Below are 72,089 nucleotides of genomic sequence, written 5' to 3' on the forward strand. Positions count from 1 at the left end.
AAAATGGGAATAACCATAATCCCTACCTCAGAGGGTTGTTGTGAGGATCAAATGAGTTGAAGTATGAAAAACACTTCAGATAGAACCTAGCAACTAAACAAGCAAATGGTGAGAAAGATGAGGAGGGAGGAAGGGGAGTTGGATATTCTAGATGTCCATAGAACATTTGTGTGCATGTGTGTTGAAAATAATTTATATCTCTAGGCCACAACTCTTTCCTAAACTCCAGGCTTGTATATTCAACCACATACATATAACCTTTACTTCTATAGCAAATAAACACCTCAAACATGTCCAACACTGAACCCCTTAAATTACCATCCCAAATCTTTTCTTTCTATAATCTTCCTCATTTCAGGTAATGCCGTGTTTCCCCGAAAATAAGACCTAGCCAGACAATCAGCTCTAATGTGTCTTTTGGAGCAAAAATTAATATAAGACCCGGTCTTATTTTACTATCATATAAGACCACGTCTTCTATAATATAATATAATATAATATAATATAATATAATATAATATAATATAATATAATATAATATAATATAATATAATATATATAATACCAAAATATTAATTTTTGCTCCAAAAGACACATTAGAGCTGATTGTCCGGCTAGGTCTTATTTTCGGGAAAACACAGCGGTAACTCCACTCTTCCAGTTGCTCAGGCCAATAAAATTAAAATCATCTTTAACTTGTCTTCTCTCACACCCTACATCTCTTTGGCTCTACTTTCAAAATAGAGCCAGAAGTCACTCATGTCCCACTCCTCTACTGTTGTCACTCACCCGCTTTATTACTGTCACCCAACTCTAAGGCACCTGGGATACTGTAATCGCTTCCTAACTGGCTCTATCTTCCCTGCCCCCAGGCCCCCTGCAATCTATTTCCAATGAGTGATCCTTCCAAAGCACAACTCATTTCACGCATGTAGAAGTCAAAGTCTTTACCCCACACCAGGTGGACCTCATTAGCTAATCTCCAAAATGACAAAGGCACCATTTCCAGCCACTCTTTCTATGGGCCCTAAATGGTCTGCCCCACAGGCCTCCCTGATCCCCACTCCTTCCCCGACACTCACCTCACTGCCCTTTCTTGAGAAAGTTAGGCAGGCTTTCACCTCAGGCCCTCTCTTCCCTCTTTCCTCTTTCCCAGATTCCTCAAGGCTCTTCCTTACCTCTTTTAGATCTCAAATGCCATAGGTCTTTCCCTGACCACCCAATCTAAAATTGCCACCTAAAGAGTGCCCGCATGCACACACACACACACATCCTTCTCCTCTGCTTTGTTTACTCTAAATAGCACTTAGCATCATGTAACATACTATATGAAGATGCCATATAGCTTCCTGATCAAGAGCATAAACTCTAGAGCCAAATTACCTGGGCTGAGTCCCAGCTCCACCCATCACTAGTTGTGTGATCTTGTGCAAGTTACTTAGCCTCGTTGTGCCTCAGTTTCCTTATCTTTAAAATGGGGTTGTTATGACAGTTAAGTGAGTTAACCTATGTAAAGCATCTAGAACAATGCCTGGTATAAAGTAAGCACTCTGTAACTGTTAGCTACTATTTATTTTGTTAATTATCTGCCTCTCCCATTAAAATAAGTTTCCCCATGAAAGTAAATGTTGTGTATTTTGTTAAACTGCTCTATTACAGTACCAAGAAAAGTGTCTGGCACATATTAGGTACTCAGTAAATGTTTGCCAAATGAATGAAGCTAGACCCTGGGCGGAAGGTGTCATGTGGGGTCTCAGCCGCCACTCCCCACATAAGAACGCAGGATGTGGCTAGGCCAAAAAGGAACACCCACGGAGACATAGGTAGCGGAGTCACACCACTATGGTCTCACTGGAGGCTGGATTCACACAACATGCGACCTGCTGTCCGCTTTTCTGCCTGCCACCCAACCAACTCCACTCGACTGGACTCACCAACCAGCGCAGCCGCAGCAGTTATATCAGTGGCCAATTGGCTAACCAGCTAAAGCTGACGGCCAACTAGCCACAACCGATGGCCATCTACTATCCAAGCCAGCACCTTTCCATGTGAGGCCGAGAGCCTGGAAACTGCTCTCTGGGGCTCTGTCCCCACAGAAGGCCATATACGATGTCAGACAATTAAGTTAAAGAACTCATCCTAGAAAAAGTGCTACATACCTCATTGCTGAATGTCACTATGGTCACCTTCGAAGTACATCCCTTGGGAAGCTATGCACTGATGCCAGTGTCTAGTCCATCTTTCAAAGCAATTTTGGAACTCTTTTTCTGGAATGGCCATCAGAGCTGTCGTCGTATTACCTTTGATGTCCTGAATGTCATCAAAATGTCTTCCTTTCAATATTTCCTTTATCTTCAGGGTAAAGAAAGAAGTCATTGGGGGCCAGATCAGGTGAGTAGGGAGGGTGTTCCAATACAGTTATTTGTTTACTGGTTAAAATCTCCCTCACAGACAGTGCCGTGTGAGCTGGTGAATTGTCGTGATGCAAGAGCCATGAATTGTTGGCGAAAAGTTCAGGTCGTCTAACTTTTTCACACAGCCTTTTCAGCACTTTCAAGTACTAAACTTGGTTAACTGTTTGTCCAGTTGGTACAAATTCGTAATGAATAATCCCTCTGATATCAAAAAAGCTTAGCAACATCGTCGCAACAAATTTGCGAACTTAATTGTTAGACCTGTGTGTGTGTGTGTGTGTGTAATTAACAGTCATTTGTTTAGAAAGGCATTTCTCACTTTAAAAGTGAGAAAACAGAATAGAGCGGAAAAAGCTAGAATGCAAAGAGAAGTTGAGGTCTGAATTTTAGGGTTTTGTTTTTGTTGTTGTTTTTTGGCATCTACAGTCATGGGACAAATAGAAGAAGAATCAACAAATGAGTCCAAGAAATGGACAGCAAGGCCAGACAAGACCCAAGATAGTGTGTTGTCATAAAAACCAGGGGAAAGAAAACTTTAAGTGAGGGTGAGCAGTAGTGTTGAATGCTACCAAGAGAGGGAACAGGCTGAGCCCCAAGTACGACTGTCCACTGGATTTGGCATGAGAAGAGTACTGAGTACTCCAAAAGAGAAAATTTATTAACAAGGTAGGAAGCAAGTTAAGGTCAAAATAAGCCAAGGAGGAATGGCAAATTAGGAAGAGGAGGCAGCAACTATTGACTACCCTTGAAGTTAACTAGTGAAAGCAGATGGAAAAGGAAAGATGTCAAAATATAACTTCATTTCACACATAGTAGAAGCCAAAGTCTTTACTACGACATTGTATATGAAACATTGTTTGCAAGTGAAACATTGTTATATCTTACTAGTTATTTACATGTATAATACATTTATTGATCACTATTTATGTACTGTTTTTACATGTAGAAAAATCTCTATCTCACTTTCTCTCTCTTTGTTTTTCTGGTTTTACATTACTACATTTTTTTTTAGAATAGGTGAACTTGGATATATGTGTACATAAGGGTTCCCAAATGAGATTAGAAGGTAACCTTCATAAACTCTCATTTCCTTTTCCTTCACAGAACTCAAAATCTCTTTGTGAACTGAGTTCATGAATAAATGAATATGCCCAGATGAAAAAAAAATGACATTCTAAATTATGGGCTTGAGAGAATACCTATTCCCCACCTACTCCACACAAGTACTAATTGATTTTCTAAACTCTTTCAATGCAACTGAAACAAGTAGGACTGTAGCTTCAGTTCATTTTTTCGTTATCTGTCCTGTGCAATAATAGTTGTAACAGGGTTGAGATGCAAATGTCTCTCCCCAGCAAGCAGCAAGGGTGCACCCTGTGTGAAGCAGCAGGCCTCTCGGGCTACCATCAATGGGCTGCAGAGAAAAGGGAGGATGCAGAAGCCAAACCCTGAGGGCCTCTGGCCGCACGGAGGCCAGAAGAGTGTGCCAGCTTCCTGGAGTCGCGCTCTGGAGTTAAATCCATAGCACTCACGACCAGGTTGTAAATTTCAGGCCATAGTTCATTAACTCCAGAAGTTCAAAATGACACCCCCTGCTCTCCCAGTCAATGCAGCTGAGAGTTTTCCTGGCGTGTGATGATCCATCAACAATTGGATTCCAATATCTTTTGCTTCATTAATAGAGTCACACAGGCCGCTCCTATGGAGCTGGGTAGGGCTCCTGCCTACATGCCTTCTTGGCTAGGCTGCATTTGTGCCAGCCTGCATTTTGAGCCTCAGCTACAGGCAGACCCCAGGTGTGCCTTTTCCTCACCTCTTCTAGCTCAGGATCGCCAGCCAGTGTGACTGAAGTTAGCATCAAAATGCCTCCCAGGGGCTGTGGGGCTGGTTTTGCTTTAATGAGATGATTCTAGTGCTGATTCAAGGCAGTGTGTAAAACCCTACGCAGCTTTAGGAATCTGTATTATCTCCTGAAACTCATACCTGTGACCTAGTTCACTTTCAACTCGACAGTTTTCCACAGTCTAAGATGCAAGTCACGTCTTACTTACTGGGCCCCGTGGGTGTCATTTCTGCTGTACATATTGGCCAAGCAGTCGTCATCCCCCAGGATGTCGTTTCCCTCAGGATGGGACAGGAGCAAATCATACCAACAGATGGACGCCCATGCGAGCCACAGCCAAGAAGGGGCCCTCCGCTCTGAGTTTTTTACAGTTAGGGTTAGTGTGATTCAAAGCAGCTGAAAGCATGATGAGCCAGAGATGTAAGTGCAATCCACATTCAATAGACAGTGGTAACTGTAAAAACAGGAAGCTAAAATCTAGCACTAAAGACAAGCTTGAACTTGGAAATAAGGCAAAACCAAACCCAGGAGACTATCCAAGGAAGTAAGGGCAGCAGTGAAGGCTGTGGACTCTAAGCTATTTGCTATAAACATCGTTTGAGATGCGGTGGGTCAGCCTGGCTTCTGGACACCAGGTGGGATCTGGCTTCTGGGCACAGAATCATTTGGCTGTCCCCTTCTCTTACCCAATGCTCCTTCCTCTACCAGCTGACAGCCACTGAAACAATAAGGGTCTGCAATACAAACAGGAGGGCACCACTGCCACGATTTTCAAAACCTTTGTGAAATTCAAATGAGGCTTTTTTCCTTAGCAACCCTCCCCTACTGGGGATTCATTTTTTTTTTCCAGCTCCCAAAGTCTCTTACCTTCTTAGCCTCTGAAACCACATATATTGTGGACCCCATAAACCTGCATTGCCCATAAGCAGTAGTAACATTTTCTGCCTCCTGTTAATAAATTGTTCCTCTCTTTGCACAGCGAAGATGAAGACAAAATTGAAGGGAATTATTTCCCAAGTATTGTTTCTCTAACAATAGCAATCCCTGCTCCTGAGAACTCTGTTTTGCTTAATATGTTCTTTCTGCAAAGTGGTAAATGTGACAGTGTAATAACCCAAAAAGCAGCATGAAGGGCCTTTTTCCCCAAAGTGTCCACTGAGAAAACATACAAGTGTTTCCATCAAGAGGGAATTGTGTGTGTTAAAAGAAGGTAAATGCACAAAATAAGGATCTGCCATAAAGTGGGGTCCAGGCATCAAGGATTAAATGTTTGGATTCTTTGCTTCACAATTCTTTGCTTCACAAGAAGCATTTGTAAGAAGAATGAGCCTCCATTCCTTTCCTTAGTGGGGATATCACACACACAGAGCAAGTGCATGTCTTCTTCAGGAGAAAAGGGAAATTGGCTGCTTTAAACATAAAAAGGACCTGGCCAACAAAACAGCAACAATGCTGAGCAAAATCAGAACACATTTCAGAGACGGGACATTGGGGAGAACTTCCAGACATCATGTGTCTGGACTCCTGAAATATACAGCCAAGAGGTATTTTGGAGATGGACCCAAAGTGACTTTTGTAAGTCAATTCAAATATCTGCTGGCATCGGACTGGAGGAATGGACTGGATCTTCAAATCTGTGAATTCTGGAAAATGTTTTCTTCTCTCAATTCCTTATTATTTCCCCCTTTTGTAGTTCCTAACTCCTCCTGAACATACTTTTTGACAACATCGTGTCCCATGAGAGGAATGCTTGTCGGCATTGAGAGAGGTAGAGGTGCAACCTAAAGTGGTCAGAGGATGATTTGCCATGAGAAGAAGTTAGGATACTGTTCTGAAGAGACAAAAGCACAGACAGCAAGACTGAGTATGCATCACATCTGAAGTGGTGAAGGTCTCATGTTTGAGGCAGACAGAATGGGATGCAAATTCCGTTTGGGCAGGAGATTCAGGACTCAGAAAGCACCTCTGTGCCAGGTAGGGCTGCAACATAGTGTCAGGCATGTTGTGTCCTATACACAGTGCCTCATGTATTAATGGCCCACTTCGTCACCCTTCACCTCGTCACTCTACATTTCCTCTCACCGAAGAAGCAAATTATACTTCCCTGCTCCCTGACTTTGAATTTGGCCATGTGACTTGCTCTGGCTAGTGGAATGTTAGCGAACATGATGGCCAAGGGCTTCAAGAGCATTTGTACCTGCTTTCTACATTCAGCCATTGTCATGAGAAAACCACACAGATAGTCTGTTATTCCCGGGGTGAGGAGCAAAGGGTGGGGACGGGATAAGGGACATTTAGAACAGAGATGAACTGCCCCAGCTTATCCTTCTTAATCACCCAACCCTTGGCCACCCAAGCCATGCAAATGAGCCTTCAATTGACCAACAGATTCACAAGAATATAAGATTGCTATTTTATACCATCGAGTTTTGGTTTGGTCTGTTACACAGCATTTTGTGGCAGTAGTTAACTGATACAGATGTCCAGATGAGGAAGATGAGTGGGAGCTAAAATCCAGCCTGCACTGTGCTGTGCAACCTGACCTGGAACTATGTCACCCTGAGTAAAAGACTATTTTCTACCTCACACAAAAGCACTATGTGGGTTGGTGGTAAACCCTTTAGAAATCAATACCGTCCATCCCCCATCTCCCTTCCCCATTCTCCCAGTCTAAAAGCCTCCTTGTAGCTTTCCTTGGTCTCCTAGAATTAGTCTGAAATCCAGACTCTGCCTCTTCATCCTCATTCTTGCTAACATTCTAGGCTCTCACAGCCTTGCCCTTGTACAGCTCTTTCTGTGTCTCTCTCCTGCCCTGGTCTGCCCCACCCTTCTCTTTCTCTTCCTTCCTCTGCACAAGTAGATACAGGGTCCTGCTGACAGTCCCCCAGCCATGGTCCGAAAGCTCAGCAAGGCTGTCACCATGCTGAGCAGACTCTATACGTCTCCTGGGTTCTCCCTGTTGCATTGGCCAGCTTCCTTCACGCAGCAGGCAGGGATCAACCACATTCTACAGGCAAACAGGGCACAGATCCCAGGGAGGCAAAATGCCTGCAAAGCTCCTATTCCCACCTGGGAGGAGACGCAAGACAACTGTGGAGAACACAGAGCAGAAAATGGTTAGCGTCATCAATGAGCTCCAGAGCAAGAGCTGTCAGTGTTCAGGGGAGAAGTTTACTTTTAGCTGAGGGTCTCAGGAGAGGTTTCAAGGAAGAGGTGACTTTGAAGCAGATCTTGAAGGATGGAAAAGCTTTACAGATGCAGGGAAAGGGAGGGTGGAGTGGGTGAAGCCCTTCAGGCAGAGGAGATAGAGGGAGAACAGGCACGACGCCTTCCTCAAAGTTATGAAATCACCTTAGAACTGCTGAGAGACATTTGGCGTGGGTCCATATGCAGCGTCGGCACGCGGGGATGGGGAATCTCCTTCTGAAAACCTAATTTGTCAACACCCTGGGCTCAGAGGAGAAAAACAGAAGCCAGAGTCTCGTTGGCTTTGATCGTTCACAGTCCCTTGCAACCGAGTGGCTGCTGTGACATAGACGCGGCCTGTGTAAATAGCACCGGATGGGATTGCAGCTAATAGGGTTATTAATACCTGTCACATCCCAGGATGGCAGAATAATGTGGAGGTTTTCTACTATAGATTAAAACCAACCAACAGGGAATTTGCCGAGTCTGGCAGTCACAGCTTTCTCTTCAGACATGTTTCCTCCAGCCATGCAGACGGGGCTAAGTAATCGTCCTGGGGAAGGATTGTCACCATGGAAAATGCAAAAGCATGAACAAACTTGCCTCACTGAGCCTCAGGCAAGAACATGGGTGTTTGAAATTCACAGATAATCCCCAAGCCTCCCGTTAGCCCCCGCAGCTTTGACCTCTCTCTTAGCCCGGGCACTCACCCCAAAGAAAAACCACCTTTATTTGGGCTTCATGTCTTCTGCTCCTGGGAAGAATCAGAACAAGGCAGGGAGCTGAAGAAAAAAAGGAGTAGAATGTAGGGTCTCGATGTTGTGCAGAAAGCTGGCCTCTGGAGCTGGAGCACTGGCGGTGCAGCTCCAGTGGGGAAAAGTACCACCCAAGCTGGGCTCACTTCAGACAGTGACTGGAGCGTGATCATCTCTAGTCCCTTTCACAAAGGTGCCCAGGAGCCCCAGTAGCAAATAGGTCAAGAGGGTGAAGGCTTGCTGGAGGCTTATCCTTAAATAAGACACGTCAGCCCCCCCCCCCCCACTCCCACCCTTGCCTGGAAGAACTTCCGTAGGAAGAAGCACCGTGAAAGTACAAGCTACCTCTCATTTTGGCACCCTTTACCAAAAGGGTCAGCAGGTATCTCAGGAAAGACTGCTTATAGTGTTGTCCTTCTTCCCCTTCCAGGTCTATTTCACTCCTCTTCTCAAAAGGAAAGCTCTAGTCACTAGTGGAAAACTAGAAATGCCTAAGTGGGGCTTTAGCTGGTGCCAAGGGAAACACACCATTCCTTACAAGCTTTCTGCAGGGCTCACCTGTTAAGGGCTCCAGGTGAGCCGTGGGCTAAATCTCAGACCCCAATAGAGCAAGAGAAATAGGAGAATGAAATTTAGGGCTCACACTGTCCTTTCTAGATAGGACTTGCCCCACAGTCATTGGCTCTTGCCCCCTGGAAGAGCCAGGTTCACTAAAGGACACCCTGCCCTCAGATACAACAATGGTTCCCTTTGCAGGAGGTGGCTTGGTGCTACCTTTGTTTTTTGGGTTCTCCCTTATTTCCCCTGGGCATTTTCAACTACTCCTGGGAGTCAAATTCTTCACTCCCTACTGTTATGAAATGAATTTTACCCTCCCCCATTCATATGTTGAAGCCCTAACTCCTGATATGACTGTGTACAGATCGGGCCCTTAGTGAGGTAATTAAGGTTAAATTAGGTCATAAAGATGGGGCCCTAATCCAACATAACTGGTGTCCTTACGAGAAGAGGAAGCGATACCAGGAGTGTGTGTGCACAGAGGAAAGGCCATGAGAGGACATGGTGACAAGATAGCCATCTGTAAGCCAAGGAGAGAGTCCTCAGCAGAAACCAGTCCTGCTGCCACCTTAATCTTGGACTTCCAGCCTCCAGAACAGTGGAAAAATTTTTTTCTGTTGTTTAAATCACTCAGTCTGTGGTATGCTGTATAGCAGCCCAAGCAAACTAATACACCTGCCTACCCTTCCTGCCCCTGGGCACCTTGGTGTCTTACTGGAGAGGAGGATGAGTCACTCCAATTCCAGTGACCACTACAAATTAGCGTGAAGGGCAGAAATGTTGCATACTGGGTTTAAGGGCAGTGGGTCTAATGGTAAGGGCATGAGTTTTGAATTGATGAGCTGGGCCTATGGGAAGGTTAATGTTCCTCGCCATGCCCAAGGATCCTCATCTGTCAAATGGGATAATTGTACCATTATCATAGTCATAGCAAAAATAAAATTAAATAACAGCACAGAGGAGGCATTCAATAAAATATCCGTCATTTTTCTTACTATCTTATCGTCCCTACCACTGATATATAATATGACCTTGGGCTTGATTTAATAATGAAGTGTAAATAATGAAGATATTTACACGTGTGTAAATAATGAAGATAGGTCCTTCCCATCTTCCAAGAATGCCAAGTGTTTGAAAAGAAGCAAAGATAAGGCAGAAGCAAGGAAGAAAAATGCCTTAGAAATCCAAGATTGTTTCTATCATCACCATCATCATCATCTGGCTCTTATGCTACTTCTCTATATGAGTGATGACCAGCATTCATACCCTGAGATTCCACACTGTACTGGCTCTTATTCCTGTGGCTGAATCATACCACAGGATGATTTGGAGTCAGGTGAAGATTTGGTGCTTCTGCAGCAACTTGCATACACAGAACCCCACTTCCCCAGCTTTTCTGCACCAGCCAGCCTCCAGCAACACAAACAGGTGGGTGGGAGGGCAGGCAAGAAAGCTGAGTCATTCTTGCACCTTCCCACCACCATCCCTGCCTGTTGGGCCCTGGTCCCACACCAACAGGGAGGGAAGTAAATGAGCTGGGAGGAGGGGATGCTGGGCAGCATACAGGGACCCCACAGAACACAGTCACTATCCAAACTCACGCTGCATCATGAAGAACTGAGTGACAGGCCTGCCCTCTCCATCCCCTCGCTTCAACAGGGCTCTGGGAAAAGACAATGCGTAGCAGCTGGAAGCTCTGAGAGTGGTCCTTGGTAGCCAGCTGTTGGCAGCCCAGCTTTTTCTTCCTTTCCTGATAATCCTCTGCCCATTCCAGCGGCTGAGGCACCATGCCTAGCTGACAGGGCTTCTCAGACATTTCCAGATAACTCACTGACTAGTAGAACAGTCCAGAAGGTAAGGCCTTTGGGGGACCCAGGTGCCCCTGAAACCTGAAGATTTAGATCTGGACTGGCTTTGTGTAGGGACGGAGTCCCACAGAGCAGTTTCCAAACTCTCGGCCTCACGTGGAAAGGTGCTGGCTTGGTTATTAGATGGCCATCAGCTGTAATCAGATGGCCATCCACTGTAACCAGTGAGCCATTAGCCACCGATATAACTGCTGTGGCTGCACTGGTTGGTTGGTTGGTTGGCAGAGAAGTGAACGGTGGATTGTGGATGGTGTGGATCCTGCTTTGTGTATCTCCAACCCAGCCGCCGACAAGAATATATTGGTATGAACCCCCTATCCATGGCTCCATTGGTGTTCCTTTTCGGCCTCACCATATTTTGTGTTTACCTGCCGAGAGCGGGACCAGAGATCCTGCAGTACACTTTGTCTCCAGCGGCCATTGACATTCCCTCTCCCTCTACCAGAAACTCTAGGAGGCTCAGAGCAGAGGAAAACAGGGCATGCTTGGAAGGAGAATGAAAGCATTCTGGAATGCATTCTCTGTGGCCAGGGCCAGCTCACTTATAAAAGGCCTTCACAATTCCCTCCTCCTTTTCCCCAACTCCTCTCAAAAAAAAAAAAATAATAATAATAATAAAGAAAAAAATAGTGAGAAACACAATAAACTCAGCAGGTGACATTGGTATTAATCCCAGGACTCTTGCACATGGAACAATTTAAAGAGCTGGTAAAGAAGCACACATGAAAAGTGTTATTTCTGAGTGGGGACAAAGCACTCAATACTGCCAGAATGAGCAAGTCCCCGCTCGCTGCCCTCCGCCCTCTCCACTGTTTACAGTAAAACTTCATCACAAGATGCTATTAAGCTTGGCAGTTACTGTAAATGCTACTGTCGCTGTTGACTTCCACAGCCCCAGGAAATTTTATCCAAGACAGAGTGGCTTCAACAGAGAGACCCAAACTGCCACTTGTTTCTCTTCAGAAAGTAGAAGGTGCCCTAGAGAGAGATATTAGCCATTCCTGGGATAGAGAGTATCGGCTCCCCCGTCCCCACTCTGTGGGCTGTAAGGACAATAATGAAGTCAGCAGGGCTGGTGGGATAGATTCTAGAGCAAAATGAAAAGCAGTTTGGCGATTATGTGGAAGGCCAGAGAGCATCGTCCAACCTCTTCTATCTGTCTTCTCAGCTACCTTGACGGAGGGAGAGAAATAGCCCATTCTGGGATCTATAAATAAAAAACGGACACAGGGCCAGTTTGAATTATTTGGGGTAGGGAGGCAATAGGGTCTGCACTTGCCTGAACAATGATGACAAGACACAAGGACACACCTGAATTTGTCATCCACCTACACCACTTTCCCCAGAGCAGACACAACCTCTGGATATAAGCCACTGAGGGACTTGCTTAAAATTCTCTGTGATTAATTCATGCCATTTATCTTACTTTCATCTGAATTTTAGAAGGGAGAAAAGCTTTGTGCCTCGCCCAACATTCTGAAGCAAAGCCTTCTTCATCTCCATATCCCTGGTGACACACTGAGGCATTCACTAAATACGGGTTGAGCGGATGGTATTGCACATATGAGCCAGCCAGATGTGGAAAGAGCAGTGGGCTTTTAAACAAGAAAACCTGGGGTCAAATCTTGGCTCCATGATTTGCCAGCTATGTAACTTGGAAGCGTAGATCCAATTTCCTCTTTTGTAATTTGGGCATAATAATACATACAGTACGAGGCCATTGGGCAGATTAAATGAAATAGAGATGTTAAAGTGCTTATCACAGTGTCTGACACATCAATAAATCTTGTTGAATCTGAATCTGAGGGATCAAATAGTGACCTCACCAAGCCCCCTGGAGAAACGGCCACACCTCTGAATTGGGCACAGTCAGCAATAGGGATTGTCTGCTACAAATTCAGGGTCAGCTGACACTTGCTCCCAGCATCTCTGCGCCCCTGCTTTTCATTTCCTCCTGCCCATTCCTCAGCTAATGTATGCTCAGGAAAAGCTAACGAATTTTAATATCATTCTAAGTCAAACATCATTATGAAAGTACACCTCCTGGAAAAAAAGTATATAATGCATCCCAAGGCCAAATGTAAATGGTTTTTAGATTTTTCATTATTTTATGTTACCTATGCCCAAGAGAGACTGGTAGCTAACACCAGAATTGATTATATTCCTGGGTGGCTTGCTTGTTCTAGATTCTAAAGCAAAGACCCACTCAACCTAGGTGTGCTGACTGTGGCTGCTGATGGCCACCCTTCAGCAGTGGAGAGGTCTCATGTTCTGGAAGCTTCTGAAATAAAATCATTTGCCTGGCTTCTTAAATTTGCTTAAGCCCAGCTGCGGTTCCAATCTCAGAAAATCAATCTTAACTACCGTGTTTCCCTGAAAATAAGACCTCGCCGGACCATCAGCTCTAATGCGTCTTTTGGAGCAAAAATTAATATAAGACTCTGTATTATATTATATTATATTATAAAGACCCAGTCTTATATTATAGTAAAATAAGACCAGGTCTTATATTAATATTTTTTTTAATATATATATATATATTTTTTTTATTGGGGAAGAACTTTATTGGGGAACAGTGTGTACTTTCAGGACTTTTTTCCAAGTGAAGCTGTTGTCCTTTCAATCTTAGTTGTGGAGGGTGCTGTTCAGCTTCAAGTTGTCCTTTCAGTCTTAGTTGTGGAGGGCGCAGCTCAGCTCCAGGTCCAATTGCCATTGCTAGTTGCAGGGGGTGCAGCCCACCATCCCTTGCGGGAGTCGAACCCGCAACCTTGTGGTTGAGAGAACGGGCTCCAACCAACTGAGCCATCCAGGAAGCAGCTCAGCTCAAGTGCAGTGTTCAATCTTAGTTACAGGGGGCGGAGCCCACCATCCCTTGTGGGACTCAAGGAGTTAAACCTGCAACCTTGTGGTTGAGAGCCCACTGGCCCCTGTGGGAATCGAACTGGCAGCCTTTGGAGTTAGGAGCACGGAGCTCCAATTGCCTGAGCCACCGGGCCGGCCCCTCTTATATTAATTTTTGTTCCAAAAGACACATTAGAGCTGATGGTCTGGCTAGGTCTTATTTTTGGGGAAACATGGTATACTACCTTTAAGTTATGTAGATCTGGGTAAATTGTTTAATTTTTTGTCTCAGCTTCCTTATCTCTATCTCTAAAATGGGTATAATAGCACTCAGAAATTTAACAGATTCAATTATGTACATAAAGTCCCTAGAAGAATTCCTGGCACATAGATCAAGTTCAGAAATTGTTACTCCCTTTTCCACTTTCCCACATACAGAGAGGTCGTCAAGAGTCAATGGATAACTTCTATAACATTCCTTGCATATTTATGTTGCCTAATAAATGTTAGCTCCTTTGTTCCTATGTTCATTCAGTCGTGAAAGAAAGCATTCACTGAATCTCACGATGTTCCAGGCATCCTGCAAGGTGCTGGGATATGGAGATGAAAAGACATAGGTGCTAACCCCAAATATGTCATGGTCTGGAGTAGGGAGAGGGGACAATTTAGCAGATACTTGCATAAGACTAGATAAGGGTGACAATAAAGAAATGCATAGGGTATGGGGGGACCCTGAGGAAGGTACAGGCCTTTGACCACCTGGCTCTACCTGTACGTGAATCTTGATCTGGCTCACCTAGCCCTGACTCCCCTAGTCCCCAGCCCTGACTGTGGAAGCGGTACCAATGATTGATTGACAATGATTGGTGCTGTTGAGGTTCAAGATTAATGAACAGGTCATAGAATTGTAGACTATTAGAATATGCAGTTTCCCAAAACCCACTGAGCAGACCATTCCAATAAATTGTTACCCCTTCTTTCCACTACCTTCCCTAGCCTTTCTGTAGCAATAGGTGTTGCTGCCAACTCTGTTCTCTTCCTTCGCCCACTCCTGGGATAGGCAGGGAGTTTAAAGGAAAAAAAAAAAAAAGCCTCTAATATTATTTTGTGGGGGAAGGGAAAAGAAACTTAACACTGTTTCCCCGAAAATAAGACCTAACTGGAAAGTAAGCCCTAGCATGATTTTTCAGGAGGACATCCCCTGAACATAAGTCCTAACGCATCTTTTGGAGCAAACCTTAATATAAGACCCGGTCTTATTTTCGGGGAAGCAAGGTATGTACCTACTTTGTGCCAGGCACCCTGCTGGGCATTTTACATGTTTGCTCATTTATTTCTCACAGCAGCTCCAAAGGACAGATAAGCATTACATTACCCATTCTACTGATCTGGAAACTGAGAGTATAAAATACTAGTTTAAAGTTAGTTACTAGGTTGCAAAGAAGGCCTGGTCTGCGCAGGCCCAGGTCATCCAGGCACTCAGCTGCGTGGCTGAAATCCAACCTGTGCTCTGCTCACCAAGATGAACCCAAGCATGGGGCTATAGCCACCTGAGGGAAGGGACACCTGATTCTAGTTACACAAGGGGACAGTCTGCTTGCCGTGCCGTCACCCAATAGGGTGCACCTGCCTTCTTCTTCTTCAGATACAGGTGCGCTATAGGCTAACAGCAGCCTCAGATGGGAACCAGATGAGCCCAGCTCCAGAGCTCAGTACTCCTCAGAATTCCCTGACGCCCTGCCACACTCCGGAATCTCCACTTTACAGATGGGGACACGGGCTACCACACACTAGGCGTCACCATGTACCAGTGGTTAAAATAACCATGTAAGTGAGAACTACTGTCCCCACTTGACAAGCAAGGAAACAGACTGGAAAGACTAAGTGGATCGCCCTAAGTCACGGGAGTATGTGCCAGAACAAGGATTTGAACTGAGATTTCTTTGCCCCTGAAGCCTAAGTTTTCTCCAGTAAGCCAGGCCGCCTCAGGGGAGTCCTAAAGATACCCAGCGGCACAGCTAGGAGTAGAACCTGGCCTTCTGATTCCAACTTCAGTGAACAGTTGTTATGACAGGTTGCGGGCAGTCCTGGTCATGTGTTGGTACATAACAAACTATCCCAAAACATAGTAACTCCAAACAAACACAATGGTTGATTTTGCTCAAAAGCCAATAATCTGGGCAGGGTTTGGTGGGGATGGCTGGTCTCTGATCCGTATGGCTTCCATGGGGATAGCTTGACTGGGGCTGGTGAGGATTCACTTCTAAGATGGCTGTCACTTGGGAGCTTGACTAGGGCTGTCATCCAGGGGTCTGGATTGCTTGCCACAGGGGCCTCTCAACTGGAGTGGCTTGGACTTCCTCACAACATGGTGGCCGTGGCCCAAGAACAAATGTTCTAGAAAACCTGCAAGTTTTCTTCTGACCTAGTCTTGAAAGTTCTAGATTGTCATTTTTCTGCATTCAATTGATCAAGAAAGTCACTAAGGCCAGCGTGTATTCAAGAGGAGAATTAGACTACACCTCTCAGTGGGAGGAGTAGAAAAGAATTTGTAGCACTCTTTAATTCACCACAGGGACCTTGGTTCTAGAGAAAGTTACCACTGGCATTTTCTAAAACACACTTCATTCAAGTGTTATAGCACCAAACGCCTTGCTATACAGATAGTGGACTGCCCAAGGGTGGGGACGGGGTGAAGGCTGGACAGGCACCCTCACCCATGTCCTCCAGTGAATGTGACAGCCAGGAGGAGCTGAGCTGATTCTAAGCCCAGAGTGTCGGGCACGTCACAATCCTGGTTGCCCCTCACCAGCAGAAAAAATCACCAGAGCGAAATCAATCAGCCCAGCATCTGGTCTCCACACACTCACTGACTCCAGCCAAGCCCTCAGCCCCTCACCGTCACAGGTACTAAATTCCCCTGGACATGTGTGCCAGAGAAAGCTAGGGTTGAAAAATACTAATAAATCCATCTGAACACCGGGCTCTCTTGGGGCTTATCAGTATTTCAGTTCTAGTCACAAAAATAACATACTGTAAAAGACTGATTAGTCATCGGATAATTGAGTTCTTAAATGTCAAAAACAATATTGTATGAATATTCAACAGATCATGCTACTGAAACTTACCTGTTCCATCAACAATGACTAACATTTCTCCCCTATTGTTCTTTCCCAGAAATTATGTTAATATGACTTTTCCGAGGTGATGAATGTGGTTCTCTTTAAAACATATTGTCTTACAGGTTAATGCATAATGAGCTGGTTAAAGGAATCCTGGTGGGGAGTAGGTGGATTTGCATCTCTCTGCATTAGCTTCACCTCCCTGTGTAGACAGAGGGAAGCATCAGAGTAGAATTCCTTCCAGCAGTGGATAGACTTTAGAGCTGTACTCTGTGAATTTGATTTCTCATTTTATTGATTGATTGATTGATTGATTGAGACCTGGGAGATGTACCGTTTTCATGCAGCTCAAGTTTAAACAAGGACCAAGGTCCTGTTGGAAGCTGGTACATTACTTAATTCCATGGGACGATAGGGCATGGTAGGCTAAATGTATTTGTAAGAATGTATCTATGTTTTTCTGAACTGGTGCACGTGTGCGCATGTGCACATACACACACACACATAAACACACACACACACATACTTCCTATCTGATGGGTGAGAGGGGAGGGTGTGCAGTTGTGGATGAAAGGAATTTTCTGAGCCTGGAGTCCAGAGAGGAGGGAAGTCTCCCAAGCAGATCCTGCTTTCTGTTAGCCTGGCCTCAGCAGATGCTACAACAGCTGGAGCCAGGAGCAGCTTGGTGGGGTGGGAGCTGATTTTGGGGTCAGCTCACAGGCCCTACAGCATGTCGGGGGCCTTGCTCTTGGTGTGAACAACAGGATATGCCAGACACCAAATGCTCCTTCAGCCGGACATTGTCTGCTCCAGAGGCTGTTCTAGCTCTTTCCAGCTAGAAGCATGAGACCCTTCAGCTGGAGTTCTTAACAACCTCAGACAAACCCAGCCCCAGCCCAACCCAACAGGACTAGAATGTCCATGAATGATGTTCGTGACCTCTTCCTGGCTCTCTGGTTCAGGGATTTACAATCTTGTACACCATACTATATCTACCCCCTGCATCATCCTCAGCACATTTCTGCCTGTCCTGATCTTGTTACATTTTTAAGAATTTTATGTTTCTGCTCTCCCACTCCTTTCTTTCCCAGTAGAGCTTTTACAGTCATGTGTCACTTAATGAGTGGATATGTTCTGAGAAACGCATTAGGCGATTGTGTCGTTGTGCGATCACAGAGTGCACTTACACACACCTAGATTACCTATCCTACCTCCCATCTAGGCTTATGGTATAGACTGTTGCTCCTAGGCTACAAACCTGTACAGCATGTTACTACACGGAATACTGTAGGTGATTCTATTCATAACACAATGGTAAGTTTTGTGTGCCTGAACTTCTAAACGTAGAAAAGGCACAGGAAAAATACAGTATAAAAGGGTTGGCCGGATGGCTCAGTTGGTTAGAACGCGAGCTCTGAACAACAGGGTTGCCGGTTTGAGTCCTACATGGGCCAGTGAGCTGCGCGCTTCACAACTAGATTGAAGACAACAAGCTCCCACAGAGCTTCCGGAGGGATGGCCGGATGGCTCAGATGATTAGACCACGGGCTCGCAACAACAAGGTTGCGGGTTCAATTCCCGCATGGGATGGTCTCTATGCCCCCTGCTTCAAACCTGTGACTGGAGTTGCAGCTGAGCTGTGCCCTCCAGAGCTAGATTGAAGGACAACGACTTGGATCTTATGGGCCCTAGAAAAACACTGTTCCCCAATATTCCCCAATAAAATTTATTTAAAAAAACCTGTATAGGGCACTTAGCATGGATGGAGCCTGCAGGACTAGAAGTTGCTGTGGGTGAGTCAGTCAGTGAGTGGTGAGTGAGTGTGAAGGCGTAGGACATGACTGTGCACTGCTGTGGGCTTTATAAACACTGTACACTTAGGCTGCGCTAAATTTATAAAAAAATTATTTAACATATTTTTCTTTCTTCAATAATAAATTAAATCTTAGCTTACTGTAACTCTTCTACTTTATAAACTTTTTAAATTTTTAAACTTTTTATCTCTTTTGTAATAACACTTAACTTAGAACACACTGTACAGCTGTACAAAAATATTTTCTTTCTATCCTTCTTCTATAAACTTTTTTCTACTTTTAAAATATTTTATTTATTTTTACTTTTTGACAAAAACACACATGTTAGCCTGGGCCTACACAGGGTCAGGGCCACCAGTATCACCATCTTCCACCCCCACATCTTGTCCCACCAGAAGGTCTTCAGGGGGAATGATGTGCGTGGAACTGTCATCTATAACAATGCCTTCTTCTGGAATACCTGCTGAAGGACCTGCCTGAGGCTCTTCTTGAGGAGATGTCACTCTTTTCAGAAACATATCCATGGTGGTTTGGTTGGCTGGTTTTTGTTTTGTTTTGTTTTTTCCATCAGAGAGTTGCTTATAAGCAGATAATGCACTATGAACATTCCTCTCTATTAATGAAAACCTTTCAGTGTTGGGGTCCATGCTTTTAAACTTTTTAAGGAGCTTATTCAGGTCTGAAAAAGTTTTTGCTAACCCCATTCAGTGTGAGTTTTCTCGGGGGTTCTTCTTTTTCTTCTGCTGCAGTTTCCTTTTCTCTTGCCTCTTCTTTAGCTATGCATTCCTGTTCCTCTTCCAACAACGCATTAGTCAATTCCTCAAGAATCACGTCTAGGAGCTCCTCAATGTCACCCTCACCCACACCCAGGTTTGTTTGCCATCTCAACCATTTTGCAATCTTTGTGCTACAACGTTATGACAGCTACAATGTCACTAAGTAATAGGAATTTTTCATCTCCATTATAATCTTATGGGACCGCCATCGTATATGTGGTCCATTGTTGACAGAAAAGACATTATGTGGCATATGACTGTATTTCTTTCCCAGACATTCTGGAAAACAGTTATCAAAACTCCACAGATGCAGAAAACATTGCCAGGTTTTACCATAATTACTGGCTCCATCTGTGTTTCCCAGCCTGTCCCCACCCAGCTCCACGCTTTCCCATGCTTCTGTCCTATAGATGTTGGATTTCCTGATGAGTACAGACACCCAACCATCTACTTACAGAAAATACATTGAGAGCTCCTTCTTCCCCCTCCTGAGATTCCAGGAACTCAAAGAAGTGAAAGGAAACAAATTTATTCATTCACCCCAGAGTTTCCTTCTGCCTGCTGCCCAGTTTCAAACGCACAGGCCCTGCTTTATACATGGGTATCTGCCATTGATGGCAGATAATAAGCATCTTGACTTAGGGAAGTCAGATAGGTCATGAGGATTGAGGGCTGAGCCTGTATGGAGCCCTCACACCAGGCATCAGGGGCTGGAGAAAGAATACCAACAGCACAGAGGACTGTTCCTGCCCTGGAAGGACTTACAGACCATTTTCAGAAGCAAGGTCCTACAGAGAGCTGCCCTGAGCAACTGAGCAGGCAGGCATAGGCTCAGCTTCCTGTTACCCTGGGAGGGTGTGGGCTCAGCTGCCAACCCACTGGGCCAGAACAGACAGGAAACTCACCCCAGCCCTTCCCCTTGAAAGCCAAGGCTTAGAAGCAGAGGGGTTGAGTCTTCTTAAGCATGTTTTTAATTACTGCAAAAATGTATCATCCGAAGCGGCAGCATGGTTCTCAGTTACCCACGTGCAGATTGATGCTCTCTGTATGAAGCGGTTAGCGCAGACATTTAAAAACAATTAGGATCGTGGTGAGGCAGCTAAGAAAGAGCTCGTTAGGCAGGGGGATGGGGAAGTCAGGCCATTATGCTCACCACATAACGAAGTTATTTGTATTTTTGACGGGGAGGAGGGAGATGATTGCTTTCTTTAATATTTTCCTTTTAATGTCAGACAGGAGCTCTGAACACACACGAACAATGTTCCCAGATGACGAGGCAATGCAATGTAATGGTTTAGGAGGCACTGGCAATGAAGAGGGCTAGAGAAAAGGCGGATATCTCTTTGGCAAAGCCTCTGACACCTTGTCATGCCCAGCAGGTTGAGAGAGTATGGAGGGGAGGCCAGGCCCAATCAGACCTGGGTTTGGGGGTGTGGGTGAGCCCAGGCCCCTGAGAGAGTCCTCGCCACCCTGCAGGGCCCACAGAGGGGAGCATGGCACCTGCCCTTGGAAAGTGACTCCTGGAACTAAGAAAATGCCTGAAGGGGACGTCTCTGGGGAAGCCAGGTGACACAGGCTACACCTCCCTGCCTTATGTCCTTGGTTAATGCCAGGTATGAGACAAAACCCTCAAGCGTCTCTGAGGGATAGCGGGTGGAGGAGAAGAAGAGTGAAAAAGATCTCTTGCCAGTCTCAGTATGGAGTTCTCTGTTCCTCTAAGAGTCATGGCAAGAAGCCTCAGAAACCTGATTTCTCGTCCTAGTTTCCAGGGAGCAGTGAGCTTTGTATATCCTGCCTCGCGCCTATGTTTACTCTCACCTGCCCACGAGGAGGCCTCTGAAGACAGTATTTATGTTAACCCACTTTGTATTCACTCAAACATTGATTGAGGGGAGCGTGCCAGGAAGTGTGCTAAGAGTGATGGAAAGGCTCAGAAAGAATTAAGTAACCATCGTCAACAACCTCAAAAGCTGTGACGTGCCACTGTTTCAATCCACCATCCTCTCCTGCCGTCTCAGTATGCTTTCTCACTGCACGCTATTCCCTGAGGTCTATCACACCATGGAAAGAATATGGGCTTTGGGGTCTGTCTGATCTAAGTGTAAGACCTGGTTCTGCCACATCTAGCTGTGTCACCTGGGGTAATTACTTGACCTCTCTGCTGTTGTTTTCTTCCCTTTCAATTAGGGACTGTTGGAAAGATTAATTAAGATGATATATAATACGTAGCAACTGTAATAGTAATGGCACCGGTATGAGTAGTAATATTGTTCTGTGGGCCTTCGCTGTATCTATGCTTTCTTCACGGATGAAAACTTACCAGCTACAAAGAGCATCTGAACTTACTCCTTCCCCAGGGTCTGTGCCACAGGCAAACAGCTTGCAAATTCTCTCTGATCACAACCGAGTGCGACCTTTTGGCCCATCTACCCTACATTTTCCCATTTACTGGTTTAAAAAATGGCGTCAAAAAATTTCAGGTAGATTAGGCACATTAAGGGATTGTTCTCTGATAATGCTGAAAATATTATTCCAGTTAATGGGGGAGAATGGTACTATTTTAAATAAACACTAGTGAAGATGTGCATTTTCAACTCAGCTCTAGGCATATGAGTGAGTCACAAGCCTTGCTTCTAGGTTTATTTCTAGGCCTCTCTCTGAGCCCTGGGCCAGAAGCAGAGAACTCACAGCACAGGGCACTAAACTGACGAATGGGAGCCACTGCTGCCCCTCCCGGTGGGCAGATGCAGACCCCACGTCTCCCCAGTGGTCAGCCCAACTCCTTGCAGGCACCCAAGACACTGGTAGTATTTTTGAGCGCTGATGATTTTGTAATTTGCAGAGATGTTGATATCTCCATATGCCGCCTCCGAGTGGGATTGTCTCACAACAAGCATGAGAGAATCACACCTCAGCGAGGAGTTCAGTAAATTCATCTGTGAAACATATTTCTATTCCAAAGGCAATTTTCTAATTAGTAACGACACACAAAGCCTTGGCAATCTGAAAGTAGTTCTCTCAGCAGAGCTGGGTCTTGGGCTAAACTAAGCCCGAGAATGAGACACCAGCTGTCTCTCTGGTCCAAGACATGGGTTTATGAAAACCCTAGGACTTTGGTTCGGAAAAGACTGGGGGCACACAGCCTGTCAGGCTCCAGAACACCTATGAGCAGGCAAACAAGTGCATCTTCCTCTCTGCTAAGACCCAGTCTCTTACAGGCTGGGTTGGCAGCTAATGGGCTTAGCAGGCAGGACAGTGTATTTATTCAGTCGTAATTCACTGAACACTTGCCAAAGGTATGACCAAGAAAGACATGGTTCTTACCTCCTGGAGCCTATAGTTGACTAGAAAACACAGATGTTATTACACAAATAATTGAGTAAGGAGTAACAGAAGGAGCTGTGACTAGGATCCTAGCTAGTTGGCAAGGTAGAGAAAGTTTTCTCAAAGGAAATGATGCTTAAGCCTGGTGAGGTAGATTTGGATTCCAACTGTATCACTTACTTTAGATGTGAATTTTGGCTAGTTAATCATACTCTCTGAGTCTCACTTATAAACATATAAGTGAACTTATATGTTCACTTATAAAATGAGCACATGATAACTACCTCATAGGTTTACTATAGGGATCAACTGAGATAACGTAGGTACTTACAGTGTCTGGCATAATTTAAGACACTTAATAGGAGCTCAATAAACAAACATACAAACAACAACAACAAAAAACACCTCTTGCTATAGTTTCAGAAGGCCTCCCCACTTACGGCAGATGAGATGTCTAGGAAGCACACCTCAACCTTCTACTTCCTTCTCCCAAAAAGAGGACTGACAAGTTACCTAAGCAGGGTTATAGGGATTCAGCCAGGGGCTGGGCCCTGTCCCAAAAGGGAATCTGGAGTATCTGACAGAATAAGCAAACAGGTGCCGACGAATCCCATCTTACAAGGAGGGTCCTGTAAATAAATCAAATCACATTGGCCCTTCCAAGCTTAGAACGGAGGTCACCGAAGGTGGGGAGGAAGACCCAGTTGTAGGAGAGAAGACAGCTTTTCTGGCACCCTGGCTGCAGGGCTGGGTGCTCCTGTCTTTGCAGGAGCAGCAGCATGCCGCCACCTGTAAGCACGGGTCGTGGAGCTTCAAACTACACTCCCTTAGGAGACTTGAATTGTAATCCCAAGTTTACCCTTACTCAGTGGACTTTATCATCTCCCCTTCCTGGGTTCTCAACTTCCCCATCTCTAAAATGGGAAGAATCTTTCCCTGTTTTTACCAAAGTGCTAGGCGGATTGTAACAGCCAGTGAGATCCTAGTGGAAGTGTGTTTTAAGCCCTGAAGAAGAAATCCCAAGCAGTGTCACCTGCAACCAATCAATTCTTTTTTTCTCCATGTGAAGGAGATGGCAGCACACGTTGGGCAACTGAGTCATTCCCTCTCCCACCTACATTGTGAGTTGCTTCCCTCGCTTGCTCTGCTGCTTCCAGGGGTTTGCACCTCCAGTACCTTCGGGGCACTCTCCCTCTCTCTCCTTTACGCATCATTTCATTCCGGTCTCACTTCCCTGAGGCCACACTCCCATTCACTGATCCCAGAGCCCTGAGCCCTCTCAAGCTTCCGGCAGCCATCCTCGGAGGCTCTGGGCATTTGTTTTCTCGCTGCGCGGGGCTGCACACTGATACATTTGTACCACAGGAAGCAGAAAACTAGTTTAACATCTCATTTATTTCATAGATGAGAAAGTAATTCCCTGCTGAATGATTGTCCCGAACCAACAATTCAGAGAGGAAGAATTTACAGTGCTGCCAAGGGCTGGGGTGCATTACTGTAGCGCCGTTACATCACGGAGCTGGAACCTTTTTTTCTCTTCCCTGTTAGCCTGAAGAGAAAAGCCATTAAATATGATTAAGGTTAAGAGATTGCTAAAATTACAAACAGCCGCCATTCAATTATTTTGCTCCATAAAATGCAACACAGATTGGAGTTATTTCTCTGAAATGTGTTTTTAGAAAATAACATAACACAACTAATGTGGTTTGATCTAGCAAATCAGGTTCCAGATACCACTTCTAATGCAAAGCTAAAAGGTTCATAATTTAACTCTAAGTTTGTAACTTAAAGTCGTCAGGTGCTTACTTTATAGAAAAGCTTTATAAAGAGAAAAAAATCAATATCATCCCAACTAATATTCTGAAGTCATCTACAACCAGAGATTTAATCAGTTTTATCACCCATTAAAGGGATAGACAGAAAAACAACCACAACAATTTCTTTCTTTTTTTTTTTTTTTTTTTTTTTTTAAAGAACCAGCAACACCTTGGCCTCACACACATTTGTGGGTGGGAATAGCCCTCTCAGAAACTTTGGCAGTTTTCACAGGGTTGAGGTTGGGTCCTGAGGGTGCTGATTTCCCAGGGAAGGAGGGACATAGACGGAAAAGTAGTTCCTCCAAACCTATTGAATCCACATGGCTCCAGGGACCACTCCTGGTGGCAGAAATCCATGAGGACAGCCTCTTGCTGCTCCTGGACTTGTGTGTCACATAGCAGATGACTTACTTTCAGTTTAGAGACAATAAAAAGCTCAACTGCATTGAAATGAATTTTCTGTCCAGTTTATGTTGAATGTTAAAATAATTGGAAATTCAGAAAAGCCTCTATGCAGATATATTTGTGGCTGGAGACTTCTGGTTATTATGGTTAATAAAACACAAGAATTATATTACACTCTGCTCACAGACTCTAGCTAGGACTCACAGTCCCTCTAGACGGAATATAAGCCATTTATGAGAGCAGACTTTGTACACAAGCTAAACACATAAAGCCATGTATTAGAATTGAGCAAAACATTGCAAGCCAAATAAAAGCTAGCTAAACGCCATATTCCCAAGGGCAGCTGAGGTGAACTCCTGTTTTCATGAACCACATGGATTTTTCTGTCAGCGGTTCCAGCAACTGAAAAACAGTAGCCTCCCACAACTGGTGGCTGATAAGAAACTGGACAGATTCTGTGCTCTCTGATCATATTTTCAAGCCTAGACTCATACCTGAAATCCCAACACACTGGACATGTACAGATCTCTATGAAATGCAACAGAGACAAGGAGTGTCAGAAGTGTGTGCGAGAGAAGGCACCAGAGAGAAGGAACAAAGCTACTTTACACAGGCTCAAGTCACCTCAGTTGTTACAGTGATGATGTTACCTAAAGCAGAAATAGAAACGCATAGTCAGACAAATTAAATCTGACTTGTAAATGCCTGCACATAAAAAGAAAACAGGAATATTTAACACTAGGAGAATCCCTGAAAATCAATGGCAGTGACCACTGAGAATATTGGGAGGACACAAAAGTTGTACTCTCCAAGGCTCCTCTGAGCTCCCCATGGGCCCCGGCCCACATGTCCTCCACTGTCATCTTGCAAACATCTTACATTTATTCACTATCATCTGTTGAGCACCTACAGTCTATGCCAAGCGTCATACTAGGAGTTTAGTTCCTACACCAAGGAGCTCTTCATTGAGTGAGGGAGAACTGCATATGCACAAGTAATTATGAATCAATATGATAAGTGTTTGAGATGCAAACAGTGTGCCATAAGAGCACAGAGAACGATGCTCTGACTCCCTAGATCACGCAGGAGAGGCTTCTTGTAGGAGGAGGAATACAACCTGGTCTCGAGGGTAGGGTAAGTGTTAACCAGGTTTGGGGAGATAGAGGGAGGCAGGTAGAGGACAGAGGGTATATATACAAAAGGCACAACAATGTGAATGAAAAGGCCTGTCAGCAGATGGTAAGTAGTTCAGCACAGCTAGAGTACAGGGTAGAAAAGGGAAAATGGCGGAAGATGAGTCCAGAAAGATAGACTGAAGGCAAATTGTAGAGGTCCTTGGACACCACACTAAAGATGGTGGAGAGCCATTGAAGGTTTTCAGCAGGGCAGTGACATGATAAGGTGTGTCTGAGAAAGAGCTCTAGAGGCAATGCGGTGGATAGAGGGGGATGAACAGATAGAAGGAGAAGAGGCAATGATCCTGGGAAGAAACCACAAGTCTGAGCTGAGGCTGTAGCTATAGACAGACATGATCAGGCGGTGACTGATTGAAGAGGTATTTAGACAGTGGAATCTCTAGCTCTCAGTGTTGATTGAATGTGAGCAATAAAGAAAAAGGAGAATTCAAGAACGAATCTGCAACAGATATCCAGCAGGCATTTTGGAAATAAGGGTCTGGGATTCAGGAGGGAATTTGGGCCTCAGAAGTACCACAACCTCTATTCAAGGTCAAAGAGACACAGGACCATTGTATGTCATAGAGAAGGACAGCCATGGTTCCTAGATTCACAGGCACAAGTGACCCTTTGCTGTGAGTCAAAAGTCCCTAACTCCCAATCAAAGCAGAGATTTCTGAAGCAAAAGAGAATAAGATGGGAACCACATCGGCCTTTGTGTCAACTGCCCTCTCTGGGCCTGTTTCATCTGTAAATGGAAGTGGTTGTGAGACACGGAGACAGTATACTGAATCAAGGTGCTCTTTTAAATATCTTACAAGTAAGGCTTCTTAAAACCCGGATGTAGAGCAGGGTATCTGGGGCTAGGGGAAACACCAAAATTGGGGTGTTGTGGTTACAGGCCCCCATGCTCCTCATGACACTGACACAGGACGCTGTTTTGCCAGATGAGTTTAAAGCAATCGGACAGAAAAGTTATCCAAGCAGAATAGGTAGGGGGATGAGTAGTGGGGTATTCGGCTCCCTGCCTGAAGAAGATAACTGGGCTCTCCTGTATCTGTCTGTGAGTTTGTCCAGAAGTTCTACCCACCAGTGCCATCCCCAGTGGCCTACCCAGGGCCACCATACACCAAGTCTTCATCAATTTCTGCCATGTTCTGCCAGCGCCGGGGCAGCTGGACCTGGGAAAGAGGTCCCACCCTAGGTTCTGCCTTACACATGAGATGCTCAGACTTTTCAGCAGCAGATTCCTGGGCTCCTGACAAGGGCGTGGCCATACCTCTATTCTGTCTCTTCAGCACCTTCCTACTGAGCAGGGACCAGCTGGCAGGAACAAGGGAGACACTATATGATTGGTCCCGAAAGCTACCCGGGAGTCGGTATGCTTTCAGAAGAAACGTAGAAGAAATAGCGTGCTTCTGTGCTGTCTACATAGAAGGGGAGAGGGAGCGTGGGCTGGCCAGCGGTGCTGAGCACTCATCTTGGGCAACGGCACCTGACCCCAGGGCTCTCTTGGAAGCACGCTATCCCAATTCCTTCCATTCTACCAGGCTTGATGAAATATTTGGAGGGAAAAAAAGAACAAAGAAATGCTGCACCTATGGGTCGGTCCATCTGAACTACAATTGGCCTCAAGAGATACCTCTCCTAGGGAAGCTTTTATTATGCCAACGTGGCTAACCAGGCATGCCTATTCCTTATATTATTTTAACCCCCAAAGCGTCACCTGCCAGCCATTCTCCATGACACTGCCCCACCCACTTCTTCCTCCACACTCAGCCAACTTGAGCCAAGGACCCAGTAGCAGAACCTACATGGTGAGAGGTGGGTCTCACTACTCACCAGGAAGGAAAGACAGATGCTCACACGTTGCCAACGCTCCTGTTGTGCAATGTTGTGGCAGGTGAGGCTGCGGTTCCTTTACGTACTTAATCATGTTCCACTTCCAGCTGATACAACTCAATACTTTATGACACAGCACCACTTAATAAGACTCACTATCAACCGAGGAAGGAGGAGGATGAAGCCGAGGGAGGGAATGATGAGGGAAGCTGAGAGGAGAGGATGAAAATGATAGGATCTTTTTTTAAAAAACTGGAAGTCTGTTGTCAGTTTAGATTATAGTCTTAACAACCAGGGCAGGTCCTTAGAGGATAGAAACATCTCCCAAACAGAGCAGAACCTTCTGTACAGAGGCACTGAGCTGGAAGAAGCCAAATCTTTTCTTAAGAAAATGGGATAGCTGAGGTATAGGGTCAAGATGGCATTTATGTTGGCTTCTGAGAGCAAAAGAGACTAGTGAAAGCAGTAGTTCCTTTTCACCATTCCTGACCTGGACAGTTGCCCAAACTTATCTCTCCCACTAAACAGTAATTTCATTGAAGGCAAGGAGCACACCTTCTTCTTATCTTTATAGAACTGCGCACCAACAAACAGTTGCTGGCCTCACATTGGGCAGCCAGTAAGAGCTTGTTGATCTGACAGAAAACACTGTTTCTACCCAAGAGGAGGTCTTATCTCCCTTGATGAGATAGAGAATAAATAGAAATTTAGAGTGCAGAGGATCCTTACAAATCAAATCATCGAATTTTCTCATTTCACCCACTGGAAAACTAAGCACAGAGATGTGAAAAAAAAAAAAAAAAAAAGAAGTATCACTCTTGGTGATTCAGGCAAAGCCAAACCCAGGTCTTCTGAGTTTTTGTGTCATTGTTCCTTCAACAACACTTCACCACCTCTTCAGAATGAGGGCACATGACTTCAGAGGCATCTGTCCATTCGTCCATCCGTCCATCGCTCCCTCCCTCCCTGCCTCCCTGCCTCCCTCCCTCTGCAGTGCAAGTCTAGGTGTGTGCAAAGGGTAGCGGGGGGGCAGAGGCACAAGAAGATTAATCAAATTACATCCCACCCAGTTCCCTGCTCCTCTCATTTCTGGGAGGCAAAGGCATGCAAGCATGAAAAATATACCCCATCCCAATAGAGTATGTGTATAGTGCTATTTAGAGTATAGAGTAGGTCAGGCAGGATGGGGGTGGAGTGATTTGGGAAAGCTTCACCAAAAAAAGGTCCAATTTTATTTTTTCTAATAAAGAATAGATGCTGGCCAATCACAGGGAAGGAAGGCATTCTAGACAGAAAGAATCCAAAGATGCCCCTCTTCAAACTCTCTCACCTCTTGGCTTCAAGTGTACCTTTCTGTTATGGCTCTTCTGCTGCCCCTCAGAACACTCCTTGAAGTCTCTCTCAAGGGTAATCTCATAGTCATCTCACAACTGTAATGCATCTATTGCATTTGGCAATGAGGTGGTCACTGGACACTGTCCCTGGCCTAATAACTAGCTCAGATAGACCTGTTGTTTGCTCTTGTGACACCACATCTCATGCCTTCTGAACACTTATCACCATTGTCATCTGGCATTTATTATGTCATCTGTATTAATGTCTGCCTGTCCTACAAGATGGGAGTAAGGCCCTAAAGACAGGGACTCCTTGACTGTATCCCCAATACCTGGTGTGTGTGTAGCACACAGTAGATGCTCAACAAGTGTTGGCCAACTAGAGCATACATGGACAGTAGGAGCAGAAACTCGTTCTCATAGACCGGAGAACTAATGAAACAAAGACAGGGACAACAAATGTTGATTACTTTTTCAAGAAACGTATGGTGAACAGAAAGAGAGATGGTGCAAAGAGGAAGGGAATGCGGGGTTTAGGAGGGTCTTAGGAAGGGAAAGTCTTGTCTAAAGATTGAGGGGTAGAAGCCGTGGCCGGGTAGAGACTGGAGTTACAAGGGGCACATGGTGGGGGTGATAACATTGGGCCAGGTTTACAGAGGAATGAGATCATAAACATGATGAAGGGCTTTGCCTAGAACAGGAGAAGAACATGTTTCTTCCATAACAGGGAGAAGCAGCAGATAACCACATAAAAATTAGATACCCACAACGCCCCACACTGGTATTGTATCTGCCCTGTTGTGGGATTTTTTTTTTCAACTTAAATTTTACAAAAAATGCTGTTATTTGTTTTTGTAATTTTGCTCCCAGAGGAGAAAATAGTGTCCCGCCTAGACTGCTTTGGTCCTCCATCCCATGGAACCCAAGACACAGCCTCCCCATCCCCCAAGAAAACACCTGCCCAAAGTTGTGTCCCTTTCTCCATCCTAGAACATTCTCCCTTTGACTTCCCCCACCCCACTCTCTGCACAGAAGCATGTAAACCCAGCTCTCTCCAGTGTCAGCACATCTCCACAGCTTTTTCCCTGTTGTGCTTCAGGCTAACCTCCTGAACAGGATGCTCCAACACAAGATGCTTCAAATCTTGGTGTGAGTCTCAATTTAAGTCACTTGAAAACAGAGTTCAGGGCTGTCAGAGGCCAGAGGCTTCTGGGCACCGAAATCACTTGTCATGACATCTCAGAACTGGGTGTTGTCCTCCCAGGATGGGTTCCAGCTCCTCCACCTTCGCTGTCACAAAGAGCTCTGTGAATCTGGGAGCTGGATCTGTAGCTGGCAGCCACTGCCCAACTCTGGCACTGCTGTGGCGGATGAACTGTCCTCTCTGTCCAACAGCCACTCCCCTGTTTGACCAGCATTGCTCTCCAAGCCCATACACCCAGCACCTTTTCCCTCCTCTTGACTGGAAGAGAAAATGGATTTTCTGCTCACGAGTCTGAGAACCAGGCTCTCAGTGATGGCTGTCACTAAGACACAGGAAAAGGGAGGAGCTGGAGAGGACTCAGAAAATGGTCTTACAGCATGGAGCACCAAGTCCCTTCTGTCTGGGTCCCCAGAGCAGCACCACCAGCAGAAAGTGCAACAGTCCCATTTTGATACTTCTCTGAAAACAGAACCACCACTGTAGAAAATCCTGCTGGCCTCATCAAAATTGAAGGGGAATTCACTGATTCTTTTTCTCTCCTGAATGACTTTTGGAAAACTTGGCTTGTAAATGTTTATAGAGGGATACTGTTATTTTGCAGGTGAGCATGGTGTAATGGATGGAGCAAGACTTTGGGGTGAGACTATGTCAGATCCTGATTCTTCCACGTTGTAGCTGTGTGACTTAGAGCAGTTTGCTTAGTCTCTCGGCGCTCAGATTCCTCATCACGTGATGAGGGTCAGTGAAGCCATCTAGCAGGGTCGTTGAGAGGGTTGGAGGTGATGTAGGGGAAGCACCCTACACCGTGCCTGGCACGTTGGAAGGATTCAGCCCACTGGCACTTATTATAACGACTGGGGCATGTGTGAAAGCCCAGAGGAGCAGGCTGGAAGAGCAGCACCATTTGTCCCTGCCCTGTACTGCCCCACACCTCCGTTTCTCGGTTTATCCCTGTCCCCAGGAGTGATAATACTTGTAGCCCGCCAGGAGGTCAGGCCAGGAGCGGTGGCTGAGAATGGTGGAGAAGGGAGAGCACATCCCTCCAGCTCACCCTTCTTTCACTAACGCGACAACAGCAATCAGCTTCTCCTCTTCCCTAAGCTGTTTCCATGGTTCCTGCCCAGACTGCCTCTAAAAATCTGTCACATTTTTAGCATAATGTGTGGTGAGCACCACAGCAAATAGCTCTGTGTCACTGGCAGGGTCCAGGCGAGTCCCTTCCTCCTGTGCTCTGGAAAGGCTGCTGGCCCCAGGGTGGGGGTCAGACCTGGCACCTGAAGCCTAGATCTCCCTTGAGTTCTCCACTCTGTTCAAATTACCTGTGTGCATCAGGTCCTTCTCACAGGTGGCCCCTTTAGCAGCGCTGTGTGTGCAGCCTGTCAGCTCTCTAATTACACCCTTCAGTGGAAAGCTGGTTGGGAGAGTTCCATGCTTTCCCTTCGGGACCGTGCTCCTTGCTGTTGTCGAAAAGTAATGGTGAGACCTGGCTGTCTGAAGGTAGCTCTTGGCCCTGGTTAGCTGGGGTGTTGTCTGTGTTTTGCTCTTGCCTTTTAGTAAGGTAAGCTGGCTTTGGAAGGGAAGACTGGAAAAAAGACAAGTGGAAAGAATATGGAATGTGAACTCAGGAAACACGAACTTAAAATTCACTTTCCTCATTTATGTGTCAGGCAATGGTGAGCACGTTACTTAACCTCTCTGGGTCTGTGGAAGGAGGATAATAATAACACCTGGCCCTACAGCATTTTTGTGACAATCAGTTAAGAAAAACTCTATAAGACAGTTTTTCTTAACTATGCAGCAATAAATAAAAAAGTTCATTATTCTTGTGGAATCCTGAATTTTGAACCTAAGCATGCAGCTAACTTGTTGAATGACTGGGTAAATCACTTAACCTCCGCGATCCTGTTTCCTTATCTGTAAAACAAGATTAATAGTATATACCCTATGTTACAGAATTGCTACGAGGACCGGCTGAGATTAAAGACATGACATCACTTTAAAAATACAAAGCGCTCCATACCTGTAAGGCAGTGGTGTCACTTAAAGCAGGCTCGCAAACAAGAATGGGGATGCCCAGATTCTAGCTATTTCACCAGGCCCATCCTCTAAGGCAGGATATACGACTGGATGGGTGCCAGGAGGAAGTGGGCAGCGTACGGGCCACATAATGTAACTTAATGTGGTAAAATGTGGTAAGCAGTTGCCGTGTTGCAGACGTCGTGCCACATACTTCACATACATGATCTCATTGTGACAGCCACATAGCACAGTGTTACTATTCTCCCCAATCAGTGGATGACAAGCAGAGGTTTAGGGAGAATCAGCAACTGCCCTAAGGACTGTGTGTAATTAGTGGCAGAGCTGGGACTTTCAACTTAGTTCTGTCTGATACCAGAGCCAAATCATAACAATAATAACCATTAACATTTCTTGAGTGCCTACTGTGTGCAAGTCATGTTCCAGTGCCTCACATGCATTAACACATTTAGTTCACACCTATGATATAGGTATTTTATTGTCGCTATTTTACAGACGACAGAATTTAGGTAACTTTCCCAAAGTTTCATAGCTAATGAAACTACCACACTCTTTATGTCAACCGTGAGTTTTGGGTAACCCCTAATGTCTCAAAAGGTCCAATTGGGGTGGGAGAGAAGCCAAGGATTCTGGTTGCTCAGATTCTTCACCCCAAAGTGGGAATAGCTCCTCACTCAGGGTCTAACACTAAATCTGAGCTCCGCCTCTACCCTGCACAAATAAGGGTTTGTGGTTAAAAATCCATCTTCAATGGAAAGCATTTTTTTTGTCATACTACCAATACTACTACCTACTTGTGAGTGATGATTTAGAGTTAACAAAATATTTTTTATCTTCATTTTACATTCATTTTAATGAATGAGGTAATTCATTTTATTTCAAAATGGTCATATAGACCCTTTGTTGAGAGGGCTACAGGCTAACATGGAATTAGATTAGAAGTACCATTTAGTTAATACTTTATTATGTTCTGTGTCATGTGATCGCCCACAATAGTCCCATTACACAGATGAGAAATCTGGAGCTCAGAGAGATTAAGTAGCTAGCCCAGGGTCACATGACTAGTGAGAGGCAAAGCTGGATTTGAACTCATCCATGTACTTTCCACTAAACCCTTAGAAGTACAACAGAAAGCACTTATGAGAGCTCTTGTATTCTCATCCCAGGCGGTGGAGGGATGATAGCCTGGGGACAAAGCTCCAGGGATAGGAGCTGGTACCAAATGCCAGGAGAGGACGAGAAATCCTTAGCAGAACATATACCACTCCTTGCAGAGAAGCTACAAATCATTGCCACTGTCCCTAGGGCAGTGTCCTCTCCTCTAATGCACATTCACACAGACCACACACACATGCACACACACCTACCCCTCTGCGACCCAGACAATGAGAATTCACCTCATATGACTCCAAGGGCCCAGCTTCTGGTATCTGCCTCACCGGATGTCACTACCAGAAGCCATCGATCAACAGCTCAGCCCTCATCCTCCCTGACAGCAGGGCAACACTCTTCGCTCACCTCCTAGGGACCTGTCTCTCTCGATGGACTCTGCTGAACACATACAGAAAGTGAAGTCCTAAGCAAGCCCTGCCCACCTCTAGAATTTCCACTTTCAAAAGAAAAACATTCCTTAATGCAAAACAGAAGGCCAAGAGAGCACTGCCGGAAGAGAAGTCACCCTTCCTGGGCCAGCTGCTGCCCTCAGTCCCATAACTGGTGAGACTATACAGTTGGGCTCCAGAGAACTGAGCTCAAGTCCCAACTTTGCTGTGTACCCTCAGCAGATTACTTCTCCTCTCTGGGCTTCTTTTCCCTCCACATAATCAAGAGGTTGGACTCAAGGCATCTTTGAGCTGTACGAGTTTACATCCACAATCTCTACCAGAGCTGTTCATTTCCCAGTGCCCTGCATGCAGTGCAAAGGAGCAGTCAGTGATGACTAGAAAAGTCCAGCTCTTCCCTGGAAGCGGGAGATCTGAGGCCTTCAGATTCCCAACCCCTTTCTGCCAGCTCAGATAGAAATCTCAAAACAGCTGCCGCTCTGACTTGTGGTAAATCCAGCTCTTGGCAAAATGGCTGGCTCAGAGAGGGTGTTCCGAAAAGGTTGGCTGGACAGAAGGATGAGTAAATGAATGAGCATCTTTGACTTTCTGCTCCCCTCCCTCCGTTATCTCCTGGTCTACCCAAGGTGATCACCTCCCAGAGGGCACTTCAAGACTCCACCTGGATGCACAGCCTGCACATGGGCCATGGTTTGCCCGCAGTGTTGTGGTCCTGGCCTTGCCCAAACCTTGATGGATAAATGCCCTCTCTGTAATGAGTAGGCTTTTATCTGATGGGTAATTAGCTATAGAGAAAGCCAGTTAAAAGAGAGATCGTCTTGATAAGAAGGTGCCGGTGCGTATTTGACTACAGATGCACAATGAATTACTTTAATTTCCAAAGGAAACTCTTCTGGTCTGAAGAGCTTGTTTTACTGCCAGAGAGATGGATCCTCCAGAAGATGAGCCCTGCACCTCAGGGGAGCCTTGTGGGGTAGAAAGGCTCAGGATGCAAATACCTCTTAATGGACATATTCGTCCAGAATCTGTACAGCTGCCCGAGTGTCAGCATCCCTCCTCCTGTGATGCCTGTGGCAGTGATGAGGCAACTGCCCAAGCAGCCTCTGCAGGACCCATGGAAAAAGGGACCCCTGGCTGCTGTCACTAAGCACGTATTTCTATGGGTAGCATGCTTAGGAGGGGAAGTGAGCCTGGGACAACCTCACCTGGGGATTGGAGGAGGCCTAGGATTTTAAATTCTGTGCTTTGCACTGGGAGTGAACTCCTCTGCCATTGAGCTGGATAAGCCCAGTGTCTCTGAGGACTCAGCTAAAATGCCGCACCTCCGCAAAGCCTCCCCTGAACTCCCAAGCCTTTGTAAGGAACCCAAAGTCCTTTTCAGTTATCCAGAGGCCATCGGGAGTCAAGAATCTGACCAAATCTCTGCTCTGTGTAACTTTGGACAAGTTATAACTTCTCAGTCCCTGACTATTCTCATCTATAAAATGGACTAACAGCATCTTCCTCGTATATTGTTATGAAAATGAAGTGAGATAATGCACTAACGCATCTAGAACAGTGTCTGGCTAACGGTAAACATCACCATCTTCTCCATTTTCTGTTTCCTTATCAAAACCCCTCTGGGAACTTGCCAGTTCTGAGAAGGTGGGAGCTACACACGTCGTTCCCAGAGTTGCACAGTAATTTGCTCAGTGACAACAGGAAGGACTGGGCTGCATTGTGCCTCCATATCAACTCCAAACAGGCTTTCGGAAGTCCACACCTTGAAGGAGAGGGTGACATGCCCCTTAGCACAATCCTCCCTCCCTTTCTCCTGTGGGCTCCTCCCTCCCACTCAGGTTATATTTGATGTAATAAAGCAAAGTGAGGATGAGAAAGAGAAAAGAATAAACAGCTGACTGTAAATGGCTGGGAGATCCCAGCCTCCCCGGGTGGGCTGGGGCCTCTGGGGAGGGAAGCAGCGGCATCAACCCCTCAGTGTGGAACCCAGGAGGTGCTGGAGACATTAAATGCCGATTACCCTGGGGCTTGTGGTTACAGCGCTGCAGGAACCCACCCCCTGAAGCGCCTGATTGCTTAAGCATCTCTTTGCAAAATGTTTATTTATTTTTTTCCCCATGAATGTTTAATCAGATACCTTGATGAGGCGCTCAGCAGCCCTCTCCAGAGATCAACAGAGGTGGCGTGATCAGCCCTGTTGTTCATGGAGGGTGGCCGTGTGCTCTGTGCCTCACTGTCCCCAGACCACGCCTGCAGGGTGCCCCGCGCTACTGCTTGAAGCCCCGGGCTTCCAGCTCTCTGGCCGACAGAGACTGCAGGTATGATAACGTTGACCTCCTTTGCCCTAGTCTGGTGTAATGAGGGGTCCTCGTTTTACCCCAATCTGCTGCCTTCAGAGCCTAGCCTCCTCCTGCAGAGAGAAGACAGAGGGACCCTCAGCCAGCCCAAGTCACCCTCTCTGCTTGGACAGTTCTGCCTCTCAGGACACAGACCGAAGCAGAGGGAAAGTGTGCCCACCTGAGAATCCTGAAGTGGCTTGTCAATCCCTGAGCTCCTGGCCTCCTTTCTGTTTTCTTGTTTTTCACCCAAAGCCATGCGCATAAACAGTGACCAAAGGATTGTCCTCTCCTCACCTCACCCCAATTCTGGCAGAATGTGTTCCCAAAGTGATTCACCATTTTGATGGCCTTTACCTCAGAGGGGTGAGACGCTGGGGTCATCTGGGACTCCAAACTGACGGGGTGCAGCCAAACTCTCCTCCTTTCTCTTTCCCGTTCTCACTCACTCCCAGCTCTGCTTCAGGCAACTCCTGGATTCCACCTCCCGCTGACTTATCCCCAGCCTCCTGGGATTATGGGGAAAGCCATTACCTCAGGATTAAGCTTCCATTTGATTCTCATCAAAGACTCCGGTCACCGAGTATTTGCTTAACACCAGACCTTTCAGGCCCCATCACATTTAACAAGGCCTGACAGATTTGGGATTAAACAGAGAAACCCAGGCAAATCCATACTTTCATAGAAGCCCCCAGTGACTGCAGGAGGACAAGCAGAATTCTCGAGAACTGGAGACCCTAAAGTTAGCTTCTTCCTTGGGTGACCGACTGTGGCAGGGGCTCTGCTTCCCAGGCTGGCACCTCTCACCTCTGCCCAGCTGCCTCTGATTTGGATTTGATGCTTTCATTCTCTTGAATGAGGGAGCTCAGCTCAGCTGTGTTCAAGGCAGCATTGATTTGAGGGTGGGGGAGTTCGAGGGGTGAGACAATGGGGACAGTAGGGGAGGAACCCACCCCTCTGAGTTCCTGCTCAGTCCTTCTCTACCTGCACCTGGGCCCTGCATTTCACTCAGCTGCGCTGACCTCCCAAGGCCTCTCCGAGATGGGACTGGGGTGGCTTTCCCCAGATCTCATCCCTCCAGCTGCAGCTGTCCACTGTCACTATCCCAACTGCAAATTCTTAATCAGGACAGACAGAGATAGAGCAATACCAAACTCCGGACAACAGACCCAGCACAGCCTTACAAACATTTCAAAAATCATTTCGTTACCCATGTAATTGAAGAGACAATGAGAGGATAGGAGAGCTCAGAGGCCGCAAAGCGGGTTGCAAATCTGATTTGTTGGTCATGTGGCTTTGGGCCCTCAGTTTCCTCATCTGTAATATGGGAGACAATAGTAATTGTCTTCTGAGAATAGACAAATAAGCTGAGAGAAGCTATGTAAAATTTCCCAGGGCAGCACTTGGGGAAGTCATACAAAGTAGATGCTTTCTTACTTCCTTTCTTCTTTTCTTCTGATTTGGTTATGCAATTTGTTAATTAAAATACAATAGTATAACGCCTCCACCTCTTGCTTTGTCATTTAGTATTTCTACCAGAAGCTACTACAGAGCACCTTTCCCCTTCCCAGCTCCTAAAAGTTGCAGAGTTGGATGAAAGTTGTACTCAATGAACATCAGAGAGGTAGCAGTTTCATTTCTGTGAGGTCTGCTGCCTGATTTCTCTCAGACTCTCTCCCAAGTTCCTTTCCAACCTACCTGATTGCTGATTTGCCTGCCTCCAAGAACCTAGCTTACGCTCAAACTTCATATGTTCTGGGGGGGAGTAGAGGAGATGGGGAGCTAGGGAGGCATCACTCTAAATTTTATTATCAATACAAAGCAAAACAATGACTTGTGTTTACAGAAAATTAATTTTTGGGAAATTACTATGTCATTTGTTTTAGTCTTCTTAATTAAAATTTACTTGGTGAAGAAAACACCCCATAAATTAACTCAAATGGAATAGCAAATTAATTAGCATTTAGTTACTAGACATTACTCATAGGCCGGACAAATTGTTTCAGGCTGTGTTCTACATTTGGGGTCAGGAGGTAGGGGCAGGGCGCTGTGGGCTATTTTGGCTGCTGCTCTCCGGAGAGGCCCTTCCAGGAACCCTTTTACACCCGCCTTTCCAAGCACTCAGGCCATTGTTGGAGCTAGGTCCTTCTGACCTCAGGTGAACGCCAGCCCTTTGCATCTTCCTTGGAGGATACTCCCTCTCTCCCTGGAAACGATCCGGAAGAAAAGGCATCATCACCACAGCAAGGCTGTCGCAGCAGTCTTGCCTGGAGGCCAGAAGATGGGCACAGTGACCTCGGGAGGCCCCTGCTAGCCACAGGGATCTTAGGTTCTCTGAAACGCGGGCTTAGAAAAACCAGTGCCAAGCCTGTTCCATTCTTCTTTTATGAGAGATTCCTGTTGGACCCGAGGAAGAACTTCCCAAAGGGAAAAACTGGAAGGGTAAAAGGGAGTTACTACAAGAATCAAGCTGAATCAAACTGCTTCTGCTGAGGAGCCATCCTTAGCTCTTGCAAAAAGGGAGACGATGCTTAGAGCAAGGTGGCAAGGGACACTGCCTGGATTTGAATGCCAGCTCACTTTGTTGCTGTGTGACCTTAGGCAAGTTACTTGACCTCTCTCTATCTTGGTCTCCTTAGGTAACAAGTTTCTATCTTCAAGGTCTGCTGGAGGGAATAAATGAGACAGTGCATGTAAAGCCCTTAAAAGAGGTTCTGGCTCACAGCAACGGCTCAGAAAGAACCAGCAATGGCTGTGGGGATGGCTGGGTGTGCTTGCGCTTGGAGCTGAACTTCTCCATGCCTCAGTTTCTTCATCTGCATAGTGCAGACAAAAGGAGTTTCTTGTTTTGAGGAGTAAATTATTTAATACATGCAAAGTGCTTAGAATAGGAGAACAGTGTCTGGCGCATAATAAATGCTCAATAAATAGTTGTTGTTGATGATGATGATATTATTATTAATATTATTTTATCAACACCCTTTTTGACATTGTGACTAAGTCAGGGACATGGAACCAGAAGCTAATGAGGAGGCCACTTTCCCTCAGCCCTCTGAGGGGAGCAGAGCTGCCAGTGCAGCGGTGGGATCTTACTGAGAGAGACTTATCTCCCAATGCACCAGGCCCTGCCAATGAGCAAACAAGTCAGCCCAGCCTGGCCAGCGACAGCAACGCCACTGCTGATGCAGCCTAATTCCCTTCTAGCTATGCAGAGCAGCAGCTCCATAAATAGTCCCCCTTCCCGACAAACAGGAGGATGGCCTGAATCGGGTGCTCGCTGATAAACAATGATGTATGGCAGCTTCTCCAGCAAAACAACTGTGCTCGTGCAGATCTGGTCTCGTACAGGGAGGAAGGTGGATGTGGGAATGACCTGAGTCTGTGATCAGAGGACAGGTTGTTACAAGGAGGCTTCTGACCCATCCTGTACTCTCCCTCCACCTGCCACGGTCTCCTGCATCTACCAAGTGAGAGGCCTCCAGAGGAGGTCTACTAGCTCTTCCAACAGCCAGGCACAAAGGAGAATCATGACTGGGGGTGAGGTAGCAGCGCCCTCTCACCAGACAGGCTCTCCCCTCTTCAGTGAACAGAAGACTGCTAGGGACAGAGCCGGAAGGCCTGGCTAAAGAAGGAGCTTTTTTGGGCACGTACTCTGAGCCAGCCAAGGTGGTTCAAAACCCAGCCCCACCGACTAACCACCTATGTAGCCCAGAGCCAGTTGGTTAAGGCCTCTGTGCCTCAGTTTTCCCAGCTGTAAAATAGGGGTGATTATACTACCTAACTCATTGGGTTGTTGTGAGAATTATAGGAATTAATACATATAAAGTGCTTGCTTATCCCAATACCAGTGTGTATCTGCTGTTATTAAATAATAATTCCTTTTGTAAAATATATGCTTTTATTCATTTAACACGTTTTTATGGAGCACTTATTATGTGGAAGACAATGTATTTGGTGCTGGGAGCATGAGCACGAGTGAGAAATGCAGCCCTGGCACTCAGAAAGAGGTGTCTATTACATAGTGAGGTGCATCCAAGCATATTTGTGTAAATGGTGGTGTCCCCATCAAATCTCATATTGCCTGTCATTTATTTCATTCAACCAATATTTATAGAGCATCTACAATGTGCCAGTTACTGTGAAAGGCACAGGAGATATAACGGGTTACACAGATATAACGGGTTACTCTCAGAGCTTGTAGTCTAATGATAATAATGACAATAACGCAGTCTGTCACAGATACTGTCATTGCCTACTCAGCATCCATCACTCTGTCTTTCTTCCTGCTAGAGAACCCATGTGGTTCGGTACCATCACTCCCTCAAACCCATGGGCCTGGTTCATCCAGGGGCTCTCTGCCTTTGATTTTTCTCAGAATGGGCATGTGAACTGATTCCTATAGAATAAGAGGTGAGAGGAAGGCTGCTTAGTGGGTCCGGGAAAAGAGAGAGGGAGAGAGCTACAAGGAGAGACAGTCTCTCTCCTTCCTCAGAACACTGCTGTGTCTACAGGTGATGCCTGAATCTGCTAAGCCATTTCAGGCCAGGCTGAGGATAAAGCTAGTAACCAGCATGGCAGAACAGAAGGACAAAAAGAACCTGGGCTCCTGAAGACACCCCAGAGACCCTGAGCCCACCCACCAACACTGAAGCCTGATCTACCTTTGAATCTCCTTTATAGGAGATAATAAATTTCCATGTTGATAAGCCAGTTGGAGTCAAGGTTTCTGTTCTTTTTTTGCTAAAGCATCCTGTGGAATCGTAGGCTAATAATACACATTACTATTAATAGTTAACATTAAAAAACGCCTGACATTTCATAATACTCTTTCGCATTCATTATTTTATTTGATCTTCAAACCAGCACCATCAGAAAGGTCTTCTTTTCATCCTCATTCTACAGATGAAGACGCAAAGGCTCAGGGAGCTTTGGTGACTTGCACAAGGTCAGTTGGAAAGTGAGGAGCTGGTTCTGCCTACCCAAACTTGGGTCGGCTAACGCCACGGTCTGTGTTCTCGCTCCTATTCTGAAAAAGCTGCCATTGCTCCAGCTTTTTAAAAATTGTCTTTCCTGGAATGGACTGTAACCCATTTTAGTACATAACAAGCATCCCCAGAAAGGGGCTTCCTGCTGGTCTCCAGAGGAATCCGGGCATGTTGGCTTAAACCACTAGGCTTCAATAGATCTTGTCGGAAGTACGAGGCTTTGTCAAGAAGGCAGACAAAGACTGAACCTTAATCTCTTGAGTGGTGACCTCCATTGACTTCTCCCAGTGGAGAGGTAGCGTTCAGTCCACGGACACTGACTGGTACATCACTGAAGAAGAAAGACAATTGGTTGTTGCCCTTAGCAGTGACACTTGTATTATCTCCCAGCACAGTTCCAGAGAGACTAGGTGCCAAGTTCAGGGAGGGAGTGCTATAAAGTATGAAAGAAGGAACCACATGAAACACCTATTAACAAGCACTGGCTCAGAAAGAAACAGAGGGCAGGGTGGAGCCAGGCCTGTCGGGGGTGGGGTTAGGAGGGTGTAACTTGGGCCAATAGTTGATCAGGACCAGTTGAAAGGTGGACCAGGGCAAATGCCTGCATGTGTCTGTGGTCAGAAAGGGACAAGTCAACAGATTAAAGACCAACTTACCCAAGGTTACCTGGCTAGTTGTGGAAGAGCCCGGAGTTAATCCTCACTCCTTCTGGTGCTCATGCCTACACTAACATACCACCCCGAGTTACTATTTTATTTCAAAAGATACTGTTTTTTAAAAAAATCAAAATAAATGCCAAGACTTCATTGTTTCTCTTTTGCACAGCAAAAGTTGTCTAAGAACTTTGTTCTTCTTCAGATTTCACTCCAGAATGAATCTGTCCCTTTATCTATTTTTAACTCTTCAGCCATCCTGGTATCTGAATGTGTGAAATCTCTGACCTTTTCAATATCTCCACTGGGCCATTGGACAGCTGCTCCCTGTACCACTGTGGACAGCTTGACTTTGTTCTCCAAAATGTGGGCGCCTTTACACAGATTTGCTTCTGGCATTACTCCATCTGCATGTGCCACTTTAACTTGACAACTGTCTCACCTGCAAATTTATTTGCCCTCCGCCATAATTTCACTCTAAAATTTTAAGTTTTATATGACTTTAAATTTTTGCTCTAAACATCAGCCATTCACTTTCAATGTCAACACCGGACAACACATATGTCTGGTTTACACATATGTCAAAGACAACACATATGTCAAAGACAGAGTGATCTACCCTGTACCATATTTCAGTTACAATCAAGGATCTTCATCTTCCAGCAACTATCCAAAAATTTCATCTCAGCATTCTAGATTCACACCACAAAGCCATACCAAGATCTCTTCATTTAATAATAAGACTCTATTCTCTATCAAAAATACAGTCTAACGGTTACCCTTTGACTGAGTAATTCCATGTCTAATAATCAACCCTAAGGAAATAATTGAAATCCAGACAGATTTATGTGATGTTCAATGCATATTATATATAATAACAAAAAATTGGAAACCATCTCAATACCAACAGTAAGAGAATGGTTAAATAAATTGTAGTGTATAGCTACAATGGAATGTTATAAAGCCTTTAAAGATCATGTTTTCAAAGAATATTTAAAGACATGGGAAAACGTTCATGTTATAGAATTAGATTTAAAAAAAGAAAGAAAGACATTTTCAAATATATGAAGGGCTACTAAGTGGAAGAGGGAGTTAACGTATACTGAGTGGCTCTTCGGAGAGACACAGAAGTAACACCAATAAAAAAAGCTACCTAGAAACATATTTGGGGATAATTGTAATTTTTCTAATGGTTATAGTTGTCCAAAGATGTCTTGGGTAGGTAATGATCTCCCTGATCTAGGAGGAATTCAAACTGAGGCTGAGCAACCACTAGATGGGGACATTGTAAAGGAGACTCAGGCACTGAATATGAGATTAACCCAGATAACCAACCTTCAAGGACCTTCCACCCCTGATACTATCAGATTGTGCTAGCAGCTTTTGCATTCAAACCATGTATCCGAGCATGATTAGTGTTGGAGAAGACTAAACAGAGAAGGCATGAAGGACAGAATCTTGGCCAGGGCAAGTAGAAAGTCTGATCAGCCATAAAGGTACCCAAATGACAGCTGGACCCATCTTAGAGATTGCCCTGGGCCATATTTTATTAAAGCCTGGTTGCCCCTCACTCATACGTTATGGGTCAGTCTTTGGCCTTTCCAAATAAAGAGATTCTTTTCCTTAGTGGCTGTTTTGCGTGGGACAATCCTCACACCCAAATATTTTCTTCTTGTCCACTTGGAGCCTATAATCATCTTCTCAGCATGTAGAGTTGTGGTCTTCATTGAAGAGACTTTAAATCCAGAGCTAAGGGGATGGAACAGTCTGTGCTATTAATGATATTGATACTACTGCCCTTCTTCCAAAAGAGGCTCACAGTGGTGTACGTCTGTGTACAATCACTTCATCTGCTGTAGATCAGGGTTACTTTATGTAGGTTTCGTTTGTACAGGGATGTTGGAGAATACTGGGCTGTGAGGCAACTTCAAGTTGATGACAAGCCGCTGGGAAAGGATGGAGAAGTTACCTTGGAAATGGCTAAAGGGAGATTTGTGTAAGACAAAAGGGAAGCTCAAGAGTTGAGCTTTCAAAAGATCTAAGGAACACCTAGCACCTAGATTTTTGATTTTTAATACCATTCTCCAATAAAAGGAATCAAGGCTCCTTGAAGAAATGGCTAATTCTAGGACTGATGCAAAAAATATTAAGACGAGCTCAGAGCATCTCCTAGTATGAGAAAGTAAGGAAGTGCTCAAAAAATCAAAGGATGAGCAGGTCAAAGGGATACAAGAGCCAACCTGAAAGAGCTCCCACTGGCCAAAGCGGGAAAAATTTGAACAGAATAAATATGGAATAATTTATTATAACCCAAAATATAAATATTCCTTAGTCCATATGGATATAAATAAATAATTGGATAAATAAATAAATGGGGGTAAATGGGGAGGGAGGGGGAGACAAATCTCCTAGGCAAAAGAATTCCAAATAATTTGCATATATGCTCTGTCCTCAACGAACAGGTGAACAGAACTCCTTACTCCTTAAGTGTGTGTTACTTCCTTTGAAAGAGTACGTATGGAAAAAAGAATAACTTCGCGGTAGAGAGACCTGACAACCACTAACTCAGCCAGGTGATCAAAGCCAACATCAACAGTGACACGTCATGGTGATAGCATGCACCCTTCATATCATGTGACAAAAATGATACTTTACCTTTGTGATCTTCCTCCCAGGAACACATAACCCCAGTCTAGTCGTGAGCAAAACATCAGACGAATCGTTAACTGAGGAACAGTCTACAAAATACCTGGCAAGTACTCCTCAAAACTGTCAAGATCATCAAAAATAAGGTAAGTCTGAGAACTATTACAGCCAAGAGGAGCGTCAATAGACATAACGACTAAATGTAATGTGGCATCCTGAATAGGTTCTGGAACAGGAAAGGAAATTGGGGAGAAATAAGGAAATCGAAATAAAATGTAGACTTTAGTTAATAATAAGGTATCAATACTCGTTTGTTAATTATGACAAATTTATCACAAGATATTAACAAAAAGGAGCATTGGGGTAGGGTATGTGGGAATTCTGTACTATCTTCCAATTTTTCTGTCAATCTAAAACTATTCTACAACAAACACTTTTCTTTAAAATGTCTAAGGAAGAAGCTAAAGAGGATTTGACCCGTGTGAGCACTTTGTGGAAGGTGACTGAAGCCAAATGCTCAGAGAAAGAAAAAAATTGGATAGATTTCCAACATTGGGAAACCAAGAACAAAGCAATAGGCTGGGAGAATTGGGGCACTTTTGGGGGGAGAGCTAGTTTCATCCTGAAACCGAGGTTTTGTGTGGTTCCTGCCAGAAATGCTCCAGCCTCTAAATAAATATTCAGTCTTCCAGAGAGATTGTTTGCCTGGTTGAGAGTAAAGAGAGCTGGGGCAAAGATCAGAAGCTCTGTGTTAACAAGCCAAAGCTAAGCTCAGAAAGTCTGCAACACACCAGCCATTTGAAAATCTGTGTTATTTCCTGTGGTCCCAACTCCAAGACATACTCACCTGGAATAGATAGAGTTGTTCTTTCATTTTTAACAAACAGCTGGCGAGTCAATGGCTCCCATACCTTCCAACAGACAAAATGGGGGTATAGATGAGGGGCCAGGAGCAGGGCTGCAGGCCCACAGGTCATCACTGGGGGCACATCTTCATTTTACAATCTCCAACTCATGTTTCTTGGAAGCAGAAAACCTAGAAGCCAAAAAGGATGGCTGGGGGGAATCCCTGGCCCCTGCCATCCTCGAACTCGGGTAACACTGAAGCCTGGAGAGATCCAAGGAAAAGGGGACCAGTGGTGAATGAAAGGCTGGGAAGCCAAACACATCCTTTCTGAGCAATCAGAAAATCAAATTTTAAAAGGACAGAGCATAGTTTCCTATCACTTAGAATCCTGTGTTCTTGGCCCCTGACTCCTGGGTTCCTGTTGTCTGTGGGTCCTGCCCTGCCTCCCCACCAGTAATTGGCCGGACCTTGAGTTTACTACCACCCCAGAACACCCTCCTCTCAGAGGGTGCCCTCAAGCAGCTCCTCCTTGTTTCCCTCACTTTCTCACACCCCAAGGAAAAGTGGAAGAGAAAAAGTTTAGGGGGTCTTATGATTAAAAAATTGGCTGGGCGATGTTTTATGCATGCATCTGTTATGCTAAAATAACCATCCTTTCTAACCAGGCCCACCTGCTGTCTTTTTCAATTTTAAGTATTTCTAAGTAGCAATCAAATCAGTATAATTTGTTCTTTATCTCGGCAAAACCATTGTGAAAGAAAAATGTGACCATTATGTTACATCAGGGAAAAATACAAGCCCTTTATTTGCAGCCTTCTCTATATTCTATCAGATCTCACAGTTGTCATTATGCCAGTTGTATTTAATGTTGTTCAAATGAACAGAGCTTTCTTTAATCACTACAGCCTTCTTTCCCCTAAATGCTTTTTCCAAGGTTATGGTTTTCAGAGATAAATACATAAATACCAATGTTATGAATACGTTAAGGGTATCCAAGAGACAGCTTTCAGGATTTGTAGCGAGAACCTGCTGTCATTGGAGTTACACAATAGCTGGCTGATGTTTTGAGTATGAAGTTACTGGGTATTAGGAGAAGGCCTGATACCCTGCACGGAGGCAGAGGCTATTTTGAGCCGATCACAATAGACCAGTCAGCAAATGCTGACTTGATAAATCTGGTATCAGGAACCTCACTGCTAATACCAAAGCCAGCGAGTTCGGAGCTATGAGCACCCCCTCCTTCAGATCTGTCCTGCAAGCAGTGTCCTTCATGTCCACCTGACACCAAAGGCAGGCACACATGAGGACTCAGATCAGGCTTTTAGATCCTCTACTGCAATAACTTTATTTGAAAAATAGGAACCAGAGGCCTAAAGAGGTTAAATGACATACCCAAACACACATGTCCAGGCGGCTGCAGGGCCGCCGTTACAACCCAAGTCTGCTAAAAGTGTATTTTTGCTTCACTACCAACTTGAGTACTCCAGCTTTTTAGCAGGCATTACATGGGATGATTCCAAGGTTATACGCATCCTACATTTATTCATTCAGTCATTTCCTTAGCAAATATTTACTCTTTGTTGAGATGCTGAGAATTACTATTATTATCAATAGCTAATTGTTTAGAGTGCCTGGCACCATTCTAAGCACTTAATGTAAATGAAATGGTTTATCCCTCACAGTAACCCTCAGGGGTAGATACTGTTTGCTCTCCAACTTACAGATGAGGGAGGTAAGGCACAGTCAGGTTAAGTAGCTTGCCCCAGGTCACACATCGAAGAAACCGTCTCACCCAGCAGTCTGATGCCAGAGTCAGCACAGTGAATCACTAAGCAGGAAAAATGTGCCCATATCATTGTAAGTGCTGAATAAATGTTTGTTGAATAAAAGCATTGTATCTTGCCCCTGAGAAACTTACAATACAGAGAGGAAAATTTATGTAAACAAATAACTGAAATGCAAGATATGATATAATGTGTCAAAAGAGAAACATAAACAAGTACCAATGGGAATCCAGAGGAGGGAGCAGTGAGTACCAACCATGAGACTGGTGCCGGAGCACGGCGCAGGGGAAAGAAGGGTGGGGGGACCGAACATGGTGGCTGAGGCAGGAGAGAGGTATCCACCCCCTTGCACAATCTGCAGTCAATCCGGGAAGGTCACAAGATGTTTCTGTGCCTTCTCATGTCTCGTAGGAGAATGATGGTGGTACTTTTAAACTCAAATGGTTATGTCAGGATTTAAAGGAAAGAGCGTAAGTTACTTATAAAATTATAGATCCCATGTTGATTTTACGTATAACTGGTGGACTGTGAGCTCCTTGGGGGTACGGGAAACATTTTATTCATTGATTGTATCATCTTTGATCATCGCAATGTCTGACATGCAACAGACATTGTTGGATCATAGAAAAAAGGGAGGAAGAGGAAGAGGAAAGAAAGAAGGGTGGAAGGAAGAAAGTTGGAAGGAAGGAGGAAGGGAGGGGAGAGGGAGGTAGGGAGAGAGGAGTGCAATTAATCCAGAGGTCAGAAAGGATGCTGTAGGGGCGGACGCATGTCTCAGTTGGTTAGAGCATGAGACCTGGGCAACAGGGCTGCCGGTTCGATTCCCACATGGGCCAGCGAGCTGTGCCCTCCACAACTAGAATGAAGTCAATGAGCTGCCACTGAGCTCCCTGGTGGCCAGATGGCTCAGTTGGTTGGAGCGTGGGCTCTCAACCACAAGGTTGCTGGACAACGGCGACTAGACCTGGAGCTGAGCTGCACCCTCCACAACTAAGATTGAAAGGACAACAACTTGACTTGGATGGAGCCGATGAGTTCTCGGAAAAACACACTACTGTTCCCCAATGAAAAAAAAAAGAAAAGAAAGGAAAGGAAAGGAAAGGAAAGGAAAGGAAAGGAAAGGAAAGGAAAGGAAAGGAAAGAAAAGAAAAAAGAAAAGAAAAAAAAAAAAAAGAAAAAAAAAAGAAAAAAAAAAAAAGAAAAAAAGGAAAAAAGAAAAGAAAAAAGAAAAGAAAAGAAAAAGAAAAGAAAAAGAAAAGAAAAGAAAGAAAGAAAAGAAAAGAAAAGAAAAGATGCTGTATCAGTCAGGTCTCTCCAGAGAAACAAAACCAGTAGGATCATACATACATATATTAAGAGATTTTTATTTTAAGTTATTGGTTCACACAATTGAGGGAGCTGGTAAGTCCAAAATCCATAGGGCAGGCCAGCAGACTGGAAACTTAGGCAACATCTAATGCCATGGTCTTGAAGCAGAATTTTTTCTTTTGGGGGGGAAAACCTCAGTTTTTGCTGTTACTGCCTTCAACTAATTGGATGAGGCCCACCCACGTTATCCAGAGTAATCTTTTTTATCTAAAGCCAACTGATTGTAGATGTTACCCACATCTACAAAATACCTTCACAGCAACACATAGATTAGTGTTTGATTAAATAACTTGGTACTGCAGCGCCTAGCCACAGTGACGCATAAGACTATCACAGATGCTGTTCCAAGAGAAGAAAACTGATAGAGAGAGGCACAGAGGTAAGGAACATATGCCAAAGTTAGAAATTAACATTTATTTTGGGGATTTGCCCAGCGATCTACGTGGGAGTGTGGGCTGCCAGCCAGAGGATATTTAGGGGATATCTGCTCTTCCATGTGGGGTGGAGTCCAGGAGCTTGTTAAATCCACAGATTCAGGGGCCCCAATCCAAAATCACTTAAATAGAATCTCCAAGGTGGGCCCCGCAAGAGGAATTTTAAAGCTTCCAACCAGATGTAACCAACCAATGCTGTCACGTAAATCAGAAAGTGGGAGCCACAGATGCTTTTTTGTAGGAGGGTGGACTGAGGAATCTCAAAGACCTGGGTTCAAATTCTGCACTCAGGCGCTGTGTATGCTTCAAGAGTTACCTTCCCTAAGCCTCAGTTTCCCTGTCTAGAAAATGGACCTTTTAGTACCTCTGGGATCGTTCTGAAAGTGAAATAACATATGTAAGGACAAGCCAGAGTACCTTGAAGACACTTCACAAACATTTGTGGGACTGAAATTATTCATCTTGAGATAGTCAGTACTGAAAGGCTCTGGGATGGAGTGTGCCGGGAGGCCGTCCAGCCCTGAACCAGAACCACAGCCTGCCCGCTGTCTGTACAGAGCACGCTGGGAACAGCGCGGGATGCAGAGCCCACTTCCAGGTTCCTTGGTGTCACCGTTGGAACCACCATATAACCTGAGGAGTTCTGGCCTGCCTCCCGGCTCAGGAAATGCTACACAATTCAAGCACAGCCTCTAAGCTTCTGAAAGGTGGCTGCCTCGGAGGTCGAAGTTTGGATGTGGATGTCGTGCTTTGCTGCTGCTGTTTATGTTGCTTCTGTCATACCGAATATGTCAATAATAAGCTTCTTCATCCACACTCCCAGCATGCTTTTGTAACATCTGTGGGAACCGTGGGTTATTCCATGGCCACCAAGTCCTTGGAAACTAAAACCAAAACTCGAACCTGCCTCTTCCCCACCCTCCCATATTACTTCAGGATTCTAAACAATCCCTTTTACATGTCCCTTTGGGTATCCAGTGTCCTAGAAAGCAGTAAAGTGGAGTGGGAAAGTATAGGTTGAGAGACAAAAAGCTTAGCCTGGCCTTACTCTTTCCCAGCTCTATGACCTTAGGAAAATTACTCAAGCTCTCTGAGTCTCAGTGTTGTCATCTCTAAAAAGAGGATAATAATACTTGAGTTATCAGATTGTAGGGGTTAAATAGGATAACCTGGTGTGTGGTGGTCAAACAGGATAACCTGGCTCCTCTCTTCCTCTGTTCTTTCCTCAGGCTAGCCCCTCTCTGGGAATCACCCTGCATCACACGCGCACACACACACGAGTTTGTCTGGTTGGTGTCACTTAGATGTTGTGACAACATCATGTTTAAATGCAACATCATTGCATTGAAAAGGATATTCTTACTGAGCTGTGAATGATGCAAACATTTTTAAACATTATATACTCATATTTGCAATCTAAAAAAGAGAGACAGCCTTGAGCACCAAAGTGCCTTGGAGTTCACACACGCAAAAAACAGCCCAACTCCAGCTGGATCACCTTGGACAAGTCTTTAACTTCTCTGAACCTCCCATTCTCCACCTATAAAAGGGGACTTATCCTGGGGGAAGAAGTGGAACAATGATGCACGTGAAACAGCAGCACAACGACAAATGTTAGTTACCTATACCTAGTGAATCTCAGTTGTTGGATTGTGTGCTTCAAAGGGAGCTTCTGGAAGCCCACAGCCTTTCCTTCTCCCTCTGTCCAAGGAACGTGGGCTGCAAGTTGGCTCTGCACTTCCCAGAGGTGGCCTGACTATAGGGACCCAGAGAGCGCTGTCACAGACAGACTACTCAAAGATCCCTAAACTCAAGGAAATTCTCAAATAACCAAACCAGCCACCATGAGCCAGAAATCCTTACTTCGTTTTTGAATTCCGCTTGCATACTCCTCTTCCCATTCACTCCCACCACACACCTGTATATCTTTTAATTCTCAATTTTCTCAAGACAGAGGAAACTGGCAAGCTAATTAGTGGGTATAGGTTTTATTCTAGAATCCATCTTCAAGGCCAGGATATGCTCAGCTCAGAATCTTCTACCCTTTCTAGTCAGGACTTTGTAGTGTTTGGAGAGGGCCACTGAGTCATCAAAGAGACAGAGCGCCTATTTTGTTTCTAGCCCTACTTGCTAAGGCAGGAAAATAGATTATGCTCTATTTTACAAAGATGTGTGACTGCGCAGGTGAAGACAAAGGGGTTTCTCAGTAACACTCAGTTAATCAGAGAATTTAATTCATTGCCACAGCCGTTGCCACAAACACTGTGTAATTGAGATGTTAGACTGAGTGATTAAACATTGTTTGGGGGTGATAGGGAGGGAGCAGCGAGATTCATCTAATTAGATGGTTCTCGGGGCTGAGGTGGGATAGTGAAGCCTAATGATATTTAAGAAGGAGAGTTCGTCTTTACTGAGCTCCAACCATGTGCCAGGTGCTATGCCAAACACTTCTGGATGACTACGTTCCCTTCTGGCAATAGGTCGATTTGATTTAACTCGCATTTTACAGATAAGGAAACTGAGGCTCAAAAAGAGGATTTGATTTGCTAAGGTCACAAAAATGGCAGAGTTGCCTGACACCAAGTTTCCATATTTTATCAACAGTTGATAATATCAAAGTAAAATAGCTCCTTTAATCCTCCTACTATCGAATACTGGAATTCTATAACAATGAGAGATTGAATTGCAATTCTTCCAAAGTTCATCCTCAGATGCTGTTCTAACTGAAAAAGCCATTCATTTGGACCTGGTGGATTAAAGGAAAGGAGCAGAGGAAATCTAACTCTGGAGTGTGTGGAAGAGGGACATTGTCAATTTCGAGAAAAAAGGAGAGGACCCTTTCCCTGCTTCTTCCCCAATTCCCTACACACCTCCTCCTCCTCCTGCTTCTCCTAATATCTCCTGTAACACCCCAATTCTAAGAAAACTCCTTCAGGAAACTCTGGCAGCAGATGGAGATCCAAACTAACTCTGGAGATAATAGAAATCATTAATAAACATAAGCCATAATGCCCAACTTTACTAGTAAAACTAAGAAATGGGAATATAAACGAAAGTAAGATGCTCTGGAAGGCTTTAAATGAAGGAAGGATCTAGTCAAAACAGTCTCCAAATCACGCTTCTTCGATTAGAAGTTTTAATGCAGCAAATCCATCCCAGGATGTCTCAGGATGTCAATAATTCAGATTTCACATTTTTTAAATTTTTGAAATAATAGTATTCAGTATTTATTAGAAGGTAAAAATAATCTACTTTAAATTTTATTTATATTATATCAACATTATCCTAGTATGTAATAGTATAGAATTATATACATTATAATAGTTAAATGCTATTATTTTACTATTATAAAAATAACAGTAGTTTGCACCAAGAAGAACGGCAGTACTTTTATACTTAAAAATAGTATAGTACCCATAATGCTGGAATACTCAAAATCAGCATTGCAATCATGAATTATGTTCTCTTTCTGTATCACCTCCCATGAAGGAGGCAAATATTTTTATAGCTTCTTGAGAAGTGTTTTCTTTGCACACTAGTTTGTTTGCTCCTCACATCAATAGTACAAAGCACGGATTATTTTTATACACATTCTGCAGGTAAGAAAACAGAGTCTCAATGTCACAGTTTGAAAATGAGCCAGGACTGGAACCCAGGTTTCGGAAGTTCAGATCCCAAGCTTTGAGTCTGTTTCCTCTGGTTTCTTCTATGCATGCTTTCTCCCTACAGTGGATTGAGCTTCTAATTTGAGGCCACCATGCACTGACTCTTGTTAGCCAAACTGCTCTGTTCTTTCAAAGAGCTTTTCCTTTCCTGATGGAAATGGAAAGCAAGAAAAGCAGCGGGCAGCCAGGCCCACCATGTGCCAACATTTCCCCAGCCCTGGCTGGCATTCTAAACCTCCAGGCTGCTTCCAGCCAAGTCAGAGGGGGTTCTAGTGCTGCCAGGATGGAAAGGTTACAGTCATTTTCCTGGGAAAGGGTAAAGTGATCAATAACGTGCACAAATAGTCGTTTTTCACTCTGGGAGACCTCTTGACAAGAACTGGGAGCAGGAGTTGCAGACACACGGGGAAGGGCTTCGGGGGGAGGAGAACATTCTCCTCTCTTTTGGCCCTGGTTCCCAACTGCACCCACGATGAGGCAGCACAAGTGGAGAAAGATAGTCACGCATAGGAGTCCCCTCATAGTGACCCCTGAGGGAGAATTGGGCAGAGGCAGGGGGCAGCAGTAGCATCAGCCCCTACAAATTCTGCCCAGGGCCTAGGGGTGTCTGGGATAAAGACGAAAGATTTGCAGGAGATCAGAGGAAGACAACAGCCAAACACAGGGGGATCATGAAAGCAGCATCTGGAAGAGCTAAAAGCAGGGCTGGCTTCGTGGACAGATGTGTGACCACTGTGGTTACACAAGGACTCATGCTCAGAAGGAAGCCCCATGCCTAGGGTTTAATGCTCTATGGCTGTCGTCTTGAAACTCATAATAATTTTGTCTTTGAACTTGGGTTTTATAAATAAAGTCTGGTGAGACCTTGGAGTATGCACTGAGGCTTAGAGCTTCAGCTTGTGTGTGGTCCTGACTCCCACTTCCTACCTCCCCAGGAGGGGTTCTCAGCTGCCTGCTCCCCCAAGGGGGCAGGTGTCCAGCAAGCTGCTCCCAGGTGCCTGTGAAGGCCTGTACTTGCCCACAAGTATCACGAGCGCAAGCAAGCCCACACTAAATAGCAAACAAAAAACACATAACACATCCGGAGAAAGAAAGGAAGAGCTTTTCTCTCCTTTTTCAACAAGAAGCCCCATATTTTCATTATGCACTCATCCTGGAAATTATGTCACTGACCATGCTAAAAGGGATGTATATTCAATAAGGAAACTGAGACTCAGAGACGCAGCATCCTCCCCACTAGCCTCTCGCGGTAGAGGTGGATCCTTATGGAAGACAAAACGTTTTATTCTAGACACCCCCATGACCTACAGCTGCATTCCTCCTTAACCCCTGGCTTTTTTTCTCTAATTTTATTTCTTCTCCTTCCTTTCAATCAAAGCCAGATCTCGCCTGATGACCCCACACTAAAAACAGATATACTATAGTTATTCATGCTATAAAGATACTAAAAGATACTAAAGATACTTATCCTACAGATACTAACGATATTCATACTCCAAAAATAATAAAAGATACTAAAGATGTCGATCGTGGCTTCAGACGTTTCCCCGTCCCAGGGAACCCAGAACATCTTTGTTGTAAACGATGCCTTAACTAAAACGAGTGAGGCACTGATAGCGGGATTTCAAGTACTTTAAAAAGCCAGTAGGAAAATAATAATGATAATAAACGGGCATGACTTTCTGAATGCCTACATTGCCAGCATGGATAATAAACATTCTTTCTAATCCTTACATCAACTCTGAAAAGAAGATAATTACCTCTGTTTTACAGAGGAGAAACTTAGGCTCAAAGAGACATCTTACCTACAGCCTGACAACCAGTAGGTAATAAAATGGGATTTGAACACACATTTTCCTGATTTGTGATAGTAACTTTGGTGAGCAGAATAGCGTCTTATGGCCCCTATGCATAAGGATGGCACGGGATTTAAGAAGGAGGCTAAGAGGTCTTTGATTAAGAGAAATAGCCCTTCCAGGCTTCCAAGCCGGGCCCAGAGGGCTGCTGAAGTCAGTAGAGTGCAGCCCTCTGTGCATTCAGCCCAGCTCGGAAAGTGAGGGTAGTCTTGGCATTGGAAATCTAAGCTGCCATCTGTTCGTCAAGGGAAATAAGACTGAAAAACAATCAGCCTAAGCCATCCATATTGCTTCTAATTAAAGTAGCTGGTAGGTCTTGTCGTTGAGAATTCATTCATAAATTAATTTTTAAAACTTTCTGAAGGCTTGCTTTGTGAAAGAAACTGTGCTGGGCACTGGTGGTTCCGGATTAAGCTGAGACAGACACGGTCCCAGGCCCCCATGGAAGCCACAGTCCTGATAGGGCTGTGGCTTCCAACATTTTTCACCACAAGCCAGATTAAGACATGCATTTCACAAGTCAACTCAACACGTAAGACCGATCCCCAATGCACACACACCGAAGCAAAAGTTTCACAGGGCATTACTAACCCTTACTGCACGATACACTATTATGTATCCTACTAAGCTCTGTTTCAGTTTTTAAAAATACGGGTCATGAACAATTGAATTGACTTTAAGAATAACTGATGGATCACCAGAAAAAATTGTAGTAGGAGGTACAGTCAAGTAAGTAGTCATGTGCTAAGAAGTTCCAGGTCTATGGAAGCACGTGGAATGAAGAGCCCCTAACCTACACGGGGAGGGCTGCCTGGAAGACACGACCTCTAAGCTGAGACGGGAGTCTAAGAGAGGTAAGCAGGAGCCATATGATGTGGAGATTTTTAAGTTCTGTAAAGGAATTTGGACTTCATCCTACGAGCTACGGAAAGCCCCTGAAGGCTCTTAAACAGGTCTGTCAGTCATTAGTGTTGTTGACAGGCTGCCCAGTTCTCCTTGTAGGCACACGTTAGTACTGCATGTTCCTCTCCCTTTTGAAGTTACACGTAGCCATGGACTTGGGTGGTCCAGTGAAATACGAGCCCAAGTGATGTCTGTTACTTTCTGTGGAAGCTTTAAGCACCAACACACTATTTGCCATGTTTATTCTCCCCTGCCCTGTGGACCCTTAAGATGGAACTCAGCAATCCTAATCAATAGAGCAGAAAAAGAGACACAATTCATTGAAGTCAGTGATGAGCGCTAGAGAAAAAAGAATTAAAGCAGAGAAGGGGGGGTATAAATGTGTCTTGTGAAGACTTTGCTGAAAAGATGAATTTGAGTGAACAGTGGAAGATAAAGGAAGGAGTTAGACATACAGATATCTGGAGAAAGAGCATACCAACCAGAGAAACAGCAAGTGCCAAGACCCTGAGACAGGAGCATCTCTAGCGTATTTGAGAAAGCACAAAGGATGCAGTTTGGCTGGAATGAACAATGGGGAATAGAGTGGGCAGTGTTTCTAAGACCCTCTGACTGCCTAGCATTCTCTCCAGGAGCCACAACTTCTGGCACTGTTGATCCACAGAACATTGTTCATCTTTCAGAGCCGCCCCCAGAGGCTCACCTGCTGGGATCAGAACTCTTGGCAACTTCTGCAAAAGTGACATTACCTCCTCTGGCCAGAGAGGACAATTTTCAAACCTCCTCCCTCAACTCTCTCCTGAGAAACAACTTGCCTTAAGAAAACAATTGTACTGAGTGCCTGGGATTTTAAATCTTTTCTTCTAAAAATAAATCTATTGTGGAAAATCCCAAAAGATGAAGCACATCGCTAACCTCAGGGGGTCGAGCTCCCCTCCCTCACGTGTGTGGAGCTGGCCTCCAGCTCGTATCATTAGCAGCAATCTGAGGTCAGGAGGGGTTGCCTGGCTGTTCAGAGCTACGTGGACTGCTTGCTGATTTCCTGGGGCCCTTGAGAGAAAAACACAAATTCCGGTTTAGAACAGTGCCTTTGTTTATTTATCAGTAATGATCCTCTCTTTAAGATTCTCGAATGCATGGTTCTCCCTATAGTCCTAAAACCTCCACCTTGTCCCTGGTCACTCACAACGTCTGCAGCCAGAGGGTCTAGGAGGTCAAGGCCATGCTCACCTTCCTCCCAGCCTGGACCGAAGGAAAAAACTGAAACAGCTCCCCATGTCTTCTCCAGGGTTTCCAGGAAAAAGGACAGGAGGCTTCATCTCCCAGAGGAAATCTGCAGTGATAATTGGGCTCAGGCCCCCTCTCTTCCTGCTGCCCTTGTATGTGTGGGTCCTTGCCACCCTGCACACATGTGTAGTAGTAAGAACTGCCCTGTGTCTGCTCTGTGTAGGGCTCTGTGTGGGGCTCTGTCTGAAGGGCCCAGATTGTTACGGTCTCTCTTTGCTCCAAAGTCATACACTTATTCCCAGGTGGTGTCCTGGTCACAACGGGGACCAGGTACAGGTAGGAGTACAGGTAGATTGGAGAGGCCTCAAGCCCCAGCTGGTCATTGTTGGAAAAGGAGCAGAAGGCACAGGTACCGCCAACGTTTTAGCCGTTCTAGCTTCATGTGTAACGGCAGTTCAGCCATGCTACACGCCGGAGATTAAATTATGAATGAGGCATAGTCTCTGCTCATTAGTACACATGCGTAAATGTAGATATATTATATGTAGTTGTGTATGTATGTGTATATATATGTATATGGAGGCATGATAAGGTCTGAGTCATGCCATATGATACATGCATGAAATGCGAGAAGGAACAGTTAGAGGTAAGGGGATGTGTAATGGAGGGAAAAAGTCAGAGAACAAAGAAAATAACATATGATTGGGCCTTAGAGGATGAGTAGGGGAGGGCCTCTCAGGTGGAAGGAGCAGCATGTACAAAGGCACAGTGGTGTATAAATTCTTGGCCCATGTCACTGGATAGCATGGACCCCATTTCTCATGTAGCCACTTTCAAAGTTTATGGGAATCAAGTAATTAGCCTGTGTGTATTAGTTCTAACCACCTCAGGAAGGGTAGCTACATCATTTTATCATTGTGTGAGAGGCCTTCTGTCATCACCTCACAGCCACATATTCCTCTCAGCCAACTATGTTCAAGGTCTGTGCCAAGTAGACAGCCTACGAGTAAGTATAATAATGCCAAATAATAATAACAACAAAAAGGATTTAGTGAACACCTAATATATGCAGGCACCAACTGGGATGTTTATCTTATTATCTAACTTATTCTCCAAATAAGCCTACAGCAAATGGTTATTATTATTCCCATTTTATAAATGGAGGAATCGAAGCTCGTAGATAGTCTCTACTAAAAGGAGCTCATGAAGAGTTGCAGAGACAGGACATGAGCTTAGAAAGATAATCAACAACTCACAATGACTAACGTTTATTAAGCACTTACAGGCTCGGTATAACAGGCACGGTGCTGAGGGCTTTCATGCTTTAGCTCATGTAGCTTTGCAATCCCCCTATAAGGTCGACAAGATTTCTACACCCATTTCACAGAGAAGGAAACCCAAGCACAGAGAGATTAAGTTGCTTGCCCAAAATTACACAGCTAGCTCAACCACAGAGCCCATAACTCATAAGCCCATAAGCTTAACTCCCATAGTTCACTTCCTCCCACCTACGCTATGCTCCTGCTCCACAGGGTGCAGAGAGGAACTTAGATGAGGGAGCACACTTCATTGGCTTCACCGGTGAGAGTGGCAAAGCTGAGCCTTCTAGAAAGGATAGGCTTTAGATGAAGAAGGAAGCTGGGGTGGCCAGGCGTAGGACACAGACTGGTTTCACTCTAAGCAGGCAGTCTTCAAGAAGCTGCTCAGAGCGGCATCAATTCCCTTCAAGAATCAAACCCCATCCAAGGTTTGTCAGTCTTGCAGGCTGGAGCACTTGATATTGTTAGCTAAACAAGAAAAATTGTAGTTTAGAAGTTATCTAATATTAACGCTTTGTATACATAAACTTGGAATTCCAAGTTTTATTTCTTTTATTTAATTTGTATCAAGAACTATATTGTCCCAGGCAGAGTAGTTCTATTTATTTGACTAATACATTCTCTCCTTATGTAGAAAGTCAATTCATAGTCACAATAATAATAATAATAATACTAATCACTCACATCCATTGAGTTCTTACTCTGCAGTACACATGTGAAGCATTATCTAAGTAATGAAAACAAAAAAGAATTAGATACATTTAATGTATAATGCCATCACACTAAGATGAACTGATGTGTCCATCTGCTTAATAGGGATGGTCTGGCCAGTGAGATGGAAATACTTGAAATCCCCTTTAATGGCCACGATGCCTGCTTCCATTACTACAACAGGGCTGGCCCTAATACTGCAAGTCTGGTGGCCCAAACTCCATCTCCTTTATATGATCATTGCCTTGGTGACTCTCTTTTCTTTACGCATGATGGCTGAGCGGTGTCACTTCTGATTAACACATGCTTCGTATAGGTGTGTTAATGCATTCAATCAGGTTACTGTCAAGTCTTGCCGCCCAGGGAACCATTCTGTCTCCTGAAGGTGACTTTGCATATCTCTGCTCTGTACAGATCTTAAAGTTTAATTCTCAGCAGACAATTCTAGTTCCCTTATCTACAGATTCTTGGAGATGCCTCACTTCAGCCCCCACATACAGGCAACATAAAAAAAAAACAACCAAACATACTAGAAAGCAATGAGTTTTACTGAGACAGAAAAATTGTGCAGGGAAGTTAAAATTGGAGAGGTGGGTTGGACCATGGAGCACTGAATGCCAAAATCATCACTATCAAAAAGTCCGCTATTGTGCTAGATACCAGATGGAGCAAAGCACAAAGACAAGTACATACCTGTCTATCATCTACCTACCTATCTAAATACACGTACACGTACACACACACACACACACACACACACATACACATACACACAGCACCTACCCTCTATGAGCTTCTATTTTAGAGCAGGCATTACCACACTATCGACAGGATCATAAATTCATTTATTCATTTTTAAATCTACTTGTTCATTCATTTATTCTGCATACATTTATGAGTGTTTTCTATGGGTAAGGGACAATTCTCAGCAAGGCATCTTCTCGTCTAACAGTGGCACTAGCTCCCTGCTGGCCTTAACACAGATGGAATAGACTCAGAACAAGGAGGAGGAGGAGACCTACCCCCTAACCAGACCAAGCTCACCACCTCCACTTTAAAAGAGGTACTGAAGTGGGAAGAATATGAAAGACAAGACGATACATCATTTCCGCTCCAAATCCAAAGCCTAGTTAGAGTTGGGAGAAGTAGAACAGATGAAGTTTGAGTCTGATTTGGGATTTGAAATTTCAACCTGACTGAACTGTGCTTTTCCAATACCAAAGGTGACCAAAAAATTAAAGACTTTGTCCAAGGTGCCAAGGGGCAGAAAAGGAGCATAGTTGAAAGCAGACACTAGAAAACAAGAAATTCAAATCAAATCCATAAGCACTTACATGTTTTTTTATTGGTGCAATTCTTCTCAACCCCACTCCCCCCACTATGGTTTAGTCCATCATTTCTCACCTGGACCCCTGAGAAAAACTCCTTACAGGCCCATCTCCATCCACTCTTGTGCTGATACGATTCACTTTCCATGTAACAACAGTCTGGCTGAGTTTTTTAAAACTTCTGACTATGTCAACCTCCAGATTAAAATCCCCTGTTCATTCTGATTGTTCTGCTAAAACGAATCTCAAGCGTAGACTTTATGGTTAAAAGGACATGCTTGGGAACCAGATGCGCTGGGTTTAATCCTGGCTCTGCCATTTACTAGCTGTTGGCTAGTAAATTGTTGGCACCTTCTCTCTGCCTCAGTTTCCTCAGTAAAATGAGGAAAAATGAGGATACTAATGAAATTACCACCTAATGGGACAGCTGTGAGGCTCAAATGAGTACATGTGTTAAACTCTTAGAACAGTGAGTGACTGGCTTACAGCAATCACTGTGTAGTGTCCCATGTTGTTATCTTAGAGAGCTGGATAGCTGGAGCTTAGTTAACAGAGTGGAGTGGGCTGCCAGATCAGACTGGAGCAGTCGGCTCACTCCTGTATCCTCACTACCTGGCATGGAGCCTGGAAGTGTTTAATAAATATTTGTTGGATGGACGGATGGACGGATGGATGGATGGATGGATGGATGGATGGATGGATGGATGGATGGGATAAAGCCTTCCTCCTAAACAAAGGCTGCTGGCCCAAGGCCTTGAGTACCACTTGCACAGGAGCCTGATGCCATCTGTGCATCTCCCTTTCCTCAGTAATAAAGGCTGTATGCAAGGGGCTGCGGTAACTTAGCAACAAGGGCTTCTATAGAGACAAAGCTGCAGACACGAAGATCAGGCGCCTGGTCCCACCCTGCACTTGAGAGCGGAGTACGTGCAAACAGGAGCCTGCACCTCTGCCCTGGGGCCCCTTCAGGTTTTGACACTGCTGTTAGGAGCAGGTCTGGCCCAAATTACCTCAGGCTGAATATAAGGAATATCTTTAATAGGCAAGAGTGGTCTTTCTGCAGGTGTGGAAAAGCATGCTATGCTTGGGGAGGTAAACGGGCATGATACCCTTTGAGATGTCCTGCCAGGTCAGGGAAACTATGAGATAATAGGAGGTCTTTGGAACCCCAAGTGCAACAGTGAGAAAACAACTGCAGGGGGGAGGGGAGGAATCATGGAGGCATCCAAGAAAAACCGTATTTCAGCCATTATGTGAGGTCCTAGGCTGGTCGACCCTACACAAGCCACAATTAAACAGACAAGATGACCTCAGAATGAGGGTGACCAAAACTTGTTAGAGCAGGGAAAGCAGGGACAGTCACAAACAATTGAGTGGAATGTGCAAAATAAGGTGCCTGCCCACAGAGGGTGTAGCTCTGGAATGTGAGGAAGGAACAGGATTCTGGTGATGATCTGGTGCTCATGAGTTGCCACTTTGCTCCAGGCCTCATTCTTTCCTTTGTAAACTAAGAGGATGGACTAGAAGATCCCCAAGTTCCCTCCAAGCTACTGGCCATGAATCCATGCCAAATTCCCACCCCACCCAAAAAAAGGATTTACTCATTTGTATTCTGAAAAATCAATCAATCAATCACAGGTACTATTTTCCCAGCTCCATTCTCCTCTGACCAACTCAATATCACACGTACCTTGTTCCCCCATCCTAACCGTCCACCCCCAACCTGCAAGCTGAGAAGTGTCGTTCACCACAGTGGGAGATACGTTCAAAATTGCTCCTCCAGGTCCCTGGGTGAAAAATGGGAAGCTGCTGGATGAGGCGTTGTCTGGGTGTCCAGAATCTAAAGGACCCACATAGGCCCTTAGACCCAAGCACTTGAAGCCACAGTGTGTGTGCAGGAGGTGGGGGGTCAGGGGAGGTCCAGAGGGAGAACTACGTGCTAAGGAGACTCCTGGTGAGGCCTTTGCTGTTGTCATGGAGACAGGAGACATGAGATGGCCCCTGTGACGTGGGGAGGAGAAGTTCTAGGGTGACCCACCCGATTGTTTATAAGACAGCTAACCATTAGTGTTAGCAGAGGAGGAGGGCTTGTTGCAGGGCAAGCTGGGGTGGGGTGAGGGGTCCACAGGAAGTGCAATCAGTGTGGCTGCAGCAGCAGGGCCCAGTGGGCCTGCCTGCTCCCCTCCCAGTGCTGAGAAACCTGTGCTGGGAAGAGACCTTCCCAGGGAAATGCCTGCCAAAAGGTGGTCACCTGTAATGAGGCAATAAACGACGTAATTACTAGGTAATTACTGGCCTTTCCAGTGTCTGGGAAACTGCGGGTGAGAGAACTTGGCCACTCAAGGCCTCACGCCCCCCGTGAGCTGGAAGCCCAGCAGGAAATGAGGCAGTGTGGGCTGAGGGGAGGCTGCTTTGTGAACATGCACTCCATCTTTTCTTTCCTCGTTTGCCTTTCCCTCTCCTCTGGCACGTGTTCAAGGCTGTCAGCAAGTGCCCGAGGCCTGGATATTGGCTGGGAAATAGAGGCTGCTACGGTCTCCTGGACTTCTGGAAAACCAGACCCAACCCCGTCCCATCTATTCTGTCCCCCTTCCTCATCCTGCTCTATCCCACAGAGATAAGCACCTGACTTCTACGATAAAACAACTGTTTATAAGACTCTAAATCTAGGACCAACCTGAGACAGGCCCAGCTGGGCCACACCTGTAAGCAGAGGCCAGTCCAATTGTGTTGCTGCAGGCTAGTGCCATGGTGTCAAAGTGCAGCTTCTTTGCAAATGTCTTTTTTCCCTTCCCCTTTGAACTCTAGGGCCTAACCCTTTGTAGCTCCTTTCTTCCAGTTAGCTAACCTGGACTAGTTAACCGAGAAAAAGAAGAGTGATTAAACATGCAAAATGTCTGGGATTGTTGAAGCCAGTGAATAATATGGGTTCATTTGCTCTGGCTGAGAAATGTGAAAATGAATGTATTTTTTGTGTCTTTTATAGATCACATGTCACTTTGTAAGTTTAGGAGCATTAAAAATGTATAACATAGAGCTTGTTCTGCTCATAAAAATATCCTCTTTGGCATATTAAAATTTAAAGTATAGTTTATTGAAGCAGTAATTACACTTTTACTAATTGAATTTACTTTAAATATTTCAGTTTCATAATAAATTGAACTACAAGATACTAAGCCTCAAGGTATTTGTATTCAATGGTGTTTGAGAAATAGGCAAAACATTGAGAACAGACAAAATCACCAGCATTAGAATGAAATGGAAACAGGTTTTGTTTTTTGGTGTTTTCTAGTGCCTATAATAAGGACAAAAAGCAAAATAACACATGACATAGTATAAAGCCTTTACTTTGTAAGGCTTCTTTACATATATTACCTTATTTGATTTTCACACCTAAAGTCTAAGTAGGAAAAGAAAGGCATGTGCATTTAAAAATAAGGAAAATGGAACTCAAATCAGCTGAGTGACTTACTCAAGGTCACACAGGAATCGTAGACCTCAGTCTTGTCTTCTGACCCCAAACATCATGCTCAGTTGCTGTTGGAAAAGGTTCTCTGACCAAATGTTCATCAACAGATGAATGGATTGACAAAATGTAGTCTATACATATAATGAAATATCACTCAGCCTTAAAAAGGAATGAAATTCTAGTACAAGCTGTAAATGGATGAATCTTGAAAATATTATGCTAAATGAAATAAGCCAGACAGAAAAGGACAAATATTGTATGATTCCATTTGTATGAGTTTCCTAGAATTCATAGAAACAGAAAGGAGAATGGTGGTTGCCAGGTGCTGAGAGGGAAGATGGAGAGTTAGTGTTTAATGGATATAGAGTTTCAGTTTGGGAAGATGAAAAAGTTCTGAAAGTCACTGAATGTCACTGAATTATACACTTAAAAATGGTTAAAATAACAATTTAAAAAAAGAATAGAAAAGATTCCCTAAATATCATTTTGGCCCCCAATAAATCCATTTTGTTTGTTTAGCTAGTCCTTTCAACACTTTGCTTCTTCCAAATTCTCCATTTCTTCTTATTCACATACTTCTAAGACCAAAGCTTTGCCTTGGTTGCTGCAAGTTTCTCTTCTGTTACAAGCCAACCTAAACAAATTTGGTTCTTTTTGCAGATAGTTGAGGGCATGCTCTCATTCCCAGGTGGCATGTGACAATCAAAACAAGTTTCAGGCTAGATTCTCCCATGCATACAAATATTTATTAGCAAGCTGGCTTCAAACAAATAGCCTAACCAATAAACTCAATGAAGTCCTAGCCCTCTGACCTTTGAGGCCATATGACAGCCATTGCATGAAAACATAGCACTATTCTAGTAGTGGAGTCAGGCTTTGAAATTCTCTGAATACTGGCTATAAATAGAACTCGTTTAAAATCTTAGGGTGCCATCCCAAAGAGCATATGTTACCACAGGACTTGGTAAGTGTATACACTTTTCCCACACAAGTCAGGGAGAGTTCCTTTACACCTCTGGCCAATATACACATCTCAAACTCTAATGTTTGACCAAAGAAAACCATTTCCAACATCCATTATGCTAATTAGCAAAGCCTCTGGTGTTGACAGGAGATAAAAATAGCTGAAAGTCTTACATAGCTGCCCAGAGTGTGGCTTCGGTTTGGAGTCTTTCAAATATCCACTAACCAGCCCTGGAGTATAGTCGGCTCTCCATCTCTGTGGGTTCCAAATCCCTGGATTCAACCAACCATGGATCAAAAATATTTGGAAAAAAATGCTATGTTGTTGCTGATGTGTACTATGTAGTCAGGCCTACGATGGCTGCATCTGGACTGAACATGTACAGACTTACTGTTCTTGTCATTATTCCCTAAACAATACAGTATAACAACTATTTACATATCATTTACATTATATTAGGTATTATAAGTGATTTAGAGATACCTTAAAGGTTACAGGAGAATGTTTGTAGGTTGTATGCAAATACTAAGCCATTTTATGTAAGGGACTTGAGCATCCCTGGAGTTAGGTATCTACAGGGGTCCTGGAACCAATCACCGCGGATACCGAGGGAAAACCTCATTCCCGGTTAGAATTCTTCACATGTTAACTAATCGGCCCCTAGAATTTGGATCAAAAGGATACCTCACAGTCAGCGTTGCCAGATAAAAAAAAAATTTCTTAGTGTGTGTGTGTGCATATATATATATATATGCACACACACACACTAAGAAATTATTATACTAAGAAATTATTTGGCGTTTATCTGAAATTCACACTTAACTGTGTCCTGTACTCTTATTCGCTAAATTTGGCAGCTCCCACTCTGTACTATACTGAAGTATTTTGAAATAAACTATAGACTATATAACACATACCTTTTGTAGGAAAAATATTTTAAGTTAATATTTCCCTGATTTGACTGTGAACATTTTCAAGCCCGACTCATATTGCAGAGGCAGACAGTTCTGATCAGGTGTAACAATAAGCCACTTGTTTTAAAATCCACTGAAATGAAGGGATGTTCTTACTTCTCTCCATGGTCCTTCACTTAGAATCCTTTGATGCCTAAGAACATATCCACTGACACTGAGATCAGAATTCACAAGAGCAGACCCACAAACAGAGAAGGAAGTTCCTGAACCTCTTTTCTGTGTTTGTGTGTGTGTGTGTGTGTGTGTGTGTAAGAGAGAGAGACAGAGACAGAGACAGAGACGGAGACAGAGAAATGTGTCTTACACTCTTGCATGTGAGAGTGGTACTTCACTGCTTGTTCCTGCTGGACAGGAATTACAATGATTCGATATTCTAGGTAGTTTCACAGTAAAATCTTTTCCTTGCGTAGAGGATGTAGAATTTATTGGTGGAGGATGGGGAGGAAGAGGAATAATAAAGACAGGATAATAGCACCTTATCTGAAAGATTTTGGTCATCATTCTAAAATAAAATGAATATAATTTTTGCCCCTAAAATGAATTTTATTTTTCAGAATTTTTCTGGTCTTAATTTTTACCATTGGTCAGGAGGGAAAATGCTTGGGGGAAAAATAAAACAACACCATCCCCCATTCCCATTCCTGAGCTGTCAGAAGAAGGTAACAAACAGGAGAAAAACCTTTTCTAAGTTTAAATGACTCCTCCCAAATGCCCCAGACAAGGTGAATGGATAAAAAAAAGAAAAGCAGCCCCCCCACCCCCCACATCTGGCCTTTGTACCTCAAGAGCTCCTGGGAAAGGTCACTGAGCAGGTCAGACCCTCTGTAGGGTGCCCAGGGGGGGCAGACTCCCATCACCGCACTCCCCGCAGCTGCAGCTTAATAAAGCTTAATAAAAGGTGTGATTGCCATGGCAACCTCAGCAACACTTTCAAAGAGATGGCCAATTATTAGTCACTCTTTTACTGTTTGTTGTAGCGATGCCAATCACAATGCACTCCAGGAGTGTATTAATGGAGATGTGATCTGAGCTTGGGGCCCGGGGGATGGCGTGGTAATCCCTCATTCATCAGCATAGTGCATTCAAGGTGGGTGGGCACACAGCCACTCCCTCTGGTTCCCTGGCACCCACCCCGCACAGCTACAGGTCCTGTTCAAGCACACGCATGGAGAAGTGGACCTCGCTAAGAGGGCATTGCAGGACTCACTCCCCTGCAGGAAGGCCCCTGGTGCACCGCAGACCCCAAGACAAGCAGAGGGACAGAAACTGTTGCTCAGCTCCAGCAGGTATTTTCAGCAGGAGTTTTATTAATTTTCATCCTTCCCTCAGGACACTTTCCCCATTTCAAATTCCATAAACAAACACACTGCCTCGTTAAACCTCCGCGAAGCTCTCCGGGCACGGTATACCAGCCGGTTCCCCTTTCCGGCAGCCTTCACATTTGGTGGTTCTGGACACTGGGAGGGAAAAATATAGGTAGGGCTGCTTTTACGAAAACTCCTTCTTTTAGTAACATTCTCCACCCTCCTCCAAGGGACGTTCCTGAAAGGCTTCCTCCTGCTCCTCCCAACATGGCAATATAAACACACCCTCGCTTCCTCGGGTGAGGAGCAGCACAGACAGGATGATTTATTGAGATGTTATTTTGTGTTTTATTCTGAAAGTAATTTTCTCTCCCTCTTCAAGAAGGAAGCCAGCCATTTTCTGAAACAGAGGTTATGGGAAGACGACTTCCGTCCATGGATTATGCCTTGCCTTCCACAGAGGGAAGAAAGAGGGCTAAGTGTGTTCCGGGGAATACAGGGATTCCCAAGGCTAGTCAGGGGAGAGGATCTTAGAGAGAATGTCTTGTTGGTGCATCCAAGGAGCCTTAGCAAGGGTTTCTTCTTATTCCCAAATCTGATAGGAAAGCGACAGAAGCAATCACTCTCCAGGTCCATGTTGGCCTGGGAATAGTTTATGTCACTGGGGACCAGTGGCGACCAAAGGCTGGAGGACTCTTCCCAATGCTTGTTCTGTGCACAACCTGACTCGAGAGAAAGGGTCAGTAAGAGTCTCTGCTAACCTGGTAGAATGGGACCCCAACATCAGATTTCATTTACTTTAAAAGTAAATGAGTCGTGTGACATTCCTTGCACACTAGAGTGCATGGTAAAATCCAGACTCACTACACAGACCAGCAGCTCCAGTTACCAGGGAGACACCATCTCGAGGCAGTCTGTTCTTCAAGGCCAGCTTATTCTGTCCTGCCCACTGGATTCTGGGGTCCTGAGGCTCGGGCCCCACCCTGATTACCACAGCAGTTCCCACTCACTGTGCCATGAGGACAGGAGTGGGAAGGTATGAGATGACTCACTTGCTTTTGCTTGTCTCTGCCTCTGCCCATGCTCTGGACGTGGCGGCAGTGTTAAAGAACAAAATTATTTGGACACTTGTTAAAACAGTGAGGAAGAGTTTATTCAGGACTACCACGACAGGGGAAAGAAATGGGGCTCAGCTCTGAACCCAGCAAGGATAAGTAGAGATTCATACCAAGGAGCAGAGTGAGGGGGTTGGTCAGTGGATGGAAATTTACCAAGAGGAGACATCCAGGGCAGAGAGACTGTTGCTGAAGGCAGACAGGGATCGTCAGCTGTCAAGAGTAGGTGAATTCTCTCTAAACTGACTTAGCAGGATCCTTGCTAAAACTGGAGTTTGCAATGAGGGACTTGGAAGCTCAAGGCCACAGCCTAGTACAGAAAAGGGTTCAATGGAGCCTGACCAAAGTTTGGTGAGGAGTGTTTGTCAGCAACCAGGAGAAAGAAGCTGGCAGAAGGAGGTGGAAGAGCAGGAGAAATTGGACAGGGAGGGGTATGTTTTTATTTTGGAGTAAAACGAGGCCAGCTAGGAAGAGTGTGACTATAAAGCAAAGCTCTGGGAGGGCTGGCTGAAACCATCAGGGTGTCCTGCCCTGGGTTCAAGCCAGACTCGGGGATCCTAGTAGCTGTCACTATCATAGGTCAAGACATTTCATACATCCAAGTGGTTTTCTTTCCTTGACTTTCCTCAGGGTGGGCTTCAAATCCCACCTCCACTAGTTTGCTCTCTGGTGACGGTGGACATGCCCCTTCCGAGCTCGGTTTCCTCTTCAGGGAGGTGAGAGAATAATGTGAGCACCCTTGGGGTTTGTGCGAGTTGATGATAATGGTGTTTATCAGGCCAAGAGAAGTACTCCGTGACTGTGTGCTCCCATCCTCACCCTTCTCCAGGAGTTCCACAGAAGTCCCGCAGCCCTCCTGGAGGAGGCAGAAAGCCCTGCTCTCTGAATGATCCTGCCCCTTGTGACTTACTTCCCACCCATGGGATGGTGCTTATTCCTCCATCCACACAGAGCACGCATGAATCCATCGGGACAATTCCTACCCCATCCCACCCCACAGGAATTCCTGGGGGTCAGTCTACATTTTCCAGCTGCTTCTTCTAGTGGCGATGAGGTATTGAAAGGAAGGAGGAGTGGTAGGGCAACAGGGACTCCAAGAGGCCAGAAACGCAGTACAATCACAGAGTGAGGCAATAATGGTAGCAAGAGTTTGGGTATGAATCTTGACCGTCTGTCAAAAGCTCCTGAAGGAATGAGACCCAGGAGAGGTTTAGAGGGGGCATGGACGGGCACGGCTTTCACAAAGAATAGTGCCCAGAAAGCAGTCAGGTAAGGAGTGTATGGGGGATATTTCTGACAGTTTGACTGAGCTCAACTAAAGCACCTAGAACATTTTTTATGGGCCATATACTGAATGTACAAGACACTGGGGACACAAGGATAAATAAGACTCAGTCAAGAATGGGAACTAAAATTATAATACTCCTTAGGCTAGGTGCTATAGTAGAGACCTGAGGCAAGTGGTGTGGGAACACAGGATAGAACTCCTGATTCTTTCTGGAGGGCCCGGAGAGGCTTCACAGAGGAGGTGAGTGTTCATTTTGCTATTTAGAGAAGGGAGTAAAAACTGCATGTGCGAGGCACAGAGGTTTGAAAACACATGGCCTGCTTGGAGAGTGGTGGCTCCAGCTGGGCACTGGGAGAGGGGCGCCAGAAGACGAGGCTAGAAAGGCATGAGAGGAAAGCGTGAGAAGGTCTTGCAAAGGCCCCCTAGGCTGTTGGAACTTTAGAAAGGTGATTTTGATGGTGGCCTGGAGGATAGCTTAGGGTGGGGAAGCATGGGGATGCCACTGCAATAGTCCTAGCAAGAGACAGAGGCAGTGTGGAGAAGCAGAGCTGAGCCTTCAGGGCCAGACGACCTGGGTTTGAATTCTGGCTCCCCACTCACTATAGGATGTTAGGCATGTCTTTTAGCCTCACTGATTCCCAGGACCCCTGCTTATAAAATGAGGATACTACCTAATACTTCCTTTGTGGCTGTGATGAGGATTAACTGAGAGAATATTATCAGCCACCCAACAAAGTGGTCCTGGCTCATATTGTAGACATTCATTAAACAAAGGTTCGCCTTCAGGCAAGTTCATGGGAAGGACGTGTTTGAAGTAGCAGTGAAGGATGTAGAACAATGTCTAGCACGTAGTAGGTGCTCAAAAATATTTGTAGAAAAAATAACAAATTGAATCTGGGAGAAGAGGAAAAAGGGAGTCACATCTGATTCTGAAGTTTCTAGAATGATCTCTTGGATGGGCATTGTTGACACACAAGAGGGAGTTGATATGTCTGCCTTGAGAGCCTATTCCTTCTGCTTTCATGACTTCCATCACCAGTTCTCCCTACGTCCTGAAGGTGTCCTCACCCTTGCCACCAGAACCAGATTTTATTCCCTGGGAAGGATGCTGCGCCTATCTATATTTAGTTCTCTGCACATTTTTAAAAGGAAAAAAAAATGCATACTCACACAGGTGCAATCCTTCAGCATTCTGTGAGTGGGCGGCTATTTTGATATCTGACGAGAGGAAAGAGAAAGTCATGTTCAGGGGGGAAGGGAACTCAAATGCACCATGGAGCTTCCATGTGCCTGGCCAAGGGCATTACTCCACTTAGTCCTCACAATAAACTTGTGAGTTTGGTACTATTATCATTGTCCACGTTTTACGGAAGAGAAAAATGAAGCCCAGAGGAGCTAAGGAACTAGTCTAAGACTATGTAGCAAGGAAGTAGAGAAGGCAGGGCCCAACCCGATTGCATGGCTTAAACCCTTGCTTTTTCCACTGCCCCTTCTAAAGAGCCAGTGATTGAAAGATTAAAAGGGAAATAATAGTGTCTTAGTTCATCGGGGCTGCGATAACAAAATACAATAGAGTGGATGGCTTACAAACAACAGACATTTACTTCTCACAGTTCTGGAGGCTGGGAAGTCCAAGGTCAAGGTGCCAGTCGATTTAGTGACTGGAGAGGGCCCTCTTCCTCGTTCATAGATGCTATCTGTTTGCTGTATCCTCATGTGGTAGAAGGGGCAAGGAAGGTTTTCTTTTATAAGGGCACTAATCCCGTTCCTGAGGGCTCTACCCTCGTGATCTAATTACTTCCCAAAGGCTCTACCTCCTAATATTACCACCTGCTGGGTTAGGATTCAATATATGAATTTTATGGGGACACGTTCAGACCATAACAGACAGTAACACAGATACTAAAGAGAAAGTGTTAGAGTATGAAAGACTGAAGAGTAGATATGGGGGTGGTACATTCATGGTGGGTCCTATCCCCCAGCCTTGACGAGGGCAGCATCTCCAAGCTGAAGCCCACCCACCCTCTTCTTGAACAGCCCTGCACTTTCCATTCTGCACCCTGTGCTCTGAGCTCACTCTCCATCCTCCCCCATTAGCTGTCCCAGTGCCCAGAGGAGGACGGCCCTCTCCTTAGAGGCTCCTCCTGTTCTCAAGCGCTCATGGTCCTGTGCAGGAAGGGCCCACGCATCAGGGACTAATCTCCAAAGGAAAATAGGCTGAACCGGTCAACCCAGACACCGGACACACATTTCCAAACATATGAATGAGCTCGTTGGGCTTCTGAGGCTCAGTCGGACCCAGTGAGACCCAGTTAGATACTCCTTTTCTGTGAGCACCCCCTGACTTCATCATCTAGAATAATTAGTATTACTGTTGTTGTTGTTGTTGTTGTTGTTGTTGTTGTTGTTGTTGTCGAAAATCCCAAGCTTCTAATCATGGCTTGGTCTTTCTGGTGACCAGTCCCCATCCTGAAGCTATCTAGGTGCTCTCTGCCACCAGTCATGTCATTAGCGAAAATATACCCTTATCCCCCAGGAAATTCCAAAAGACTTAGAAGTTCTCTGTCAGGAACCAGGGTCAAACAGCAAACATATATTTCTTATTTGATTGCAGAATTCAGTAGCTGTCTGATGAGTGATGACCTGACTGACAGGACATGAGGATGCTGGGGCAGTGCCCTCCTCAGGAGGGGTGATTGGGTCCCAGGCATGGGGACCTACTGAATTGGGTCCCTGGAGGCTGCTGCCCATCCTTAACCTCCGGAAACAGAACCAGGTGATGCCGTTGTTCTGTCTCTTGATGGGTGTCCTCAAAGTGCAGTCCTGAGCAAGTCACTTAAACTCTCAACACCATATTTTCTTCATCAGAAAAAATGGAAATTACAATACTCACTGTGGGGACAGAGCCAGGAGTGCAGTTTCCAGGCTCTCGGCCTCACATGGAAAGGTGCTGGCTCAGGTAGTAAATGGCCATCAACTGTGATTGGATGGCCATCAGCTGTGGCTAGTTGGCCGTCAGCTGTAACCAGTGAGCCA

This window comes from Rhinolophus ferrumequinum, chromosome 11 (genome assembly GCF_004115265.2).
Source record: "Rhinolophus ferrumequinum isolate MPI-CBG mRhiFer1 chromosome 11, mRhiFer1_v1.p, whole genome shotgun sequence".
NCBI classification, from domain to species: Eukaryota; Metazoa; Chordata; class Mammalia; order Chiroptera; family Rhinolophidae; genus Rhinolophus; species Rhinolophus ferrumequinum.